This window comes from Saccostrea echinata, unplaced genomic scaffold (assembly GCF_033153115.1).
Source record: "Saccostrea echinata isolate AGI-Se365-2 ecotype Australia unplaced genomic scaffold, CSIRO_AGI_Sech_v1 ptg000058l, whole genome shotgun sequence".
Classification (NCBI taxonomy): domain Eukaryota; kingdom Metazoa; phylum Mollusca; class Bivalvia; order Ostreida; family Ostreidae; genus Saccostrea; species Saccostrea echinata.
Genome location: NW_026889807.1, coordinates 195,291 through 267,379, shown reverse-complemented (window position 1 = coordinate 267,379; position 72,089 = coordinate 195,291). Strand labels below are relative to the sequence as shown.

The 72,089-nt window shown below is 31.9% G+C and overlaps 1 pseudogene; it reads right to left on the bottom strand.

The window, feature by feature from the left end:
• Positions 1-43,952: 43,952 nt before the first annotated feature.
• Positions 43,953-66,814, bottom strand: LOC133174503 (neurogenic locus notch homolog protein 2-like; annotated as a pseudogene).
• Positions 66,815-72,089: the final 5,275 nt, after the last annotated feature.

Genomic DNA, 72,089 nt, shown 5'->3' with positions numbered 1-72,089 from the left:
ATGAAATTTCATATTTTAGTAATTCCAATAGTATTAATATTTCCAGTAGTTTTATTGGGTCCATTAACTATATTTTAACGGTGTTTGCTCTTCTGTCTCTTTCTCACAAGTTGTTTTTTTTTTCTATTTAGATGTATTGAATACTGGAACATGTATGTATTAGAATACACTTGTATATTTATCCTAAAAATACTGGTATGTTGATATACATGTACAAGGAATGATCAAAAAGATCATGGACTGTCGCGATATTGATTGCATGTGAGAGAGAAATTACAAATTTTGCACACTTCTTAAGAAGGCCTTTATATACAAAATTGTCAAATTTATAACTCGGTTTAAGTTTAGTAATAAGAAATACTGACCATTCAAATATCCGTACTAGGCGTACCCAGTACCTCAAATCATGTTAGGGAACTTGAAGATATAAAGATGGATAAATTTGCAAAGAAAACCCATTTTCTTTAAAATTTCCAAGGAAAAAAATATCTTAACCGCACCAAAGTGATACATAACGTTTAGCAATGTGACTGCATCTGGAGGATTTTAAACGATTTTACCGTTATTTCTTTTGGTAATGTTTAAGATTTGTTAGTAATGTGTAAGATTTGCAAAATGACGCCTTGGAGTATATTGTATTTCCAGAATTTTGTAGAAACTCGGGAAATGTGTCAAATCCAGCAGATGAAGAAAAGACCGTTTTACCATCTTCATTATTTTATTTAGTGAAATAAACGGTGCAGGAGTGGATGGGCATACTGCGAAACTTATTCACGCTCGGGATGACCAAAAACTGTGCGCAAAGTAACGTCTGTTTTTGAAGGGTGAGATTCCTCATGCATTGCAAATTAGCCACTCTCTTCGTATTAAAAGGAAATATCAATTTATCGCACCATTTCACAAAATTTTTGATCATTCCTCGCTTGAAGTATTAAAAAAAACAGTTGCCGTGTCCATCTTTTTGTAGGTTCGGTATTGTGTGTGTGTGTGTGTGTGTGTGTGTGTGGTACATTTTTTCATTATGCATGGTGATTATTACATACGCCAGCTTTGTAACAAAGCATTTCATTTATTTGCATGTAATAGTTGCTTTTAAATAATGTATAATGATATCTGGAATTAATAAATAGAGGATATATAATATTTGCAAAGCACGAGTGAAAATGTAAAAAAAAAAATCTTGTTTCACTAGTGAAATAAATACCATATTCAACTACAAAATGTTACATTTTTTGTTTATTAAATTTTCTTTGATTTTTGCTTTGTGTGTCTGTCTTTTTGAAACCCAGTGTCAAAGGCTGTGACATCAGAGTTGAGAGGATCGTTGAGAGGATGAGAAGTAAAAAAATAAGCGATTGTGAGATTGAAAATACTGTAAACATAAATTTCATCTACATATTTTGAGCAACATTGGCAGTTACTGTCTCTGTCAGAATGATTTATTTATTTTTTAAACTTTCTCTCCGTCTTATAAGCCAGGGTCATTATGTTCACAACACTCTCCTTGAAGGGAAAGAAAATCGAGATTTCTCTGCTGCACTTCTGATATTCTTTCACACTGTGAGAAAACATCACTTTGGTATTCTTTTACACTATGACAAAATATCACATTTACTCAATAAATAAATTACATTATTTAACTTTTTAAAATATAATTAATCTGTTGCATGTATTCTATCATTGAGCACGAATAACTATTTTCCATTGGATATCGTCATAGTAGTGATTGTTGACCATGCCTTAAGTTCACTTATAGTTTCTTGCACAGTGGAAAATAGGATGCCAAAGTTTGAAAAAAAGAATATTTATTCAAATTAATTCCAGTTCATAATTTATCTAAAGGGCTACTTTGCAAACCACACGGAACACAGAAACAATGCTTGTTATCATTTTATGTTCCATATATTAGTGAATGGATATGGTCTTTTTTTGTCATTCACTATATTTCTTATTAACCCCTTTTTGTTTGGTTATTATTAAAATTGTGATAACGAATTATATTCGTTAAATCAAATGTGACATTAAGGACCTATGAAAAAAAAAAATAATATATAACGAATTGTCGAATTCCTTTAAACGAACTTGATTTGTTACGACAAATTTAAGAACTCATTTTAAGATCTTCAAGATCTTGTACTATTTTGTTGGAACCTGAAGATTTCTTGGGAACTTTGAATTCCTTCGATATAGTTGCATGCTGTTCACATAATAAAGATTTCGTTACCCGGGAGAGTAGCCGATTCATTCAGACCTACTGAAGATTTAATTACGTCGTTTTACGACAGAGGTTCTATGAAGCACAGTGATGCCATTGCCGACGTGAAACCCACCCGAGCTTTACAATTCTGAATTGATTCCCCTTCCCCGTCTCCATCCTCATAAATAACTGTCCCAGCAGCAATTTTAATTGGAAACCAAACCCCCCTTTGTAATGAAAGAGTGTACCAAGGGAGATAATCTCGAAATTTGTGTATTTCAAACTATGGCAAATCTTATGTTGATGAAAAGAAATCAGAAAAAAATATCTGGATTTTATTTTTTGTTAGATGATGCAAAAATATATATTTTTGAGGTGCCCAAGACACTTCGGAAAAATGCTTACAATTATATATTTACATTTGCAGTGTTTTTTCTACTTAACCAACTATGATATTTATTTGAATGTCATTTTCGTGTTTGTATACTCAAGTGTAGAAATATACATGGAGAAACTGGCTCTAAAGTGACGTCACAATGAGACTACAGAAATTATGAATATATACATAAAATATAACGATATGGAGCAACGAGAAAATCAAACGCCGAGTATACTTTTATTGGTTTTGAATATGTAAAATGTAAGTAAAAGGAATGTTTTTAAGTTTGGTGTGAATTATTGGTGTGTAAATAAGAGATATTGTGTAGCGTTTATATTTTGTCTAAGTTATTGAATAAATTATAAAATATCAAAACTAAGGACTTTTTTGGAAAATATTTACATGTATTAGACATAGAACATTGAGCAATAGAGAGATGTATACTTGTTTCTCTTTTACAAAATGTCCTTAATGCAGGTATACTAACAGGCATGTGCGTAGCTAACCGACGCTGACAGAAATCAAACACTCTACAATGAGAGGATTTCTATCCATACCCCTTATTATTGATTTTACATTTTTTTTTTATTTCCTGAACTTACTGACGAGTAAAAATGTTCACATCTGTAAAAAAAAAAGCGCTCAAAGGGCCAAGGGGTCATGACGTTATGTATGTAACAGATAGACACAAAAACATTTTATAGTACAATGGTCGTTTTTATAATATTTCAATTCAGATGTTCTCCTCAAATGTTATTACAAGACATACATGTAAATAGCCATGTTAAACAAATACTTGAATTGATTTTTGGTATTATAACCGGGTCAACACCACCATTACCCGGATTCTCCACCACTTATCATAACCGGGTCAACACCATTCTGTACTCCAGCCCTTGCACCCTCTCAACCTCAAACACTGGAGTATTTGAGTCTGGCAGAGTCCACAATAATATTGGGGCGGCCATGAATTATTTTGTTTGATATTCCACGTTACTCAACCACACCCGGGACTTTTCGTATTCAAGTGAGAGGTCACACACCAAGTGGAAGAACTCGTACAATACTCTGTAAGCCAATGTTAATTTATCTTCCAGAAATATCTATCAGTGATTTTTATTATTATCATTACCGTGATGGTGCTATGATCTGGCAATTTAGATTCTCCCGCTCTGGCTACTGGCTCGCTCTCAAATTATGGGGAGCGGGTGTTTTAACCCATCTATAGATGCAATAGAGAAGATACAACTCGTCTCGACCACTCTTTATAGATTTTTAACAATCCAGCATAAACAATTTATAAATATCAAATACACACAATATAATAAATATTAATTTGTGAATTTGATTTTTAACTTACATAAATGTGCCCCTTAATCCTTTTTACTTTTTTACTGCAACTTAAAATTCATGTTAATCTTTTTTTGCACAGTCTTAAGTTTTTATTCCCTGTGTATATTAAATACATACGACTTACTTTTCTCCATTCACGCACGATTGGTTATCCCTTCATCATAACAAAAAGGATCTTGCGATAATGAATTGCCGGGCATCCATTTTTATATATCCAACGGGATAGAGGAAACTTTAACGCATGTGCTACCCACCCCCCCCCCCCCCAACATTAACTTCTATTATATATCTATTTTTATGCAATTTTTGTTATGATATTGGTACATAATGAAATCTCTTAAGAAGCCAAAGATATGACTTTGACGACGAAACAAAAGTCATTCTCCAGTGAATTTTTCAATATTTTTATTTATTTACTAAAGATTCCTCAACATGATATTAACTTTTATTAAGATTTTGTGACAAACAAAGTTTTTGAAACAAGGAATAACATTCAATTAAACTTCAGTTTTAAAGTCAGATTTAAATTACATGTAATTGTTTCCTTGAAGTATTATACAAATTAAATATGCGCAATGGTATTCCCGGATAGAATACAAAATGATCATCATGATTATTGATTTGTTTATATTCATGGTTTTCTTGAACGTGTCTGCTTCATACGGTAATGTTTTTATCTTTTTTATCATATATTTTGGAAAATGTACTAACTTTGGACATAAAACCTACTCTCTCTCTCTCTCTCTCTCTCTCTCTCTCTCTCTATATATATATATATATATATATATATATATATAGTATATAGTACCCGCATCGTTATTCTTTATACGATACACGATACGACAGGATACACGCACGATACGACAGCATAAACGCACGATACGATAGGATACACGCACGATAGGATAAACGCAAAACACGATAAACACAAAACACGATAAACGTAAAATATGATAAACGCAAAACACGATAGACCTGATAAACGATCTTCACAATAGGATAAACGCAAAACCTGATAGGATTGTTTCAAAATGCGAAACTTTTTTGACAAGACGAATTGTTTTCTTTTTAGATACACTGTAGTATGATGATTTTAATTACTAACAAAGCCGCAAATCTAAATGCTTAGATATGTTAAATGTATTATGATCAAAAATTCGAGGTAATTATGCTTTGTACAAGAAACATGTTTATTTTTTGTCAAAAAAAATGGATCGTCACCAAATTCAAACTGTAATTATTTTAGATAAATTGCACTCTATGGTGGAAATTATGCGATTGTTTGTATGATTATTATTATGTGGAAATCCCCTCGAATCGTAAAACTTGAATTTTAGTCGTTTAACAATCTCAGTAAAAAAAAAAAATTACTGAAGCCGGTTGATAGCATAGAGAAAGAGTTTTTACCTGACTAACGGAAGGGATAAGTGCTAAAATAAATCGCAGAAGAGCAAAAAATATATTCGCGGAAAAGCAGTATATATGTTATTCGTCGCGGAAAAGCAGGATTCTTTTCGCGGAAAAGCTGGTTATAAATATTCACATTAACAGAATTTATATCTACCATAGCTATGTGCATGCTAAGATTACAATGATGTGAATATATTTATCAGGTACTTAAACTTTGTATTAGATAACTAACATTGAAAGTTTCATACTCTTGTTCACAGTATATTAGTGTTCACACACAAATAAATAATAATGTAAAATAAATGTCCACAATATGACAAGAAGATTTTCGGACTGAATAATTGTTAATCATTTCAATTAGACCTTGTATTAATTGTTATTAAACTTATCTTATATATGACTATATCGGCAAAATAAAACAAAACTTTGTAAATTATGGATGTCTTTATCCCACTTGAGGTACAGTCAGCGGTGGGGGGGGGGGGGGGCACTAACTACTCTAATAAATAAAAAAAGATCCAGTTCAAAAAGCAAAAAAAAAAAAAAATAAATAAATAAATAAAATAAATAAATAAATAAAAAAAATGAAAATATATATTGACTTCTTGAATATAGCCAAGTATTAAATGTAATCGATAAACACTAATAAACTTAAATTCAAGGCATTTACACGTCTTGTGTATCGAAGCAAAACCGGGCGATTTGATATAAATTTTAACATATATCTTTTGAGGAGCCTTTAATAGCGAAAAAAATCATGCGAGGCAAAGTTCGTATTTTTCTATTTGAGTAAATGTTACTTACCATATTCTTCGATTAATATTTTATTTTAAATTTGATCAGATCATTCATGTTTTAAGACTGTAAACCAATAAGAAGTATATAAAAGTATACAAATGAATAAAATCAATGGAGTGTTGGAACAAATCTCGCTTATATTTCATTTGATTCATTTATTCAGTTTTTAATTAGCAACTGAAATGTACATTTTCTAATTTTCTTAGTACAGTGTATAAAATCTTTAAGTGGTTCATACAAATTATGAACATTGTCCAGAAAATGAGCTGATGCCTTATATTGATACCCAGTAGGATTCAACGTAAATACTTGACACCTGGTGAGAGAGCAGTTCAGGTATGTCGACGTTAAATACACACGGGCTAAGGTGTCATGTAAGGGGTAGGGGGTTGGGTCTTGACCTGAGAGGGACACAGTGTACTGGTTAGGCAAGTACATATAGGTGTCAGTTCTCTTGGTACTGGAGCGCTGCCGTCTGTAAATTACAGTATATACTCAGTTCATTTCCACGCCGAAATAGGTAAGATGTATACCGATTTTTTTTCCATTTTCTAAAGGCAGTAGTAAGTATAAATGGTTAAACATCTACAGTATAATATATAATTATCATAATTATGATGAATAGTGCATGCTCATGCATTATAAATTGTAATTTATTTTTTAGTTAGACACATCAGAGAAACAAATAAATAGAAAAAAAAAAATAGGAACTACATACTTGCACGTACAGACAAATTTTGTAAATGTTATCTAGATCATGCATTACATTGTAGATGCCTTTATGAATCAATTGGTAGCAATCCCTTAAAAACTTAAATGTGCATACATTTAGACAAGAGGCATAAAAATATAACAACATGTATGTTACCAGACGATGCTTTTTAAATATTAATAAAAAAGTGTTTGTACTTGTGTTTCTGAAAAATGAATAACTTGTTATTGATTTATTCCGATATTGAAAAAAAAGATAGGCCTTGTGTGTATGCTGATATTTTTTTTCAATTTATTTATTTTTGCACACATACCAACTGTTTTATGTTTCTATAATTATCAAAAGAAAGTTAAGAAAGGTCTACCTTTTGTAACTGACTGTTTAAAGAAATTATAATATTTCTATATTTGACAAAAAATATTTCTTACAAATCGACAATTTCAATTAAAAAAAAAAAGAATGAGTAGTAAACCGATTATTTCATGTACTAAATAGGATTTATCTTTCGATTTACGCTCTCTGCTTGGTCACGGCCGGTATTTGACGTTTTTTTTAAAATTATTTATTTATGTATTTATTTATCTAGGAAGTAATTTATTTATTTATTTTCTTAAAATTATATACCAGAGATAAGTTATTAATTTCTCTCTCTCTGTTCAACAATTAAATGAATCGTTAGTAAAACAACAAAACGAAAAATGAACTCCCGATATCTCGGGTGTTTCTTCTCAAGGTAAAGATAAATAGTAAGAGTTTCTGAATGCCCACGAAAAACTCAAAACACGATACAACCTGATAAACGATCTTCATGATAAACGCAAAACCTGATAAACGGAAAAGACGATAGAAAACGCAAAACCTGACAAACGGAAAACACGATACGATAGGATACACGCACGATACGACAGGATATACGCACGATATGATAGGATAAACGCACGATAGGACAGGATAGAATTGTAAAGAATAACGATGCGCGTACTACGTATATATATATTATATATGACGTACAATGTGTTTTGTATTTTGCCTATATCCCTTTTATTTTAATTATAATAGAAAACATAGCATATCTCAAACCTACATGGCAAGCAACAACGCATTATGGTATGGTAGGCCTTGGTTCGGATAAAGCTGTTGATGGACTTAAATCAAATCTTCCTTGGTTCGGACATCAATGTAGTATATCATCTAATAGTAAGACATCGGCCACCTGGTGGGTTGACCTCCAAGGCATCCTTAGTATACATCACATCGTTATTTATTATAGGACAGACAATTTCCCATGGGGCAAGTTTTTGCTTTGTTCTCATTTGACTTGGTGTGGACTCTTATGTTCTGAGACCCAATTTCCTTTCAATTCTATGTAAATTTTATTCAAACGTCCGAAATAAAGCAACATGAAAAAAAAATATGTAAAAATTTGTTGAAGCAAGAAATACCCATTTGGATCGTTAGGGAGTTTCTTTTCACTTTAAGTCATTAGGTCTCATGCCATTACTTTATTTTCGAAAAGCTACATAATGTTCTGAAATAGTACATTCGGATTAACATTATATCATTATAAATAATGTAACTTTATATTTAAGTTAAGCAAAAAACATCTATTTTCCATTTTTCATCATAAATTTACAACTTCTAAGAAATCTTAAATGATTCAGAATTACAAAAAGATTTAAAATATTTTAACTTAAAGATTTTAAAACAGAAGAAATAAATAAAATGTTGCATACATTTTGAGGCTCTCAATTTGCATAATATGCGACGGACGAGAAATTTAAAAAATACAATATGTGCTGGTTTACACTGATTGCAGATGATGATAATCCATATAAAAGGCGATTTTTGGGATTCTCAGTCTATGTTTCAAATACACGATATAAGGAGAATGGAACTCTGTGTTTCCACGACAACGAATATAACATTTCAACAATACCAGCTGTTGTCAATATTTCTTGTATAGTACACGGAAGATATGTTATATATTATAATGAAAGACTTCCCTCGAGAGAATATCCACAGAACTATTCGGAAACGGCTTATAATGAGTTGTGTGAAGTTGAAGTTTACGGTAAGTTTATTAATAATTTTGAATGACAGTGAATTGATAATAAATTCAGTAGTAGTAGAAGTAGTCGTGCAGTATTAATAATGATAATGCTATTAAACTAGTAATTTTTCTACTCATACAAGGGATTATCAAAAATTCATAGACATGCGATAAAATTAATACTATGTAGGCTATGCTTACAAAATTTACAAGGAACAGAAAACAAAAGTTTAAAAAGTGTTGAAAACTGTAGTTTGATGGGTTGATTTTTTGCCAATTTATCTTCAAATACAGAAGATATGTCATGGCTACCCGGTCCTGTCGCCGTTGAATGTTAAGACGTTCGACAACATAATTGCATCTTTAATGTCCGATTCCTCTGCCTCAAAACACGTTTCTTCAGGAGCTAGATACTCTAGCTGCAGTTAAATAAAGACTTATTCCTATGGAAAGCCATAGGGGACCCCCATGTCATGTTATATACAGTCCCTGAAACGTTCTACTTTCCCATTTTTCCGTTCGCTCACCGTTCGTTCACCGTTCGTTCAGCGTGCGTTCACCGTTCGTTCACCGTGCGTTCACCGTTCGCTCTCCGTTCACAGTTTTGCGTTCACCGTTCACCGTGCGCTCGCGTTCACCGTTCACAAAGCGTTCAGCGTTCGCTCTTCGTTCCGTTCACTTTGCGTTCACCTTGCGTTCAGCGTACACCTATCGTTCAGTTGTCATTGCCATTCGGAACTCCCAAGTGAAAGGACTTATCTTTTTGTAGGTAAGGAGTTACAGATTTTTTAATTTAATACTAACATATCGTGTTTGAAGAATCATTATTTCATGGGGGAAAATCTACGATATATATTTTTATTATTCTAACTTAGCTATTAGGTTATTTATTAAATTACTCTGGAAAAAAAATGTTGTTATAAGCACATCCTGTACCTATGTAGAACGATGCTGAAATATTAAATTTAACTAAGGCCAATGTGCAAATACTTCAAGCACTGCAACATTTTGATGTTTTGTTAAAGACGACAAATCGTTAATGGAGATATAATTACCCAAGTCAAATAATTACGCAGCAAAATTATGAAAATATTTATTTCTAACGCGTTTTTTTATTCAATTATGACAGAAAATATGATAGAACTAGTTCTGAGAGTTATACATAGTACTGCGGATATCCTGTAAATTTATTATCTTTGGAGCGAATTAAATTGATAGTGTGTTTAAAGGAAATATTTATTTAAAATGTAATGCACTACAGAATATTCGCTACTATAATACATGTATGTAAAGCCTATAGTTATAGAGAAAAAATCTTTCTTCACCGTAACTTTATATGTTTGCTATTCGATATAATTAATACCCCCCCCTTTTTCCCCTAAATCTGTTACTTAGTCAGTACTGTATTTCCAGAAAATTTTAATTAACCTGTTAAAAAAAAGTTAAGGTCTTTTTTAGAACAAAAATTTCAGTCTCAAAACAAACATGCATCTAAAAAAGTCACAAAACAATAGTAGTTCAAAATGTACACGTGTCGGCGGTGGTATTTGAAATTGGCAGAGGGTATGTTTCAAATTCAAGTGTTAATGCCCAATATATTTTATTCACTAATTATTCAAATGTTGGTATCAAATCTAGAAATGATAAAAATAAATGTTATAACTTGTTGGAAATACTCGCACTTCGTCTTCGATGTGACGAAACTTTCACACCTGCACAGTGTCGAATGATTTTGATTGACAGGACAAGCACGTGGACTTCGTGTGAACTTGAAGCAGGAAAATAAAAACGAGTAATACTGTCAAACAGATGGATATGATTTGTTGATAAAAAAAAAAGGTACTTTCACTGTCTAATATATTTAGAAAAAAATATCAGAGTTATTGTTTGATATAGGTGAAAACATTTAGTGAAGCCTGAAAGGAAGGGGGGGGGCTGAAACGGAATATCTCTCTCTCTCTCTCTCTCTCTCTCTCTCTCTCATTTGTCTGTTTGATAAAAATTATAAGCATATTAATTAAATATCAAGTTCTGAAAATTGAATTTATAACAAATAATATGAATATGTATCTTTGTGTTATCTTGTCTGAGTATAATCACGGCCATCTACAGATACATGTAGAAGTCGGCTCAATAAATCATCATGAAAAATAGAAATGACACATAATATATTATTGTATTAAACATCTAAAATACGAGCGTATAAATGCAAAACGTCCACTGACCTTTGTAATTAATTTTTTTAGTACTTTACATGAAATCGCCTTGACACGGAGATACATATATGAATGGATGTTACAATCGCTTCAATTCATTCTATAAGTCAGAAGTTTTCTCTGATTTGTTATCAAATAAGAATAAACATTTTTATTTTCCAACTAAAAAAATATCTTTTATACTTCAGCGTTCGGCAACAATTGCAATGTTTTAATGCGTTAAAAATCGTGTGATTAAAAACTTAATGTGCATGAATCGTCTTTCTTAGGACAATTTTGGAGAATTTATTTTATTTGCTTATTTATTCATTCATTTATTGGTTTACTTATTTATTATTATTTTTTTTTTTGGCACCTGACATTATAATACAATAAAATAGTTTCAATGCAAGGAAAAGATCAGAGGCATTCCGAATATATCGTTCATCTTGCGTTCACCGTTCGTTCACCGTTCACTTTGCGTTCGCGTTTGCGCTCCGTTCGCGTTCTGCGTTCGCTCACCGTTCACCGTTCACACATCGTTCACCAAGTTGCGTTCAGCGTTCACACATCGTTCACTCACCGTTCGCTCTGCGTTCGTTCAGCGTTCGCTCACCGTTCAAGTGGGAAAGAAGAACGTTTCAGGGACTGTATATTTCATTGTAAATCAATCCTGGTCGATCAGGATGGCAATCATGACCATGGCAAGATTTCAAACATGACCAAGCCATGATTTTTATAATGTTGACCAAGTCAGGATTGATAACATGGCCAAGTCAAGATTGATAATATGGCCATCTTATCCTGGCCAAGTCAAAATAACATATCCATCCTGTCTTGGCTGGGTCATGATTCAATGTTCGGTTTTTAGGTGTTAGGGAGGCGCTTAAATATTATCATACTAAAGTGAATCATGACTGTGTTTGGAAGTCATACATCCTGGTGCAATGCAATCATGACCTTAAATCTTGACTGCGTTTGAAGAAATACATCATGAATTGGCCAGGATTGACGCTTGAATATATCATGACTGTGTTTGGAAGTCACTCACCCTAGCGCAATGTTACTTGACCAGGATTTACGCTTGAAGAAATCTTGGCTGTGTTTGGAAGTAATATATCCTGGCGCTATGCAATCCTGACTTGGCCTTCAAATCATGACCGACCAAGATATAGAATGGTCATGTTATCAATCCTGACCTGGTCATGTTATCAATTCTGACTTGGTCAAGATGACCGGCCAAGATAGGATGGCCATGTTATTAATCTTGACTTGGCAAAGATAGCATGGCGATGTTATAAATCTTGACTTCGCCAAGATAGTTGGCCATTATATCAATTCTGACTTGGTCAACATTGAATCATGACCAGCCAAGATAGGATGGCAATTCTATCAATCCTGACTTGGTCATGTTATCAGTGATGACCGGCCAAGATAGGATGGCCAGAATCCTGACTTGGTCAACATTGAATCATGACCCAGCCAAGATAAGATGGCCATGCTATCTTTACTTGGCCAGGATAAGAGGGTCATATTATCAATCTAGACTTGGCTATGTTATCAATCCTGACTTGGTCAACATTATAAAAATCACGGCTTGGTCATGTTTGAAATCTTGCCATGGTCATGATTGTCATCCTGACCGGCCAGGATTGATTTACAATGAAATATATAGAACATGACATGGGGGTCCATATATTCCTGTCTGGTGTCTATGACTTAAATTTCATGAGCAATTGATTTCAAATCAAAATAATACAAGTAAACAAAAGTAATAGACCCTCTCTTGCCCGTCTCGGCTTAATTTGCTTGTCGGAACTCAATTTCTACCGCACAAGATTAACGTTACATTTCGACTTGACTTACTGAAGGACACACGGACCAGAAGTTGACATTAAATCCGTCTTACCCCCTCTCCTCTCCTCTCTCTCTCTCTCTCTCTCTCTCTTTGAATATTTTGTGTAATTTAAAAAGAAATCATGTGGACGTATTTTGTCTCTTAACCGCATGTTTAGAGATTTTCAAACTCTAACAATGGAGCTGAAACTTTGCAAAAAGATACCCCCTTCCTTCCTTGCCAAGCTCCTGTGTCATTTTAACCCCTAGTTATAGATCACTTTATATAGAATTTACGATTTTATTTCATAGAACTAACGAAATTAAGAAAATAAATAAAGCATAATTGTGTCAAATCACATGAATGAATTAAAGTGGAAATTTGATGGCAAATACTTGTATTGAAGGATTTCTGTCTCATAGTTTATTCTGTAGACAGAAATATTATTTTGAATACGTGTGTAAAATTTCATTGAAGTACCTTAAGCGGTTTTAATTTTATGGCGCCATTCCAAAAACATCGGGATAATTAACCCTTCGTATGTTCCGAAATCTCTTAAGCTCACATGTGCATATTTTTCACAGGATGTCCTGTAGGTTATTATGGCTCAGATTGTTTACTTCCTTGTTTACGAAATTGCCGACAATGTGACGTAGAAACAGGTGAATGCATCCAATGTATGGCAGGATTCCAAGGGGAGAACTGCAAATTGCGTAAGACTTTTTACAATCAAAGAATATATGTTTTGTCTGCTATTTATTTTTACTTCAAAATCTATAATAATGATATATGTCGTAGAATGGGTCATTCATTTCGATTACAAAAATTATTAATTTGCTATGATGATTTATTTTTTTCATGATACCGCTAATATTGTGTTCATATTTCTTTGACTCTAACAAATTATAACATTTTTTCACTGTTCAGAACGATAAGACGAATCATCTCTATTCCAGTTCCAGGGGGGACATATAGTCGGTTTTAAAGAATAAGAATCGATATTTTTTCGCGTTAGAAATGTATATTATCGGTTTAATACAGTAGGATAGATCTTTTCTATCACTGTTAAAGTAGGAATTTTTAATATGTTTAAGACAATACAAATAAACGGAGGAATATAAATACGATTGATATTTGTGATACGTATCCTTCTGAACAGACTGACTTAGTCCATCCGTAATAGCTGTTGGTCCTTTTCCAGCTCATTTCCTTTTATCCTGTTGAATTTTTTTTTTCAAAAAAAAAAAAAAAAAAAAAAAAAAAAAAAAAAAAATATGTATATATATATATATATATATATATATATATATATATATATATATATATATATATATATATATATATATATATATATATATGTATATATATATATATATATATATATATATATATATGTATATATATATATATATATATATATATATATATATATATATATATATATATATATATATATATATATATATATATATATATATATATATATATCAACAAATATATTGAATTGCCAGGAATTCTGTTATCCCGAATATAAATGGGGACGACATATTGTTTTTGTTCAAATTATAATTTTGTGTAGCATTTTAAAGATGATAAAGACAATCTGAATGAAAATTTTCAGAAATGATGATCAGCAAATATATTGTGTATTTATCAATTCAATTTTTACAAATGATCACTGTAGCTGTATTTTGTGTAGGTTTTACACACACACACACACACACACACACACACCCTCTCTCTCACACACACACACATTCCACGGAAACAAATAAAAGTGACAAATATTGTCCACGAATGTACACGCAAATGGCTCGGACAATCTTTATGAACGTTCAAAGTTATAATGATAACCAACTCAAGTTGTGTGATTACCTGAACTTTTATATAAGAGCTGTGGCACGTATAGTCTCAGAATTTCTCCAATTTCTCTAAGATGAAAGTTAACTGTATGACAAACGAGATTACTTCAGCTTTTCATCTTTAATTCTCCTTATCTATGTAGTGATATTCACTATCACATTCATATGGCGTTTATGTCTTCCAACCCATTCGATACCAAGAGTATGCTCTGACTATAATGAACCTTTTAACCTAGATAGGCTACTAACAAATAAGTTTATGTTACAGAAATTTAAAAAAAAACTTATTTTAGGGTCAGCAGTACAAACATCCTGTGGTCAATTTAATGATCTTGTTTGCAAATACAACTTATAATTTGGTCCTATTGTGACTAACATTGGGTCATTTTTTTTTACTTAATTTGGCAATAGGTTACTCCGTATACATGTGCCTGATGAAAATATGGGCTCATGGCGTGTGTGACCGGTCGACAGGCAATGCTTATTCTTCCTAGGCATCTGATTCAACCTCAGTCTCCCAATGTCGTGCCACCACTTTTTCTTCAACCTCATATTTGTCTTTGATTTTTTTTTCAAATCTGAGATTTTCTGAAACGTATTTGCCACCAAAGTATTATTTTTCAACTCAGCTGTGGCATAAATCTGAAATTTATCAGAAAATCAAGAGGCAAGTTAATAGTAGCCTCCAATAAAATTGCACACCTTATTATTAAAGTAAACTGGTCGCAAATAGTACAGTACACACTTTAATCAGGTAATACATAAAATATCATGCAAAAACAGAAATCATGTTAATTTCTGCCAAAAACTGGATCATCTTTTGATATGCAGATTCACCTGGGTTTCATATAATGATTGAGGATCTAAACACGATGAAATTTTTTTTAATAAAACAATATCAGAGTTTTTTTTTTTTTTTTTTTTTTTTTGTCTTCACTCTCTTTTTGGCGCGGGGGGGGGGGGATTTCTCTGACAAGCAATCCATATCAAATTTTCCTTGATAAATATGGATCAAGTATGTTACCGACCTTGTGGCATGTTCTCTGTCGCAATTTTTGCACAATTACGGAAATATATTTATGATGTGCAGAATTTAATTAAATACCGAGCATTTTGCCTTTGATCGACTTGAATTTATTTCCTTTGCCTGTTTAAAAAAATCTTTAATCTATTCTAAATAGAAAAAAGTCCCTATAATTGAAGTAATGTTTACTTTGCAGAATAAATTGAAATATCTCTTATTTTACAAAACAAAAAATCAATTAATTTTAATCGGTAAGACTGCAAAACATAGATATCTACGTTTTGTAATTTTTCTACACGTTATGTCACAATAGCGGAAGCGTCGCCTCAGTGTATTTTTTTGTGTGTATATATGTTGACAGACGGGCCAAGATTATAAAATTTGTATTTTTTGGTGTTTTATATTGTTGGGGATTATTTTGAGGAACTAGCTGAACAGTTATTATTGCAAAAAATTGAATCCTTACCGTTGAAAACAATTGTAACAAATAAGGGACAAAGGAAGGGGGTGTACATTTTTTTGCGATAATACACCTAACTAACTAACTAACTAAAAGTTAAATTCAATCAACCATTCAATTAGTTCTTGCATTGTTAGAAAAAAAAGGTCGTTGATAATAGGAAGTCTAAGTTTTTTTTTTTTTCTTTAAATTAATATCAGCTTACGTGACACAAATCTGAGAAATGTTTTTTGTACGGCGTTATAAGAAATTCTCAGCTGAGGCAGAAATCTAATATTCGACAGTGGGGTTTGATGTGAGATTTCATATGTTCGTGGCCCCGAAACTTAGAGTTTAAAGGGGCTCGTGTTTATTGTAATATTCACATATTCATATTGTTCGAAGAGGTTTTGGATTTTTCACAATTTTTGTTAGCATTTAGAAGGATTTTGTTTTGGTGTTAAAAATATTTTTGTCGTTGAAATTCGTTCTGTTCTGGCATATCCTTTTGCTTTGTGTTACTGGGTGAAAAGTTTCAATTTCGATCGGAATGTGACAGAAAACATTGCATATATGATATGTAGGCTCGAATCAACAACACATATTATGCCTATTATGGATTATTATAAGACTATTGTTGAAATGATTGAAAATCTATTGTTTCTTCAATTTTTTTTTTCTTTCTTTTTTTTTTCAGAAAATTCACTTGAATATCAATAGGTTTAAATTGCTCCGTTTTGTAATTACGAAATTGCCGATACTGAAACATTGATTAGTGAATGTATGTAACGTCCACATGGTTCAAAGACTGCTAATTGTGAAAAACCGTTATGAAATCAAAAGATGGGAATATAGACTTATTACTATATGTTTCTTCATTTAGGCAGGATTCTTTTTTATTTACATTTTTTCAGGTTATTGTAGACTTTCCACCTAGATTGGAATATAATAAGTAGCTTTAGTTTTCAGGATGAACACTAAAAATTGCATGTATAATTTTCAATCACGTTGAACACATAAAATGAATTTCTTTTGCTCTCATATGATATGAGTTTTTTTCCTTAAATTCTTATTGACTCATACACGCATTTCCTTCTCCTACCTACATTTATATTTATGTAAACACTCAATTCAACTTATAAATCAAATGTATTATGATTTAGTAGATCACAATTTTGATCGTTACATTTATATAAATGTTATTCATGAATATTGATTCCCTGGGGTTGAAGGATAAAAGCCAAATTTAGGCGAAAAATTGATTTCTGTTCTAATCTTGAAATATACCAGACGTCATGGAATCACAAAGCTCCTTCCTCCTAGCCATCTCCCCTTCCCTCCTCATTCTCTCTTCATTATTTAAAGAGTCAGGCTAGTTGTAACAAGTATAGGGTATTTATTAAATACATAATAAGAATTTTTAATAAGCAGATTTTATCAGAAGTGTCAAATACTCGTAGTAATTGACAAAACATCCTCCGTGACTTAAAAAAAAATGTTTTTTCCCATGCTTTATTATTTTGAATCTCATACCTTTGCTTAAGCTTTTTATTATTTATAGCTTGTGACCATGGATGGTTTGGTGATGATTGTAAAAGACAGTGTGGTGAATGTATTGGAGAATGCAATCCTGTTAATGGAAACTGCACAGAAGGCTGCAAAGCTGGGTACCGCGGGGCCAGATGCAATCAAAGTATCTTTTAACACACATTCCCTTCTTACATAAAAACTTCCATACCTTTTTGCTTTTTTTTAATGTTTTGTACCATAACTGACATCAGCTATTAGCGTAACTTGGTATTTTAAATACTGTTGAGAGTCAAGCAATCGTGTAAGCAACTACTTCATAACAGATATGCAGAAAAGTTATATTATGATTTGGCACGTAGTATCGGGGGTGGGGGTGGGGTGGGGGTGTAAGTAACCCCCCCCCCACCCCCCTCCTTGACTTATTTCAAGCATAACATTATACTTTTGAAAATGTTAATTGAAAGTACGGTTGCTTCCCCATTACCTTTTGTTGCAGTATAGTCAAAATATGCCTCGGTAATATAAAACAAGGTTTGTATGTTGAAAAAGTTGGAATCTAACCCCATCTCACCCCCACCCCCAAAATGAAATAGGATTTTTAAATCTGGACAATTTCCTTTTTATATTGGCCTGTCATTTTGGATTTTTCAGTTGAGTTGTGTAATATTTCTCTAGGTCCCCCTTCCAAAAAAGATACTACCTGCCCGATGGTATACCCTAATTGCCATTGAATCTTCCGTCAAGTACTGTTTTTGTACATCTTCTATACCTATAAATTTTCTTAAATGAACCATCTCGAGCTTTAATTTAGCTTGTTGCAAGTTCTTCTCAAAATTGTTATTATGTATTCCTACCTTAAGATTTTCTGGAATCATGAATCATGCATATTTACAATTTCCACTCAGATATTTGATTTTTCTTGACATAACGTTAAAATGTAGAATATTGACCCGGGTTGAAAATGGACCCGGGGTTCATTTTTAAACATTGATTATTGAACCAGGGGTGTCTTCTCTCCGATGAAAATTGAGACCAAAAGTCGTGGTATTTATACACAGAGTCATTTTTCAAAAGCTTGGTAATTTTTGTACGCACTGTATCGAAGATTCGGGGGTATATAGTTTTTGCCCTGTCCGTCCGTTCGTCTGTCTAGCTGTCTACCTGTCTATTTGTCTGTTTGTCTGTTTGTCCGCAAAAACTTTAACCTCGCCCATAACTTTTGTTGCTTGGTTGGAGCTATGGCTTTCATATTTCACGTGTGTATTCCTTGTGATAAGACCTTTCTTTGGGTACCACCATATTTGACCTTTTGACCTTCACATTGGAGTTTCTTCCCGTTTTTCAAAATTTTACCAAACTTTAACCTTGGCCCTAACTTTTGAAAGGTTGGTGCTAGGGCTTTCATACTTCACATATGTAATCCTTGTGACAAGACCTTTCTTTGGGTACCAACAACTTTGACCTTTTGACTTTGGAGTTTGACCTACTTTTGGAAAACTTTAACCTTGGCCCTAACTTTTGAACGGTTGGTTCTAGGGCTTTCAAACTTCACATATGTATTCTTTGTTGCAAGACCTTTCAAATTTTTAAGGACGGAAATATTGAAATAAGCTCCCTCCTTTTCAATCCCCCAAGAATAAAATGGTTGTCCTCTAACTGATATCAACTTCTTGTCATAATATCTGACAAATCAAGATACGAGTCTAAAAAAAAAGAATAAACATACGTTTCTGGTAAATCGACATAATTTTCTGACATTTGAGTCTGAATGGGGGATGGGGAGGCAGCAAATTTTGTTGAGTCAGATTATTTATTTCCATTTCCATGCCCTCTTAGGACAGAATACTAATTTCCAAGGCGACCAGGCACATATTATTTAGTTTCCTTACTGGAAAGGTTTTAAAGGGGTGTTAACAAAATACATGTATAACCACAAACACACAAAACAAACTAACAAAGAGAAATAAAACAAACAGGAACTATTTTGGTTTATGGGGTTGGGTGAGGGGAGGGGTAATGAACACTTCTGAAGCACTTTCCTTCATATGCATATCTGAAAAACTTACAAGGAGTCCGTGTTACCTTTGAGAGTACAATTTCATTTACTATAGATTTAAATTCCAAAAATCCCAGGGGGTCCAAACCCCCTCCTCCTCCCCACACTCAATCCTCTACTGAACAAAATAAGTATATATGTCACGGAATTTGTTGTTTAACTGTTTAGTTAACTAGGCAATGAAAGTCCTAGAAAAATCACTTTAAGCTGTTATTAATCTCAGTTTTAAAGATGGGTATAGTTACTAACATTGTACATGACTGAGTATGCATGAACATGTACATGCATTATGCCTGAAACCTCCAGCATTTCCCAAATACCAAAGTACGAATTTTAGAAATTTAAAGTTAGTCTATAGCAAATATAAGGAAATGTATTTCTGAACTAAATTGTATATTGTGTAACCATGTACATATTTATATTATAGATTTAGACATATTTCTTTTTAAATAAATACATGTATTAAACAAAACATTGCGATTATATACGTGGAGCATTCACTACAATAAATTACATGCATATTTTTAGGGTTCTTCGAAAAATCGAGACTTTCCTCTGTAAAATGTTTTATGTATTGTATAGACTGTCTATTTGATATTGAAAATATTAATGTAAGCATGTTAATCTAAAGACGTTTAATTGAATAAAATCAAAGTTCAGGATTTCAATTCATTAATATGTGTTTTTATGTTCTTCAATTTAGAACAGGTTTCATAATCAAAATTCCACGACGTTGCTCAGTTTTCAATGAACTAGGGTTTAAATTCAACGCTTTTGGTATCAATATTCAACGATGAAAAATGACCCCTCCCCCTCCCCCGGGTCAATTTTCAACCCGGTTTAAAACTCTACGTTACACCAGCGGCAGGTTCAATGTAGCAAAAATTTATAGCAAACTAAATCTACATTTGTAATCAAACGCTCTTGTAAACAAAATAAAACTAACTATGGACCTAGGGGTTTTTTGTTTCCTGTTCTATGTTTTGTTTTTGTTTTTGTTTTTTTTTATAGCTTGCTATTACGGGAAATATGGACTGGATTGTGCCCAAGACTGTGGAGCTTGTTACTTTTGTCATCACGTTACAGGAAGTTGTTCGAGTGGATGTTTTTCTGGATATGAGGGAGATAAATGCAATCAAAGTAGGCTACATTTGCTTTAATTTTGCACTTTCTGACAACCGATTTGTATAGGGATTTTTTTTCTTCCCATTAAATCATTAAATACCCTTGCAAAATAAATTAAAAAAAATGCTTATGACTTCCCGTCTCTTGTCGAGTGGTTGACTTCATATCCATCCATTCCCATATTTTCTTTTAGAATAGTTAGAAAACGTAATGATTAGGACAAAGACTATATAGAGATCATTTGCTATCATTTGTGTCTATTTTTTTTTTTTTTGTAACTGCAGAATGTGATGAGATGAGTTATGGACGGAATTGTGTATATCAATGTGGGAACTGCAATAGCAGTTGCCATCATCGATCTGGTTTCTGTCTAGATGGATGCAAACCGGGATATCTTGAGTTTTACTGTGATAGAAGTGAAGTATTATAACCTTTATGAAGCTAGCAAGAGATTTTGTTTCATTATTTAATTTTAACATTTCTACAGTTTTATGTATTTCGTTTTTACATTTGTAGAGTGTAATGATAAAACATATGGGTCGTACTGTAGTAAAAGGTGTGGACATTGTATTGGAAAATGTAATCATATCGACGGTAGCTGTATTGGTGGGTGTGAAACAGGGTACAAGGGGAAAAGGTGTCATGAAGGTTAGTATGTTTCTCTTCTTCTTTTTTTTTTTATTGTTTTATCCTATTGTTTAGTGAAAATAAAACAAGGTAAATGATGAAAGACAAAACAAAGTATTTGTACAATTTGGGAGACACGTTCAAAAGAAGAAACTTTTGCTTTTGGTAAAAAAAAAATGTATCCTGTTCATGACATTAAAAAATCTAGCTTAATTAGCTCAGACGTATTTATACTGATGACGTTCATGAAATACTGTGTTTTGTGATGATATATATATATATTTTTTAAAGGACTAGTGAACTTAAGCAATGCTTAATGGCCCTTTTTCAGTGCTATATTACTTTAGAATATATTACCAAATTGTTCTCTTTTGGTAATAGTTAAACACAAGTGGACATTTCTAATTAAAATCACGTTAAAACATCACCTAAATCAGCATAGATTTGAAACAAATGAAGTTTTTTAAATGCCTATAGATACCCCAAATCCGGAAAAGTACCGAACCTATTTTGAGTTTCGTTTATTTAAATCAAGGGGAGGAGACATTTAAATCAGACACTGGTGGATCACTGACAGGCGCGCTGCTTGCGCTATTTTACCTGAGAGAAAAATCGAATGAAGTTGTATAGATGCCTGTATCCATAGTTATCAAACTAAGAAATTTGCACGCTTGCATTTGAAATAATACAATAAGTATTAACATTAGTTCCTTTAAATTTTAAAATGAAAAAAAGTGTATTTAGGTGGCTTTCAATACCGGTACCATTGTCTTGCGTAAATGTTAAAATGTTTGACGCTTTTATTTATGATGACATTTTAACGACACTAAACTCTCCTAACCCTCCCGTGTTCCTACAACCAAATACATACATACAGTCCCTGAAACGTTCTACTTTCCCATTTTTCCGTTCGCTCACCGTTCGTTCACCGTTCGTTCAGCGTGCGTTCACCGTTCGTTCACCGTGCGTTCACCGTTCGCTCTCCGTTCACAGTTTTGCGTTCACCGTTCACCGTGCGCTCGCGTTCACCGTTCACAAAGCGTTCAGCGTTCGCTCTTCGTTCCGTTCACTTTGCGTTCACCTTGCGTTCAGCGTTCACCTATCGTTCAGTTTTCATTGTCATTCGGAACTCCCAAGTGAAAGGACTTATCTTTTTGTAGTTATAAGGAGTTACAGTTTTTTTTTTAATTTATTAACTAACATATCGTGTTTGAAGAATCATTATTTCATGAGGAAAAATATCTACGATATATATTTTTATTATTCTAACTTAGCTGTTAGGTCATTTATTAAATTACTCTGGAAAATAAATGTTGTTACAAGCACATTCTGAACCTAGGTAGAACGATGCTGAAGTATTAGATTTAACTAAGGGCAATGTGCAAATACTTCAAGCACTGCAACATTTTGTTGTTTTGTTAAAGACGAAAAATCGTTAATGGAGATATAATTATTCAAGTCAAATAATCACGCAGCAAAATTACGAAAATATTTATTTCTAATACGTTTTTTTTTTTCAATTACTACAGAAAATATAATAGAACTAGTTCTGAGAGTTATACATAGTACTGCGGATATCCTGTTAATTTATTATCTTTAGAATGAATTAAATTGATAGTGTGGTTAAAGGAAATATTTATTTAAAATGTAATGCACTACAGAATTTCTCTACTGTAATATGTAAAGTCTATAGTTATAGAGAAAAAAATCTTTCTTCACCGTAACTTTATAAAAATTATGTTTGCCATTCGATGATTAATACCCCCCCCCCCTTTCCCCCTAAATCGGTGATTTAGTCAGTACCGTATTTCCAGAATATTTTAATTAACATTTAAAAAAAGAAAGCTACGGTTTTTTTAGAACAAAATATTCAGTCTCAAAACAAACATGCATCTAAAAAAAGTCACAAAACAATAGTAGATCAAAATGTACACGTGTCGGCGGTGGTATTTGAAATTGGCAGAGAGTATGTTTCACATTCAAGTGTTAATGCCCAATGTATTTTACTAATTTATTATTCAAATGTTGGAATCAAATCTAGAAATGATAAAAATAAATGTTATAACTTGTTGGAAATACTCGCACTTCGTCTTCGATGTGACGAAACTTTCACACCTGCACAGTGTCGAATGATTTTGATTGACAGAACAAGCACGTGGACTTCGTGTGAACTTGAAGCAGGAAAATAAAAACGAGTATGACTGTCAAACAAATGGATATGATTTGTTGATAAGAAAAAAAAGTTACTTTCACTGTCTGATATATTTAGAAAAAATTTCCAGAGTTTTTGTTTAATATAGGTACAAACATTTGGTGAAGCCTGAAAGGAGGGGGGGGGGCTAAAACTGAATATTACTCTCTCTCTCTCTCTCTCTCTCTCTCTCTCATTTGTCTGTTTAATAAAAACTACAAATGTATAACACCATATTACTTAAATATCAAGTTCTGAAAATCGAATTTATAACAAATAATATGAATATGTATCTTTGTATCATCTTGTCCGAGTATAATCACGGCCATCTAGAGGTACATGTAGACGTCTGCTTCAATAAATCATAATGAAAAATAGAAATGACACATAATATATTATTGTATTAAAATTTTAAAATACGAGCGTATAAATGTTATTTTTTTTTTTTCATTACTTTACACGAAATCGCCTTGACACGGAGATATATATATGAATATAAGTTACAACCGCTTTAATTCATTCTATAAATCATAAGTTTTCTCTGATTTGTTATCAAATAAGATTAAACATTTTTATTTTCCAACTAAAAACAATATCTTTTATACTTCAGTGTTCGGCAACAATTGCAATGTTTTAATGCGATAAAAATCATGTGATTAAAAACTTAATGTGCATGCATCGTCTTTCTTAGGACAATTTTGGAGAATTTATTTTATTAACTTATTTATTCATTCATTTATTTGTTTACTTATTTATTTATTGTTTTTTTTTTTTTGGCACCTGACATTATAATACAATAAAATAATTTCAATGCAAGGAAAAGATCAGAGGCATTCCGAATATATCGTTCATCTTGCGTTCACCGTTCGTTCACCGTTCACTTTGCGTTCGCGTTTGCGCTCCGTTCGCGTTCTGCGTTCGCTCACCGTTCACCGTTCACACATCGTTTACCAAGTTGCGTTCAGCGTTCACACATCGTTCACTCACCGTTCGCTCTGCGTTCGTTCCACGTTCGTTCACCGTTCGTTCAGCGTTCGCTCACCGTTCAAGTGGGAAAGTAGAACGTTTCAGGGACTGTACTTCTCTATGCGACACGACTTCGATATAATGATACAAAACGTGCCTATGTTTTACAGTGAGCATTTCTGAGGAATGTTTACCTGGGTAGAACTCACGTGACTACCGGTATTTTAAATAATTTATTCCACGGGTGGGTTCAACATAGATCGTACAGGTGAATAGCTCTCGCTTGCTATAGAAAAAACATTGAACTTTTCATACATTTTTAATATTTTAAGTAGAAGCCTAATCTTGTACAAATTTCCTACTTTCACACAAGTTTTATAAATGTATAATGCGTTTTTTGTCAATCGCACAAGTTTGTACAGCGTTAGGCTGACAATAAACAAAAGCTTTGAAATGAATTACCGTCCTCGATTTACTATAGAAAATCACGATTGTCGGCTGACCCCTACCACATTGTATGACTTTGCTCTTTGTATATTCATGAATTTCGGCGTTAAAATTTGTTGAATCTTACGGTTTAGATATCAATTAATGATCTGAGATGGAAAATTATGCTTAATTTGATTCTTCATTTTTTCACATTTTACCGGGGCCATAAGTGCACTCGTTCTTTACTCAAACATAAACTATATCATAATATTGTTGTACACTTGGCAGTCTACTCATTATTAAGAAAAGACTTGTGTCAACAGACATTTGATATATGTTCGAAATCCATATTCATGACGTTATCAGGAAAAATATTTCAACATCAGATTCAGCCACTAGATTTGAATATACTTTTTCTACATCGATAACATTTTTAATTTTGCTTTATTTTTATTCTATTCATTCATGGCCTTAACTTAAATATGATCGTGCATATTTTGCATTGTAATCATTATCAAGTAAAATTATTGTATACGTTCACGAACTTGTTGGATCACCCTCGTTCATCTTAATTCTGAAGCATAATTTCGAAAGTCCAATGAAACGATACAAATCTGGAGCAGAGAAAACAAGGCGCTTAAAACTTAGAGGTTGGATCAGGTGCCATGAAGGAGTGAACATCCCCTGCCGATCGGACATACCCGCCGTGTGCTCCTTGTCATGATCGGGGGAAAAAAACCGGAAAATCCGTAGACAGTTCAGTGTATGAGGGATGGTCTAACAATTAGAATAAAAAAAAAAATAAGTAGGCATTTGACTTAATGATAGGTTGTATGTGCTGACAAGGTCATTGTATCGACCGTAAGACTCGCGAAATGATGACTTCAACCAAGGCTGTTGATATCCTTGTTCCATCAACTTGTTTTCCAATAGTTTACCTAGTTTTAAGAATTATTCATACGTAGAGCCTTCTCTAGCGTATCGAATCAGACGAGCGACATCAAAGCTTTGTTGCTGGGTTAACCATTATAATTAACATTAACCATTAATAATGTGGCATTATTTTAGCCAGTCAGATGACACTTACAGCAAGGATTGAATAAGTGAAGAAGAAACAGTTGTTTATTAGGCAAAACTGAAAGAATAATAGACAAATTGAATAAAAAAGAATGTTATTTCCAGATCTGCTCTTTTTTAGTATGTAATTTCGGAGCTTTTGGAAGGAACTGCCAACAAAAGTGTAGTATATTCTGCTTCAATACTGGGAGTTGCAATCGTACGTCAGGGAAGTGTCTGAATGGGTGCAAGAAAGGATGGCAAGGGGATAAATGTCTCGCTGGTAAGGAGAATGTATTGATGGTTAGGAGAACTATATATATATATATATATATATATATATATATATATATATATATATATATATATATATATATATATATATATTAGATGAAGCGCGCGGAATTGAATTTATACCACTACCAACGGAAAATATATTGTAGTTTCCACTGACAGCCCACAGGTATATATGTCTTTCTAAAAACTTGAAAATTAACAATTTCATAAATTGACTTTTGGTTGTGAAACCTGTTATACTATATGTTATGGATATTGTACTTCAGGTGCCTTTATTTCATTTCCGTCATAAAAACAGCGAATATGCACATTTTACCTATAAATTGATTTTTTCTTCTTTTTTTTTTTTTGGGGGGGGGGTGTAAAAATTCATAGGTATTTGGGTCTTGGTTTATTAATATGTTTGTACCTTATTGACAAGTAAAAAAATGTACTTTACTTTTTTTTTACATATCAATAAGGTACAAACATATATATAAACTAATACCCAAGTACCTGTGTAAAATTAGCTTGTGACGCCCTATGAATAGGCCAAGTATTCAGAAAAAAAGAAACTGAAATGTGTTGACTAAAGCCCGATATTTTACATCTTTAATTGTATTTGAACAACACCTTATAAATTAATTTTCTCTTTTCATGTAAGCAAGTTTATTACGAAGTTCAAATCGTACTTGGGGTTCGTTGCCATGTTGCTCTCGGTAAGGAATATGTACAAAGGGCTATACTCAATAATGACCAATATTTGCCCCCTAAATTAAACTTTGACGAAGAAATCTATAATTACGTTCGAAACCAAGGGGATATCTGCATATTTCAAAGTATTGAATATTTTCATAAGTTATGACGCCATATGTTAGATATGACGTCAAAAAAGTGACGTAAATTCAATTATTTTATGATTTATAGAGAAAAAGGTGTATATCAGGTCGATATTTTGAGTAAAAGACACCGAGTGCAGGTCTGCTCCAACTCAATATTTTGATATAATGTGTAGAAAAATGATATCAATGAAATATGTGAATATCGTTATGGAGCAGGTTTGCGCCCTATAAATTATATAGTAAAAATTGAACAAATATTGTGCGTTTTGTCCTCTATCGGAAAAATAACGCAAAATCCAACGACTTTATGACGTCATAGAAGCAAACTTTGCTTCGAAACTACAAATTTTTTTGTTACCTCAGATTCAATATATAAATGTACAATTCAGCACACATCAAGAAATTTTCAAAATTTAACTTTTATGGGGGCAAAAATATGCATCTACCGCATATAGCTCTTTTACCGATAAATTTATTGGGAAAACCTACTATATACACGTACATGTAATAGTCTTTCGATATATAAATATATTCACAACTTATAGTGTTATCAATGATTTACCATTCTTTCAATGAACATTAACACAAAAAGTTTTTTTTTTTTTTTTTTTTATGTTAGCCTCGTTTTTCTTTTTAACATCGGACTCAACCACCACCGTACTCACGTTTTTCATCTTTAATCGCTGTTTATAGAAAATGAAAGTAGACAAATAATTTTCCTTGACATAAATACATAACACTTCACACATTTAGTATAAGAAGATCGTCACTCGTATATGTATGCAGGGACTACATGTGATAATAATAATAATAATCAAAATCCCTGTCATCAGAATCCAGTTATTAATTTCAATATTTTGGGTTTATGACTTTACTTTTTTACATATTATTAAGGTCCATACATATTTATTAACGAAGACCTAAGTACCTAAGTAAAAAATATAACTTTTAACGCCATTTGTATAGGCCGATTATTTGACAAAAAAACTGTATTTAAAAAAATTGAAATGTATTGATTAAAGCAAAACATTTTTACAACTTAATTGTATGTGAACCATACCTTATTTATTAATTGTCTCTTTTCATGTAAGCAAGTTTATTACGAAGTACAAATTGTACTTCGGGTTCGTTGCCACAATGCTCTCAGTAAGGAATATATACAGATTTTACCGATAAATTTACTAGGAAAACCTACTACATATAAGAAATAGTCTTTCAATATATAAATATATTCACAACTCATAGTGTTATCAATGATTTACCATATTTCAATGACCATTCACACAAAAGCCTTTTTTATGTTCATACAGCTGTAATCGCCTCGTTTTTTTTTTCTTTTTAACATCGGGTTCGATGCTATATGATGTTCTAGTGTCTTCCGTCAATATTAAGATCGGTAAATAACGAAAATAATTTGCACATTTCCCTTCTTTATCGGTTATCACAGCTTTAATATTTTGAGTCATTCAAATCAAGTTTTGATTTGATAGTTCAGTGATGACATTTTATGAAATAAAAAAAAAAAAATCAAAAAAAAAAAAAAAAACGATTGCTTGTTGTCAGTTTCATTTAAATTTGCCAGTAACTTAGATCCGCCAACCGCAAACGCCACCGTACTCATGTTTTTGCTATTTCATGGCTGTTTATAGAAAATGAAAGTAAATTCTAGTGAAATCTAAAGATAGTTTACGGACATCATCTTGTATAAAGCATATTGTTAGAGGAGTAATTGAACTCAGGTGCACCCATTTCGGAGAGCATTTAAAAAATATATTGATTTATAAGTATAGATTCCTTCTCAATGTGAATATACAAACTAAATGTAGTCACAAGAGTTAAATTGTCTCGAAGGTAAGAGGAAAACCATTTCGAAGAAAAAAAAAAAAAGAAAAAAAAGAATACTGTCTCGATTACAAGAGGTCCCTCTCTAAATTGTAAGGAAAAATACTTTATTGAGGATAATTCTGAGTTTATGGTTATAGACCACATATTGTCGACTCTAATTCTCAATGTATAATTGTTGTGATTGAAAGTTTTAGGGTGCGTTTGCATTGAAAGATAATTTTTTTTTCTTTATAGCAGCTGAAAAAGATTATGGTGACAGATTTACCTGGACTTTAGTGAGTGTTCTACTTTACGTAAGCATTGTAATAAATGCAGCTGTGGCAGTTTCATTTACTATGAAAAGGTAAATTCAAAATAATATTTGTAATAAAACACATACTGTGGAATTATCGTTGTAAGTGTGGGGGGGGGGGTCAATTTTCTTTGATATCGTTGTTAAACCTCCACGAATTCACATCCCCACGAACATTGATACATACATACATACTGCACAAAGGATAAATTAGACATTAACCCTAGGAACAATGATGATTCCAAAGTATCTATCGTTAAATAAATTGATAAGGTCGAACCTTGAATTTATTCACCATGATTTCGGTATTCGTTAGTCTAAAATTACCTTTCCTGTTCTACAGTTCAAAAAATTAGCAATTTTAAGAATCACAACACATTAATCTGATAAGGTTTAATTTTGAGTTTATTCACAATGTTTTCAAAAAGAAATTGTAATCAGAACTATTTACCTTTAAGGTTCTACATGATAGTAAAAAGTAAGCAAGCAAATGAAGAAACTGGAAGGGTGAGTGCAAGTACAACATCGATGCAAACGTTGCCAATGAACATGGATGTAGAAAGGATCCGAGGAATTAATGTTAGCCAGTTTGGACATCTTACAAATGATAATGAAGAAGGGGACTACGATATTGTTTTGTGAACGATGGTTTTGACACGACTTATTCAAATTAAAAGCTAAACCTTGTGTTTCAGACGGGGATGGATGGATATAATATGCCCCCTCCCCCGTCTTAAAGTTGCTAATCAATGACAATACAGTTGAAATGCTCAACGAAATATCTCATTTCTCTATTATATTATTAATTTGAGGTATAGATTAATGTACGATGCAATCTATCTGTTTTCATTCATTATTCTTGACGAGGCAAAATATACCAAAATATAGGCAAAATACGCCAAAAATCGAGAATAGACGAATATGTGCTATTTGTATATAATTCTAGAGAATGGTAACTTGATTTTCTACTGATATATAATATGCTTTGCTGAAAACAGATGTATTCTCACGTTGTTTTTACCTCACAAGAGCCGATGTCTTTAGTGATTTCCAAATCACAGTGTACAGTGTCCCTCTGTTTGCCAGTCCGCCGTCTACCATCAGTCTTATGTTGTCTGAAAAAAATTGCATATACATGTGTTCTCACATTTTCATCTTCTCCAGAACCACTGGGAAAATTTCAACTTCTATTGCCAAACATCTTTGCAAGAAATACATTAAATTACCTTTCAAGAACTTCAGAGGTACAATTACATCTGTATTAACATACATTTGAACTTTTTTCATATAATTCACCTGGGTAAGGATAGAGTCACTTTGGACAATCATAGGTTTTTTACAGCTATATAATATAATTAACAAAAATTGAAGAAAAAAAACATGTATACATGTATTCACTAAGAAATGCAGAGTGGATTGTGCAAAGTATATTTTGAACACCAAACAACAAAGTACACGTATCACTGAAAAGTTTGCTTTGTTGCTCCATGAATACTAACACCTTTTCTGAGACATAAATTCGTAAAAACCGTCCATTAAGTTGTAATTTGTCAGGATTTCTATGAAAATAGATTTGGTTTTGTTTAACAATTTGCTTACATCAAAATGGATACTGATCAGAATTTAGCATTTGCTACTTTTTTTTTTTTTTACATAATATGATTGAAGAAGATAAGGTTCGGAAATTTTTATGTAGCCTAGTACGTTTTAGATCAGACTCACAGTAACTTTTTTCTTAGCCATACATTTATCTTGCATATCTGAAAGAAGAAGCCAAACATTCAAAAGCTAACAACAAACAGACGACAGACTAACGATAAGAAAAAACGTTGGTATGAAGAAAATCATACCTGTGTTTATATATATAAAATTTATTGTACACAATAAAGACAATTCATTCAGTGCTACCTCGAAAATTATCGGGCAGAAGACTACACGAGATCAATCATATAAACTATCTGTAATATAAATATTTCATCTCACATTCAGGTATTATTTGGGTTCCTTTGCCAAGCACCCATTTTTAGTAGTTTGAGTTGGGGAGGGCGGTTGGGGTGAATTTTGTCACTTAAGAAATATTCCCTATTTCAAACCGGCTTGCCTTATCAGAATTATATAAAATGGTCATGTGGAACATGATAAAGCAAATCTGCACATCTGAAACATGATCAGACATATCTTTCACCAATTTCAACAATGTTACAAGTTTGATCATTGCTTGTCTTTGTAATCGCTTTGGGAATCAGCTTCTCTCATAAATTCTAACTGATCACATAGCTGGAAAAAAAAATATTAGATTTAGGTTCAGATGCTTCAATATTAATATGCATCCCAGATGAAAAATCTGGCAGGATTAAATTTAGTTGATATAAGTTTTAAATCACCCAGATATTTAAATGTTACAGTTGTTGCAGCATTTGAAACAAACTGTCAATACTTACCTAGTTCAGTAACGCAGAGTTGTTATTCGATGACCTATAACAAGCGGCTCCCACACCAATTATCTCGCTATTGTACATAAAGCAAACTATTCCATTTAATTTGTAGCGCTGCTCAAGCAACAAGCTAATTTTTAGACCACCTTTTAATTCCCAGTCTTTTTTGAAACTAAACTACGAAGTACCCTAACAAAAAATGCTATAGTTAAGTAAATTTTACTAAAGTTTACTATAGTTAACTATAGTAAACCAAAGTTTCAAAGTGATCACTAAAGTAAATCAAAGTTTTCATAGTGATCACTATAGTAAATCAAAGTTTTCACCATAGAAAATCAATTTTTCATAGTGATCACTATAGTATTTTAAAGTTTTTATAGTTATCACTATTTAGTGTCATAGTGATCACAATGGTAAACCAAAGTGTCAAAGTTATCACTATAGTAAATCAAAATGTCAAAGTTATCACTATAGTAAACTAAAGTCTTCATAGTGTCAAAGTTATCACTTTAGTTAACTATAGTAAACTATAATTAACAATAGTATTTTTTTTTTTGCTAGCGACGCCTCTCAAAATATTTAATGAAGCAGTTATGACCATGTTCTCATGAACTAACACCAGCTTTTATAATATTCCAAAAGATGAATGAAAATGAAATGCGCCTTAAATAAATAATTCAAATCTTGCAAATATAATGCGTCAATCATTCACAAACAGAACATAATGGAATATAAACCCTCTAGTGTAAACAAACACTTTCTAGAAAAACAAGTTATTTTTTTTGTAGGACAATACAACCCCTTATTAAAATGACAGAATATCAATCTTTATTAATCTTTTCCCATTATAATATGTTTAAACTTCCTATGAGTTTCGATTTTTCCCCATAGTAGACATTCACAATTTAATCTTTGGAACCTGAAGAAAAATGAAATTGGAAACACTGAGTTTGAGATACAGTACAAGATGTACATATTCAATATTGATATTATTTATTCCGAGTAAATATTAAATATAAAATGAAAAACATAGAATGAGTTCTCAAACCATTAAAAAGAAAATTGGTATATCTATAATTGATACAATACAATTGCACCAACGGTTTTCTGGAGAGAAAAAAAAAGGTTCTATGAGTATTCATGGTAGTTTTGTCAAAATTTCAGGATGCTTACATAGAATTATATATATAAAAGGTGAAAATAACGAACAGTAATCAATCTCATAAATACAGCTGGGATTCGAATGGTGTACAGGGCAATTACAGACCCTGGGATCAGGTGGGATCAGGAGTTAGTATCCCAGTTCGACCGGACACACCAAACATGAGCCCTTTTTATTGATCTAATGAACTCTTTTCTGGAAAAAAGTAAGTAAATTGGGAATAGGAAGCGAAATTTTATGATAATGATTACTGCGATGCCAGAAAACGACTGGTGTTTGAAAAATGTTAAAAAATGAAAGAAATAATAATATTGATGATAGTTTGCTAACTGGAAAATAGGAAGATAATCAGTAAAGTAATGCTTAGTCATTTCTTTATGTTATATGACAAAAAGATATATCTATTAACTTCTGAAAAAAAATGTTCATTTAATATGAAAAAGGAATATATTCGAAAAGTAGTCTCGAAAGATTTAGAGTAAAAAAAAAACCCTTGTTTTTAGCCCAGTACATATGAAGGTTACATCAAACAAATAATAAGTCTATGGATAAGAGATGAAAGTCCAACGATAACAAATGTTGGAAAAATCTATTTATAAAAACGGAAAATAAACAATAAATACGCGCCTATACATCAAGCAAGCCCATCTTAAAGTTATTCAGTGAAATTAAACCACAAGCAATATGGTGCGTTACAAATAATAATTAAAGTAGTACACATGCTAATTCTCTAGTTATTAGTCATATAAATGGAATCTAAATTGATAAAAAAGTTTTTCTTCTTTGGCATCATTATGAACATGGTTGAGGCATGAGAATTACGTCATCGACTGCTATATCACTCCGGTACGTGTTTCCTCTTATTGCCGCAATTGCAATCTAAATATAGAAAAAAGCAAATAACAGTGCGATGCAATTAATAGAATGCCAAGATCACATATAGTTCAATCTCGGCCTTAAACCTTCCGAATAATCGAAAAAAGAAAGTATAGTAATATATACAATCTTGTCGCCTGTGATTAGTAAGAAAGTCTGTTTTACCCAAGTGTCTTTATTAAGTGGCAAATTAACGTCAGTGGTATGCCATTCGTTCCCTTGTGTTCCACTGACGGCAAAGTGTTCTTTAAAGCCGAGGTCATTGTTGTATGTATAGATTGAAAATGTTCCCATACCGCTTCCATACATATGGTAAGCCAAACTAAGGCAGTACGTCTTGTCTGCATAGATAGAAGTAACATACATATAATGATTTATTTTCTTTGAATTTTACATTTATAATGAATTAATACTTTGTGATGAATTTCTCGTCAACTTACAAATGGCTTCGTCTATAATCCATATCACATTTAATTGAAAAAAAAAAAATATAAATATTGAATACAATTTCTATGTGACAACTAACTTCTCTTTTTTTTTAAATTAATCAGATTTGTTAATAAGCAGACGATCAATTACAATAAGACATGTGAGGTCAGTCATCATCAATTGAACACAATTTAAAAGAAAATTCAATATGATATATTTCAGCAGATTTGAAATATATTATTATACCCAAGGTGCACATAATTAATTGTACATAGGAACTACATCCAAAAAATCTCTGAAAAGGGAGAGAATCATAACTGTTATGACAGAAATTATTTTGTACATAATTTACTGATTTTAAGTGTATTTGTTTTTCATTTTGGAGCGTCCTTTGTTTTGATTTTTTGTGGGGGTACATGTAGATGTGCGTAGGGGATGAAGGAGAGGTTTTTAATTTAAATTTTAAGTATGCCTATAAAAATCGAAAAGTGCAAAATTAGATTGGGATAGTGGTAATACACGACAGTGTTATTGAAAGAAAATTCAGCAATCAGAAATATATATGTATCATATGACAAAAAAATAATCCTAAATAATTCAGTGAATGCTGTTAAGAGAAATATCAAGTTGCAGTCGATTGATCATATAGAGGACCTGTTGCATAATTATTTTTTTTTTTTGGCTTCATTGGAATCATTTACGGTGTTAATATTAGTTTTCGTTTTATAATTGTATTTCAAAGTTATTTTAAGAAATGCATGCATTCTGGATCCAATCGTTATTTCAAATACTATTTGCTGGGAAGTAGAATACCGTATAATACTTACTCTCAAATTCAACATTGTCATCGTACACATAATAATGTCCCCCCTTTGAACAATCAGTAGCCTCGAAATAAAAATAGAAATATTCCTTATGTGCATATAATGGACCCGTTCCACTTGAAGGCGTTGCTCCCTGAAATAATGTTAGTTTTAGATTTGTACTATAATAAAAATAATGTTTACTCCAACAATAATCATTTACTTCAATAATGAGAGTGTAATAAAACTATTGCATAACTTAAATATCTTTTTACCATTGTTCTAAACCAAGAAGATGAGTCATCGTCCGTAGCCAAGAAGCAAGCTGGGTCATTATCAACTTCAAAACGACACGAACGACCTATCGTTGAAAGAAATGACTTAAAACGTTGCTACAAAATCATAGCCAATATATCTTTGACCTCAATATTTCAGTTATTTTTAGAAACAAACACACCTGGTTTATATATATATATATATATATATATATATATATATATATATATATATATATATATATATATATATATATATATATATATATATATATATCACTACTGGCTTTCAAAACCCCTGTCCGTATGAAAAGCCCCTGTCTTTCTCTGTAACCTACGGCATTTCCACAATTATCTACGGTACATCTACAGTATGGTACGGTATGTCTCCTCTGCTTATACAGTAATTCTCAGCATGCCACTGTATGTATCCCCAGCATGCCACAGTTACCTACAGTAGGCCCCAGTACGCCTACGGTAGGCCCCAGTATAGCTACTGCTTCCTACAGTGACCTACGGTATGCCACAGTATATGCCCCAGTAGGCCCCTGTATTGTTCACCGAAGCAAAACGGAAGAGGTATACACACTTCCAGAGGCGCTGTTTATCTAAGATGTGAGGTTGTCAGTTCAGTACACAGGGTTATTTCCTTGAGAAACTTTTGAACATTAGTTTATACACATCGTAATACAACTGAAGTCAACTGATACGGGTTTCGTGATCCACATTAGGCAAAAACTTCACGCATATGTTATTGCCACAAAGAAAATATCAAAATAGTCAATAATGTTGACTTATCTGAAGTGTACATTTCTTGCTGACAAAATAATAAAAATACGCTATAAACATTAAAACTGTTATAATTATTAATTTATTCGTACATTTCATTATGTTTACAATTGTTAAGAGACTTATAGGGTTATGCAGTGATTCTGAAAAGTTTACAAATCATTGCTAAAAAAATTTTTTTTTAAAAATCAATTAATGAATTTTATTTATTATTTTTTTCATTTTTTATTTATTTATTTATTTATTTGTTAGTTTATTCCTTCATTCATTCAAAAAATATTTAATGTAAAGCATCAAATTGGGAAGGGCATGCATTACGACCAATAATTCTGCAATGAAGATTTTATTCACTTATAGTACGGCTACATTAGAGACCTAAATGTATATACTAATATATATGCTCCTGGCTAGTGGCCACATGTGCTTGTAAAATATATTCCATGGTGTTTTAATAAACTTGAACACGTCGTGTAACTTATGACCTATATCCTTAATATAAAGGTCCCTGGTGTAAGTAAATCTCACCGATGCAAATATTTGAAAAGTAATCCGCGTCGATACAGGAATGTAAAATTTATTTTATTTAGATTTTCTGCCTGCTCAGCGAGAAAAAAGTCTTTTAATCTTGGTGCATGTAACCATTCTAATAAATGAACATAGCTGTATACGACAGCAGTGGGTCTGTCATAGTATCTAATGACATGGTATCTTTAGGTAACACTGTTCATTTTCTTTATTGTCAACCGATTATTTTTTTTTTCAATCGACCTTTGTTCATTATCTTCAACTTTAACATTTTTTTGACAATCATATTTTACATTTAATAACATGCTGTCCAGGCGCGGATCCAAGAATTTTTCAAGGAGGGGGGGGGGATATTCCACCCCAATTCCAAAAAAAAATAACGCAAATTCCATTTCCTTAACGTGAAAAAAACCTATTTCGTGGTGGGATCCACGCTTTTTTTTTTTGGGGGGGGGGGTCAAAGTTATGTTTTATTTGCTTCAATATAACTTGGTTCAGAATTCCCCCCCAGGTTAAATGCATGCTGTCAGTATTAATTTTAATCGGAGAAATTCAATATTAAACGTATAATACAAGATCAGTTTATGCAAAAGAGACACAAGTAAATTATATGTAATTGCCGAACAGACAGTGAATGGTGTAATCTGTATAAAAACTGTAGACATGATTTTCTAAGAAATATTGGCATTTCAAATTTACAAAATAACGATTTAAATGTTCTATTCAGTTATCTATTAACTCATTTCCCACGTCAAAATGCGAGTTTCAAATATAATGCATATAATATACACTGTAAGACAAAGAAAAATCAAACGCATGTAATTAATATATATTGCTAAAAGTGATTTATAGGTCCGATGGGCCGGGTGTTGTACATATATGCTTATTTGTCTAATGAACGTAAAATTATTGTATACACAAGTCACTATGTATAATAAAATATTTACTTACTTACTTATTGTATATAATTTTAAAGCAAAATTCATTCGAAAACCCTTTTTTCTGTCTTTTTTTTCTAGGGGGCAAAGCAAACAAGCCACCATTTTTTTTTTTTAAAAAGTCTGACGTTTTGTGTTTAATGAGGGAACAAGTTTACTATTAAACAGAGATGAATTACAGATATATCGAACCTATTAATTCCGGCTTGGTTGACAAGAAGTGCGACATCTATTTTGTATATGGAAATTTCGGGGGGGGGGGTATTTTATACAATAGAAAATTAAATCGAAAGTCAAATATTTATTATCAAAACACGTTTACTTAGAACAACAATATTTGACAGACAAGAAGCTCATCTTGAGTTCCCCCTACGAAATATATACGTTTAGAAAGGTACATGAAAAATTCACCAGAAATGTATGTGTAAACCAGCACGAAGAGGACTAAGTAAGTAAGTAAAATGTTTCATAAAAAACATCAAGGGGTTGCTTATTTTAGACACCGTTTTGATTTTCTTAAAAATATAGTATAACTACATCACATGTTTCATCATAATGTTACGGGATCGAGATCCGGAAAAACTCCTCAAAAGAAATCGCAAGAGGCTGACCTTGACAGATGAATTAAACGAGGACGCACTTTTCTTCATAATCATCTTTCTGAATGTATCATAGTAAGTTCAAGCTGTAGTGTGTGTTTCTCATTGTGAATCCTAAAAGGTGCAATTGTCATGATTGTGCGGGACTTCATTACTTTTTTTAATTATTCAGTGAACACTGGTTGTCACAGGAGTTCGCAATTTTATCAATAGTCAATAGAATCACTCGATTGACCAAGCATGAGCTATGCGTTCGCATATTGGCTGTGCTAACACATATATATAGCTCATGCTAGGTCAATCGATGCTAGGTCAATCAAATGATTTAACTTTATTTATAATAAAAATTAACTTTATTAATAAAATTGCGAACTCCTGTGATTGAGGCTGTAAATAATCTGGTAATACAACTTCCATTATCAATAACGTACGTAGTGATTGTCAGTGTTTTTTTTTCTTCCCGAAATCCTTAGTAGGAAGACAATCCAATTAGATGACAGCTTTTCCATGTAAGCAGACTTAGCAAGCCACTTGTTCATGCTAAAAAACAGAAAATGGTATGGATTCTCTTTGATCGCGGTGGTGACAGTGACGATGCAAATGGACCTGGTTAGCTGTATCAGTCTAACGTAATAGTGTACAGTGTAACAGTAATACTTTGTTGTGACTTGACTTCTACATTTTGATCAATGTGAATGGATTATGTTTACTGTAGCTTGACATATTTTTAGATTAGTGGAAAAATCTTTAGTTAAAACGAATTCGTTATTTGTGTCAGTGATTGTGATGTTCATACTATGAAACACAATATAGGCCTATACACTGTAGCTGTGTTATAAATATATTGAACACGTTCGACAATTTCAAGAAATGGAGACTCTAAAAATTATTTTGCCATGTCTGGCAATTAAAAAAAAGTTACTCAGTATTTGATATTAATTTCTTTCATTCCTTTTTTTTGGGGGGAGGAGGGGGGGGGTATTTCTAATTGTCAGGGATGAATATACATATATATGACGTGTATATACTAAAATGCACGTTTACAAAAAATTGCTTTTATATTTGTTCATCTTAAATTAATTTAGAATTTGTGTTTCCATTCTCTTTGCAGTAAATCAGCACATAAAATTATCATAAATAACTAAATTGAAGAACAGTCTTCGTTTACTGTTAACGTTCATAGTGCTAGCTGTCGATACTTATGTCTAGAATAATGATAACGTAGTAAAGAGCATAGAGTTCGTAAAGTAAACATTTTAGATTGAGGATTTAAGATATTACGATATTTATCGCATACTGTTAGACGAAGAATAAATGTACATGTATCACATTGACATGACATTAACAGGTATTGGTGGGGAAGTCCTTTCCCCAGCATTGTCGTCATATCATGTCATTCATATCATGTGTCAAATAACGAATGCAAACAACTCCGTTTGGTTTGGCGTTTTTTGCATTGTAGATGTATGTATACACGGTAATATAATTTTTACCCCCCCCCCCCCCCGAAGCAGCGTACATGTTAAAAGATTTCATTCATGCACTCTTATATATATATATAATATAAATTTCTTTAACAGTATAACAGGATTTAATTCTTATTTTCACTGTGTTCAATGAATTCTAATAAAAGATCAATCAATTATGCAAGGGACTTTAATTTCAACCCATTTGTCCTTAATTACAGATCAAAGAATTATATCAGACGTCGATCTCGCTTAGCTTGCGTTGGTGTTGGGAAAATTGAAAACCCACTCTAATTTATGTTAAATAATCAAATTATTGATTTTAAATGTTTGATTATTTTGATATTACTGTCATGTCTTTATTTAATTACATGTATTTACAAACAATATAAACTTTTACATCTTCGGGCCAGTCTACATGCCGGGAGAATCGTAATTCATATTCGCACGTGTCACAATTTTCAATTTTTAAAGGACAAAAAAGTGTATGCATCTGCAGTGCCTTGGTATTTATAATGGAGTCAGAAATTTATCATCGCAGGTAAAAAACCTCTTCGGTGTTTGATTTCTGAGAATAAATTGAAAATAACATGATAGTTCGTTGCGCCAATTTGTATACCGGATCTTGATCTGATCAGGAGCCCGTGGACTGTGGAATCATGTACATAAATGTTGCTGATTTCTGTGATGCAGAATAGATCATGGGTAAACGTTATCGTTTTTTTTTATTTCTAACCCCGATACTTAGCATCGTTTTAAGGGTGAGGAAATGGGGGAATAGACTTTTTAAAAAGTCAGATTTTTTTTTTTTTTTTTTTTTTTTTTGACGCTCTGATTTGTTTGAGAAAAAAAAAATTAGTCATGCATATTTCCGTGCCCTGTCTTGTGTCTAAGTATGTTCTTGAGGTTATAGTCAGAAAGACTGAGTTTGATACGAAACAATTTAAAATAAATTTTCAAAATAAATGATACGACTTATAGCATTTCAGGAATTAATAAAGACTTAGTATTGAATTATCTTCTTTTTTCCAAAGGTTTGAGAGATATATCCAGGTGTTTTATATTCCGAATTTTTTTCACATCAATTAGCGTACAATACAAACTGCATATAAAGCAGAGTAAATTTTAAATTAGTAGATTTTGATATAAAGCTGACGGAAGATTTTGGTTCATGTACGGATCCTTTTTTATCCTTATTTCTCAACTGTTTTCGCTGACCTTTGTTTAAAATAACTTCTTAACCATTTATTTTGCATAATATAAAGTGTAATTATGTCTCTCTCTCTCTCTCTCTCTCTCTCTCTCTCTCTCTCTTGGACTCGAATTATTTTAATGACTGCTTATTTCAATGTACCAGTGAATAAGAGGATTATAAGCATTCGTGCTTGCTTTTCAATGCATTTCACATTACAAATATATGATATTTTTAAAACAGAAATTGTATAGCCGAAACTTATATTTTTAATTCATGCGTTTCACCCCTTAAAGAAGCGCCTAAGAAACAACATCGATGTTGAAAGTATTAGCAAGGATTATGTACAAATTAGCAGTAATAATTGTAAATATATTGTTTTTCAGTGTTCACTTTTTTTTTTGGGGGGGGGGGATATTTTTTTAAATTAAAGTTTTCTAGCATATCTATACTATCAATTAAACTGATATTTCATAGTGAATGTGAAAACAGTCTTGTTACAAGTGGTCAGTCAGTTGTTTATTTAGTCCTAACACCAATGGTCAGACGCAGACAGAGAACAATAGGCAATTATAGGACCTATTGTTAAGCTGACCACTGCAAATTACATTAGATAAATAAACTAGAACCTACCATGGTTCTGCCTCAGTGCATACAATGAAGTTGATAAAAGAAAAGCGCGGGGCGGATCAATGATTCTTAATCATAAGTGGGTCTGAAAATTGAAACTAGATGATAGAGAAAATGAAATTATTATTAAATTATAAATTCATTTCATTTTAAACAAAATTAATTCTGTATCACCATAAGAACCATAAGAGCATACTAATTAATTTTATGATCGGAAATCGGAAAATTTTGTTCTGATAAGGTCCAAATTATGCAGAATTTCATCACGATATTAAACAAAAAGGTGACGTAGAATTAAAGTCTAAAACTGTGTACAAGAAAACAGGCCCTGTCTTTAGCGTATTTTACGGAGACAAGAGGGGGTGGCTTATAAACTTAATAGCTTTATACAATCCTCCAATTATAAATAGTTTGATCTCTCAGCAGTTTGAAATATTTATAAAAGTTGCGTATAAATTAAAAAAGAAAATGATTGATCGATTTCACAATCGAAACTTGATTGACTTTTTGCAGAATATTACGTAAATCAAAACGCAGATTAGGATTCGTCAGAAATGCAACAAAAACAAATGGAAAATTACATTCAAATGATTTCTGGGCAGTTTTAAAATAACGAGAAAAAGAGAAAAGAATAATAACATTTCAGTGCTGTTAATAATTGTTTCTGAATTCGTTACATAAATACATGTACATAAAAATTAAATATTATCTGGATACGACTTATAATTCAATTTTATCAAGTAAGCGTCAGGAAGAATAATTTGTTATCACGTCCCTCAGTTCATTAGCCACTGTCATTTTTATTAATGGCATCATTTTTAACAATATTTATCGGGAATTATGCTCCTAGATAAAAAAAAAACCTTCTTTACAAACATGTTCATTTTATCTGATTGCAAAACATGCGGGCTTAATACGAACTATAATTCTTCTTTTTAATAAGTTCGAAGAAATCCAAATATGTTCATTCAATGTGTCAAAACAGACTGACCTTGTTGATGATTCGATGATTCAAAGTGATATAAAGATTCTCAGCCACTTACAATAGGACAGGACTTTTTTTGAAATAATAGTGATTAATTATCGTTATTTCTAATATATTGACCATAATCATCCCCGTCAGAAATAAATCTATTATACTATTTTTTTTTAATTTTGTTACAACAAAGCAAGTTTATCATTACTTTAGAGATGTAATGTAAAAAAACAATTCTATAAATCATCATAATCTTCTTCATAAATAATTTTTACCGATGAATAGCTTCAACTGTAAAAACATTGCCTCTTAAAACATTGTGTATTTCTACCGTTTTGCTTCGGTTAACAATACAGGGGCCTACTGGGGCATATACTGTGGCATACCGTAGGTCACTGTAGGAAGCAGTAGCCATACTGGGGCCTACCGTAGGCGTACTGGGGCCTACTGTAGGTAACTGTGGCATGCTGGGGATACATACAGTGGCATACTGAGAATTACTGTATAAGCAGAGGAGACATACCGTACCATACTGTAGATATACCGTCGATAATTGTGGAAATGCTGAAGGTTACAGAGAAAGACAGGGGATTTTCATACGGACAGGGGTTTTGAAAGCCAGTAGTGTATATACATATTACCGAAAGAAAAAGTTTATCCATAGTAACGAAAGAATTAATATACTACAATTCATTCTAAATACAAAAAAACAAACAAACAAACAAACAAAACCCAAATCAAAAACAGAAGAGTATATCTTTCATGCATATGTCAGTAAAATGAAGAAATGATCTAGCTTATTTTCATTATTTTGATTTGAGGGAGATTAATAATAAAAAAAATGATGTAGAGTAAATCAAAAAGATATAATTGTTTTAACATAAAAAAGAAGTTACATATATTGGAAGAAAAAAACATTGAAATTAGGATTATATGTGGATTACTGAATATTTTGACCAAGTTACACATATAAGCTATTATAGCTATTATAGTTCAAACGCGAGAAGTGCAATTAAGATTTAATGAATATATTATAAATTAACATTTAACAGGAGGCACGAATACGATTTTTTTTTCGAATCAAGAAGCTCTATTTTTTTTCAAAACAATATAAGTTGCGAGTTATAACAAGATGCGATTATAAGATTATAAAAACCAATTATTCAAATGTTGATGTGGATTCTCCAGAAGGTTCCTATTAACCTTGTTAAATTGTAAGCAAAAGACAGGTACCTTCGCATTTGTCTCCGACATAACCTATTACGCAGTTGCACTTATAACCTCGTATATTGTCCTTGTCTGCTACTCAGGTACCATCATTCTGGCAATCATGGTTGAAACACACATCAACTATAGTAACAAACATCTAATCTGAGAAGCATAACAGATGTATTTTATATTGAATAACGTTATAAAATTTTCTTCAAATTACAAACAGAACCCCTTTTTACATGTTCTAATCATGTTTTATCCTAATTCTTATTTCCTAAAGCAGTGTCAAGATAAGTTATAATGCATTGACCTTTTTTTTTTTCAAGTATCAACTACCGTCAGTAGTTTCAGTAATTGTATTATTATGCTTTTTATGTTTTTCCATCATTTTTATCATAAATATGTTAAACTAAGTGTTTCAATAAAGAAGATATTTATATATAATTACTTTCACACATTTCCCCTGAAAATCCTGCAGGACAGGTACATATGTATCCATTTCCGGTGGTTGAATTCAAATCTTCACAAGTTCCGCCATTTTTACAGGGATTAGATGTGCATTTTGTACCTGAATTTTAAATAAGACGTAAATCTTTTTTAAGCAATCTAAAATCCTGTTCTTGAACGTGCTATACATTACTGATATTGTAATTAGGTCTTTCCACCTTTCTGTTGAAAGACCTCTTGAAATGCTTATGTTTATTATTATTAGGTCTTTCCACCTTTCTATGGAAAGACCTATTGGTTTTCTTCTGTTTCTTATCATTCTTCTTATTTTTCCGCCGCAAGATTTTGAGTTTCAAGATTTATCGAAAAGATTTATAGTCCGTAAGAATGTACTCCGTAAAAGATTTTTGCAGTTGACCCTGCGTATATGAACTTTGACCCCTCAAAGAGTTATTACCCCTTTCGCAATAAAAGCTTGTTATCGCTACTTCTTCGAAACCGTAAATAGTAGAGGTACGGAACCTTCACCAATGTCTTCGACCAATTGAGGGGACTCTTCAATCTTGTCATTGCGAAAGTATTCATGGACCCCTTTTATGAGTTATTGCCCCTGAAAGTTTTTGAAGTTTACAAATAATATTTTTTTTTCAAAACGATTAGTCGTAGAGACATGAAACCAACTGGATAAGATTCTTTGACCTCAGTTCTTGAAATTTATGTCAAGGTCAAAGGTCAAGGGCATTCAAAATATGAGAAATTAAGCTTTTTTTATATCTCTTTTGTCTTTCAACGTATGCTAAATATCTTTGCATCATTTATATGTCCTCTTAAAACTATTTCAAAGATTTAATTCTTGTCCCCTAAGATTTACCCCTTAAAAAGTTATTGCCCCTTTTACTAAAAACCTTGTTATCGCTACTCCTCCGAAACCGTAAACCATAGAGACACGAAACCTTCACTAATGTATTCAGGGTCTTTAGACACAACTTCAATCTATTCAGTGTGAAAGTATCCGATGACCCCTTATATGAGTTTTCGCCCTTTAACGTCTTTGCACTTACTATTAAACCTTATAACTTGAAAACTAAAAGTGGTAGAATCATGGGACCAATTGCATTGTGACTCTTGACCTTTGACCTTGAATATTTTTTAAAGGTCAAATGTCAATGTCATTTCAAAAATTTTATTTTAAATTTTTATTTTTTCCATCTTTCAAACCATTTCTGGTTTCTTTTGTATAAAAATAATCAGTACCGAGTTAAATATTAAAAATGTATGAAATTTAAAGAAGGTGGATAGACCTCTAATTGTTCGAGAACAATTAGTCTACTAGTTATTATTATTTTTCTTCCCGGACTTTTGAAACCGCAAGACTTATCGAAAAACTTTATAGTTCATGATACTGGATATTAAAAGTTATTCCGAAAAACGACCCCCCATGTTTGAACTTTGACCTCTTACGAAGTTATTGCCCCTTTCGCAAGAATAGCTTGTTATCGCTACTCCTTCGAAACCGTAAACCGTAGAGGTACGGAACCTTCACCAATGTCTTTGACTAATTGAGGGGATTCTTCAATCTATTCATTGCGAAAGAATTCGTTGACCACTTCAATGAGTTATTGCCCCTGAAAGTTTTTGATGTTCATGAAAAATTAAAAATTTTCAAATCCATAAGTCGTAGAGACATGGGACCAACTGCATTGAATTCTTTGACCTTTGACCTTGAAATTTATGTCAAGGTCAAAGGTCAAGGTCATTCAAACTATGAGATATTTATAACTCTCTTGTCTTTCAACATATACTATATGTCTTTGCATCTTTAATATGTCCTTCTAAAACTATTTCAAAGATTTCATTCTTGTCCCCTAAGCTTAACCCCTTTGCAAGTTATTGCCCCTTGTGCGAAAAACCTTGTTATCGCTACTCCTCTGAAACCGTAGACCGTAGAGACATCAAACCTTCACTAATGTCTTCAGGGTCTTTAGACACAACTTCAATCTATTCAGTACCGTTCAAGGTAGCTCAGTCGGTAGAGCGCTCGCTCCGTGATCGGGAGGTCGTGAGTTCGAATCTCGGCCGCGACAGACCTAAGTCGATAAAAAATAGGTAGCAACTGTTCCTTCGCCATGCGCTCGGCACTTTGAAGTGAAAGTTGCGGGTCTTTCGGATGAGACCTTAAAAACCGAGGCCCCGTGTCACGGCAGGCGTTGGCACGATAAAGATGCCTCACTGCTCAATGGCCCTGAGTGCCGAGTAAAGGTCAAAATTTGAAGCCCTTCACCGGTATATGGTGACGTCTTTATATGAGTGAAAAATTCTTGAATGGGACGTAAAACAATAACAATCAATCAATCAATCAATCTATTCAGTGCGAAAGGATCTGATGACCCTTTATATGACTTATCGCCCTTTAACGGCTTTGCGCTTAATAGTAGGCCTGATAACTTTAAAAGTATAAGTCCTAGAAGGATGAAACTAATTGCAATGTGATTCTTGACCTTTGACCTTTAATGTGTGGTAAAGGTCAAAGGTCAAGGTCATTTCAAAATTTTCAAATTTTTCATTTTTTTCTATTTTCAAGCCATTTATGGATTCTTTTTGTATAAAAATTAACTTTAGAGAGTAAAATATAAAAATTAAAGAAATTTAAAGAAGGTGGAAAGACCTCTAATTGTTCGAGAACAATTAGTCTACTAGTAATAATTTCAATTGAATTCATTAAAACATGGGGGTTGATAATACGTATGTGAAATATAGCTGCGAGTTAACCTGTAATTTTAAAAAGAGAGTCTTTTTGGATTAAAAACTTACAAAATCCTGGGCGAAGAGATATATTGTCCACTCCAACAAAAGAATTTCCCAAAATGCCCTCTATTGTGATCTACCAAATTTATTTATTATAAAATGAAAAAAAAGAAAGATTATTTTAAACAGGAAAATTACATTTAAACAAGCTTATAGCCAAGTGCCAAAGATATACAAATTCATTATGTTTTGAACCTGCTTCGATATATTGAAAAGGTTCATTATATATTTCAATTGTTTTTATATACAAATATCAAATTGAATAAAAATGATATAAAATGAATCTCTAAATATTTCAAATTCAATCTGCCAAAAATAAAAATTAAAAGAAAAACTTGTTTTTATAAAAAGAAAACCTTTGGAACCTCTGAGTTATGAGTTTAGTATTTTAAAAAAAAAAAATATTGTATTCTTATTTGCCCGATCATGATAAGGAGCACACGGCGGGTATGATCGGACCGCAAGAGATGCTTACTCCTCTATGGCAACTTATCCCACCTCTGATGTTTGAAGAGATCCGTGAGCGCACTACTTCCAGTTTGTACAAGTATTGTTTCAATGGAATTTTGAGCTTGACTACTGATCGTTATATATCTTATATTTCCTTCATAGAATTTACCGTACCACTAGATACTCCATGGAGTCGATAGATACGACTGCAGTCCGCCATTTGTAATTTGTTGTTGTTTTGATATTGTATAACTTGGACCTCTTCTTTTCACTTCCATCTACATATACGGTTATTTCTGCTGGAGCTTCGCCTGATGGAAGTTCGCCAATAGCATAGTCGAAAGATAGACATCGGTCATAAGCTTAAAAAAATAAGTCAGAAAATTTGGCAAATTAGAAACAAAAAGAATACAGAATATTGTTTTTCATATTATGCCTAGTGATACAGAGATTTTAAATCTACACAGAAAAATAACAACATATATTGACATATAAAATAAACAGAAATAGGTTCCACAACTTGTTTCTAATGCACGTAAAGTATACGATATATGTAGATTACCTGCAATTTGAGCTCTTGTTTTTATAATGGCTTTTGATTCGGCGGTGTATGGAACATTGTCGTAAAATGGACTCATGGTTAGAAACTGGTAGTCATTACCGTGTGTTATACATGGTCCATCATCACTTTCACAAAGTCTCTGTATATTACAACAATATATTAAAATAAAACAAACATATAATCACCTTATTTATTTTTTAATTGTGAAGTACAAATGAATCACAAAGCGATTTTAATTAAACTATAGAGCACTAAGTTTAGAACTGGTTTTATATATAATAATATGATATTAGTGGTTAACATATTTATTCATTTGTTGATGGTTTATAATGCATTCATTTTCTAAAGGTACATACATATATCCTATCGTATGATTTCAATTTAAAGGATCTCCGACTTCAAAGTTCTATTTCCTTCAAACATGTATCTCTCGAGGATTTTTTTTTTTACTTTTTTAAATGAATTTTGACTTTCGTTCAGTGCATCTACATGCTTTAATACCTGATATCAAACTTGCCTCATATTACATATCCAAACAAATTTACCGTATTGAAGCTCCATAGAATATCCCCCGATTTATCTTGGTCAAATAAACATGTCCCAAAATCATCTTCAAAATTGCAGAAATTCTTTGACAGTGCTGCAAGGAAACGATGGAAAAAAAAATATTCATTGTAATAATTAAAGATTTTTATCCCTTATATTGAAAATAAACTTTTCTTTAAGTTTACATGCAAACAAATTTCTTGAAATACATTCTTTCTTGTCATTTTTTTGGTTTCCTTTTTGTACTTTTTTATTTTGTTTTTGTTTTGTTCGTTAAGTTTTTAGGTTTTTTGGATTTTTTTTATGTGTGTGTGTGGGGGGGGGGGTTAATTTTTGGGGTTGAACATTTATTAGCACTATATAATTTTAGAAGGTATGAGGTGGTTAACATATTATCAAACATATCCACCTAAATGAAGACATGTGATTTTTTTAAGCCACAAACTACTATTAAGTCAAAATTACAATACACGTTTCAGCCTCGACAATTTCTATAATTTCTTTCAGTTTTATTTTTACAGAGCAATTTTTAGAGGGAATAAGTAGACAAAAGGACAAAGAATAATGTTATTTATTTTCATTTTGGCTAATTCTGACTTGGTAGATATACTAGGATTCTTGCACCATAATACAACTATTAATAATACGAGTTACATTACCTCCAAATTCATTACAGTTTTCTCCAGACAGTCCATTTCTGCATGTACATATGTATGATCCACCGTTGCTTCCTTCTGCGCATGTTGACCCCGTCTTGCAAGGAGAACTCATACAACCTATAAGAACACGTAGTTATTCTGTACACACGTAGTTGGTGTACAGAAAGGTATATCCAAATAAAGTTGAGGATAAAGCAATTCTACATCTAGCTTGAAAATTGTATAATAATTTAACACTGTTTGTAACCCAAACATTAAAAAGAAATATTTCTAACCTTCACAATAGAGTGTTTTTCAGGGACTGATTAAAAAAATTACAGAATGAAACTCTGCCATTCAGTTAACGGCCAGGTGACTGAAAGTCTAATGAAAGATGGCTGAATGGCAGAGCTCTTCCAGTGACCATTCAGTTGACTGAAAGGTGCAGGTTCATCCTGTGAAAATAATTTAAGACAAATAGAAAAAAATGTTCGATTTTATGTGATTTTTTTTTTAATTTTATGCTTGATTTATCGAACTGGTTATAATGATGTTTATTCACGATTGCTTTATTTAAGCTTGAAGTTTATTGTAGACATGCGGTATAGACATCTTTTTGTTTATACATATGGTGGATATTACTTGTTGAATAAAGTATCGGTTGAAATCAATATCCATCTTTTCAATGTCTAAGAAAACAAATCAATGGAAAAAAATAAACTGATGACTAAAATAACACAGGGGAAGCAAGTTCTCAAGACGTCAATGTATAATACAAGTACAAAAAGTATATATGCATTATTTAAAGAAAAAGAGTGTAGCTAGAAATAGAAGGGCGCTAGCGCATAAATGAATCAGGATCTACAATGCGGTATGCAGAGATATACCTAAATTTTACACAGGAGTTTTGAGTTTTAACAAATTTTGTCAAACCCCTCATCTTGACCTCCAGGCCATAGAAAAAAATCAACATATTCGAGAAATGATGTTAAAATACATGATGAAAAAGTATTTTAAACGCCAAACTCACATTAACATAATAAAATCGATATACAAGACGCTAATGTTTGACTGTCTAACATTTTTTTAGATTATATAGGAGACAAAATTTACCTGCTAAATGACATGCGTTAAAAGAAGATAAATTTAAAATGAAACTAGATCATCAGTACCTGATTGGAAGACCTCCATTCTAATTGTGAAACCTTTTCCTGGCAAGTGGTTGTTCTTACTGTTGAATCGGATCATGAAAGGTGAAGCCTCACCAATATTCACTTGGGTATATGTTATTGGAGTCGTAGATTTCCCACACAGTCTATAAAATATTTACTGCATAAAATCAGTTTGTTTAAAAACCGTTCCTAATGCCTCAATTTACGTGTAAAAAACTCACTATTGATTATACGAGTGTTGTTCGGAAAGTTCGTGGACTACCGTCTAGTAAGCTTTTTTACTTAACGTCATATTATATCCAAATTTGGAAGAAATATTTCAATAGTAACTTCAAATGATGTGTATGAAATTTTTTTAAAATATCGTGGTTTATTTCAAACTTATTCAGACTTAAAAAATGCAAAAATCGGACCAAGGATCAAGTCAAAATTTTGTAATTTACAATCAAGACACTAAATAATGCCTGAAGTCACATCTTCTGTAAAATGACACAAAAACGGAACAATTCTAAGTGTTCAAATTAAGAATTGTTTCATCGTTTCTGATTCCAAATTATGACTTAATATTTTGTTTCGTTGAAAAGAAATCAGTTTCAGAAAAAAGATGACGTCGTTGAACGTCACGGAGCAGCAGTTAACCATACAATTTGTGTTGTACTTAAGAAAACTCCAGAAAAAAAAACTGAATATTCCAGAGGAAGTAGGAAATTCGTCAAAAGCGAGCCATGCATGTGTATGTAAATGGTACAAACGGTATTTGAATGATAGACTACTCTGCTAAGACGATGGTGATCTGTGAGAAAACGGATTGTCCGTAAAAATCTTATCAAAAACATTGAAAAGCTAGTAACGTCATGCTAAGAATTTGGCGCTTCACGGATGCTGATCTTGTGAAAGCACACTTATGCAGTGAAACAAAAATATAACATTGACAAACAAAATTATGCTACTGAAACAATTGTTAGCATTAAACATTTCAAGTGATAGAGAAACGTTTTTTATTGAGTATACTGGTATTGGGCAATACCGCGTGAAATGTACAGGGATAGTATTTTTGAGAACCTCGTGTCGGTATGTTTTTGACGTTACAGTGTTGTTGAGCTTGCTCCGAGGTTACAAAACGTGTTGATTTTAAAATTAGATAACAGGAATTCTATTAAAACACATGGGGTGAAACTTCACCCTTAAAAAAAAAAAATAAATATTTTTACATATGATAATGTGCTCATTTTAAATTTCTTGAAGATAGTGTAACGAAAATTGGCATTGTCCAAGAACTTTCCGAACAACTCTCGTATTAGCATATAAATTAAAAGTCTGTATGAATATTATGATTAGTATACTCTTTTCCAGGATCTCCAATGAGGTAATCACGGATTTCCAACCAATGGTAGCACTCTTTTCTAACGCTAAAGGGAAGATCAATGGATGTGACGATAGCTTTGATTACCGAATCAGATTCAGCCTACAATGTAAAATATTTTTTTAAATAGGATAAGGAAAAGTTAAACGTTGTCCTAACAAAATTTTAGGTTATTGTCATCAATATATTGGAACAACATTTCAATTCTTTTTTACATATTTTATAAAGTCAGTGTCACACACACAAAAAAAGCCTTCCTGCTAGAAAGTAACTTTTGAACATCCATCGGGCATTCGGGGTTTATGGAATTTGATAACATAACCAACCTATATCGTTATCCCGATATTATTTTCTTTTAGATATATTTATTTCTTTATTCAGCATTTCTTTATATACTTCAGGATGATCTTACAAGCTTTGTATTGGAAATGCGAAGACTTCGCAGTTCTTGTGCAAAATCGGTTTTAGTGATGATCTTGATTAATTAATGTTTTACGCCGAATCGGCACAATTTCAGCCATATATCGGCCAATCAGGTTTAAAAAAAAAAAGACAGTGACATACGTCGGACATGATTTAATTCCTAAAATTGATACATATCAAAGGGGAAAAAGGCTTTCAACCTACCGACGTCAGTGTCCAACTCTTCACAAGTTGTTCCCTTTAACCCGGAGGGACAATGACAGTGGCAAGTCTGCTGATCCACTGCCTGCATTCTAAACCCGTCATTCTTACAGGTTACACTACAGCTAGCTATATATATATATATATATATATATATATATATATATATATATATATATATATATATATATATATATATATATATATATATATGCGAAGCAATATATAAATTTCAAATGTATACAATTATATCTGAAACCGGTTCAGAAGCCTGAATGTTTTGTACACGGCGGGTAACATTCTCTAACTATATTACTGAAAAGGAAATCTCAATATCATTTGCCTCTTAGATAATTATAAGGTTTGCTATCTTTAAAGCGATTGCAAAACATATCTAGACACTTGCTTTGTTGTCAGTAAAATTTAAATGATAGATCAACGATCAATCGTCAAGTGCTTCACCTCTGATGTCTTTACTTTCAAATTCAGTTCTGGAAATGATCATGTTTGATGAAATACATGAGTGCACATGTCCAACTTTGCTGTCAGTTACCTCATCCCTTTATTTACATGATTTATATGCAAAAGAAACACAAAGAACAGAATAACACAAGTTCCTATCAAGAAAATTTCAGTATATTTTTCTTACTGTTTGTTATAATAAGCACAGGACGAAAGACCATCTTTAAGCAATCGCTTAATGGTGGCTTAATGGTAGCTTAATGGTGGCTTATAGAAGTTAATTCCTTTAAGCCACCATTAAGCCACCATTAAGCTGCAGCTTCTAGGTGCTTAATGTCCAAACTTCATTAAGCTACCATTAAGCCACCTTTAAGCTACAGCTTAATGGTGGCTTAATGTCCAAACTTGATTAAACCACCTTAACGCATCCAGTATCAAGTCTTTAAACTAACTTGTTTGAAGTTGTTTCAGTATCATTTACGCAAATACTTATTCAATTCATAATTTTTTTCTCGCTATTTCTAACATTTTTGTCAATGCGTATAAACTCGGGAAATGAGAACAGCTTCACCAAATGCCTTAAAATTTTCGCTCCCTAAAATCAGTTTGTTGAATACTTGTTTTAAAATTATTTTTATCCATAAATACATAACATATATAATTTTTTTTAAAAATCACATATTTTTCTTTCGTGTTTGGAGAGCCACGTTCCGCCGCCGAGTTCATAGGAAATGTTGTAATTAGAGTCATTTTCTTCTGGAATATCTCTAAGTCTCTTAATTTTTCTTTGGGTAGAGAAATGTTTAAGATAGAAAAAAAATATAGGTATAGATTGTATTGCCAATCATTGAATTACTTCATGAATAATTTGAATTAATTCGTGGTTAAGTGCCTTTATTTTTTCCTTTCTTTTAAAATACTGCAGAAGTAAGAATTTATTTAAAATAATGCAGATGTAAGAATTGATCAAAATTTAGTCCGTCTTCAATGATTGTTATTTCAAAATCAATTTTCAGAAGAACAGCCGATCAGATTAAACAGGGCATCCGACCAAATTTATACACATTGAGAAGCGGGGTAAAATAATCAATGTACAGTATATCGACTAGTTAGACAATAGACCTTAATTAGGTGTCCCCACCAGTCCCCGGTCAATTAACGGGAAACTATACACGGGAACGTACAGTGACAGGTTTTGATGATATATTATTTTTACAAAACTTAAAATTTACGCAAGCATATAACAAATTAGAAATTATGATTGTACACAAAAAGACAATTATTTTGATACCCATAATGATATAAAAAGAATTAAAACTGGAGATGATGTGTTACAAAAATATTTTAACTTAATTGTTACGCAAAGATTGTCGAAAATCGTAAATATCCGCAACATATTTATAAGAACTATAATCTGGCTTTTTTCCCATCGTTCTCTTTCGATGAGATATTCCTTTTTAATAACAAAATTTTGTTATATCTGTTGAATTTCAATCTTTTCATGCTTATAAATCTGCGAATAACAGAACGAGGAATTCAGTTACTTAAAATCAAAAAGTTGTTTCACACCATCACACCGAACTCCGGTCCACGGTTAAAAAATATTAACGTTATATAAAACTTTATAAAATTTTCCTTTTTAGAAATATATATAATTATTTGTGTTATTGATTAATGAATATAAACATCAGAAAAAAATACATGAACAGGTATTTGTAACCATTTCAAACAAGATTTGTTAAAAATAAAGGTTTTATATTTCACTTCAATTTCAACAGCCACGATAGATCAGTGGTTAAAGCGTTCGCCCTCCAATTCAAAGGTCGTGGGATCGAATCCTGTCGGGAATGATTTTTTTTTTTTTTTTCATTTATTTTTTTTTTATTTTGTTTCTTTTACATTATTTTCGCCGAATTAACAAACGAATAAACTCGACATTTATAATTTTTGTGAAGAAATCGTTATAAAAATAATATTTAACCCATAAAAGCAGTTTTATCGACAGCGTAATGGTGACTTAATGGTGGCTTAAAGGTGGTTTAATGGTAGCTTAATGGAGTTTGGACATTAAGCACCTATAAGTCTAGCTTAATGGTGGCTTAATGGTGACTTAATGATTGTCTAGAAGCTACCATTAAGCACCTATAAGCCACCATTAAGCTACCTTTAAGCATCCATTAAGGACATTGAAATGACTTAATGGTAACTTAATGGTGGTGTATTTATTACTTAAATGTAGCTTAAAGGTGCTTAATGGTGACTTAAAGACAACCATTAAACCATCATTAAGGACCTATAAGCCACCATTAAGCCAAACTTAAAAGGAAGTGTTTCATCTTGTGAAGCATAATTTGTCATTTAATGAATTGTTATCCATATATACGAATTTGACATACTGTTGTCCCTTGTGAGCACATTTCATAAAGCAGGTGCCTTCTTACAGAGTTTTATTCCTTGCAAAACCCAGGATTTCTTCAACAGCAATGAGAAACTAAGTTCTTTGCTTGTTTTTCGATATGATATGGTATCGAAAAATAATGATTGAATTCTCCTCAATTTTATACTGATTAGAAATCTTGACTTTGCTCATAGTGCTGACAACTACCGTCAGAAGTTAGCCTATTCGCTTAAAGTTACATTCATCGAAAAAAATACCTTTATCCATACTAATTAAACCAAGCAAAGAAATAAATTACAAGGAAAGTAACCATAGAGTAAAGTAAATAAAAAAAATTCAGCCATATTTCATTTGGAAAAAGATAAAATACAAACTGGTCTATACAAATTGTTTCAATTAAATAACTGACCTGTTGGACATTTATACGCCTTGTTAACCTCTGCCATATCATAGAAGGAGAACATGTACTTGGGATTTGAAATAAGATACTCGAGGTCCTTATCAGGTATTGTCATTGTATTCTTATTATTTGTTGAAAATGCCTACAAAAATTAAAAAAAAAAAAATAAAAAAAAAAAAAATAATAATAATAATAATAATAAAGCCGTTAATCTCAGGTTATGATTAAAATTTACGTTTATACATGTTTACAATAAACATGTGCATGTACTTCTCTATTTTGTTAAAATAAATCGGAAATTCAATTTAAAGGATCTTTTGTGTTTACTTAATTGACAGAAACACCAAGGAGAGACAATATTAAGAGCTAGTTCACTTCTTATGAACTTCTGTTTTTAGTTTCTTATGTTTTTTTTTTTTTTTTGTTTGTGTGTTTAATGTTCCTTCGTGAATTTTTCACTCATATTGAGACGCAATCCCGTGCAGTTGGAGAGCTGCATATTTAGACCGCTACTCTGCACTTAGGGTCTTTGACCAGTGAGAGACTTTTTTCGTGCAGGAACCTACTGCTACACAGGAAAAATTGCAACGTATGTTTAACATATGTTGAACATACCTTGAACATATGTTCTGAAACATATGTTCGCCATAAAAAACGAGCAACATATGTTTTACATATGTTTATGAACATATGTTGATCATATGTTTAACATATGTTGCTTATATGTTTTGTATGAACATATGATTAACATATGTTTATGTTCATATGTTTTTCATATGTTAAACATATGTTAATTTTATTTCTTACTTACATTTATTATTTAATTATTTTGTATTTCTTTGGATTGCAAACTTAACTAAATAGTACTCTTGTCCTTTAATCACTTAACAATAAGAAATCAAAGAACACAATCTCAAGCATTAATCTTGAGTTTTTTTTTTCAAATTTTTACATAATTCTGGCTTTATTTCCCTGACAGTGACTGCATTGCTTCTGAAATGATAAAGAAAAAAAAAAATAAAAATTAAGATGTCCAAATTTCATGTCAATTACATGTATAATTAATAAATATATACCAGTATTAGTTAGCAAAAAGAGTAATTACTTTGAGCACTTACAAATTTTTTCTTGGCCTGTTCTTTGTTTTCTTCTATTTTACAACCCCTTGGATCCTCATCATAGGATCTGAGTACAAGTCTCTAGTTTCTCTAGTGTTGAAAAAATATTCTATGTCAATTAATATGTAAATAAGTAATAAATTAGCTGATGCACTTTTAAATACATTTACATGTACACTATTATCTTGAATGCCAGATTAGGCTGAAATTGATCATCCTTCATATATTCTATAATTTAAAAGCCAGCAAGTTCTATCCATATCCATATCTTCAATATTATAGCCAAAAAAAAAGACAGTTTAATTTTTTGATAAAGCAAAACAGTGTAGAATTAATGAGTGAAAAGAAATTTCTCGAAAAATATTTTGTTATTAAAGAGTCATTACTTATATGCACCCTGTAATTACTGTGATTATTATATATGTATTTATTTTCACCTGTATTGTGATCGTGTAATCTTCTTGTGATCGTGTAATCTTCAGTCGAATCAGCTTTGGGTTGAATCGTCAGTCTTAACATTTTAGGTTCTTTCAATAAAAACGGCACTCTGACACTGAACTCCAGTTGCTTAATACATAATAAAAACAAACATTTTCCATTAATAATTTGATAAAAGAGCCGAGAGGATAACCATCTAACATAAGCTACACACAAACTGCAATGCAAGATTTCTACTTTTATTTTCATCAAGATCGTACATAAATATGCAAAGGTAACTGTCGACAAAAGGAAAACAAATCTGAAAAATTAGCAATGCTAAATAGTTTTTACACTCGTCGAAAACAAATCCAAAGTAATGTAGCATGTAGGCTTAGATAAGATCACTAGGTGTATCGTTTTTTTTTTACGAACTGCATTAATTACAACTACAGTTAGATGTTATGCATGTCACGAGAGTACTAGAAGTTCGTATGAATATGTAATCGTAAAGAAATTCTCTTAAAACACCATAAACTACTAAATTCTGAAAAAAAAAAAAAAAAAAAAAAAAAAAACATAACTGATAGCACTTACTTATTTCTAACACCCAACACTTCTGATGCAGCAGTGACGTCAAATATGACGTAGTACACTTTCTTCCGATAAAAATCAAAACCGGTCCGGAAATACAATGTGGAATGATTTTAATTTCACTCATAAAATAAATCCAAACAAAACAGGGTAAAATACAAATTTACTAATTCTTGATAAATTTGATTTGGGGAATACCATGCTCAAGAAGTCAATTTTGAATTTGAAGAAAAGAGGGGGCTGAATTTGGAGAAACGAGTGGGGGAGGTGGTGCAGGGTAACAGAGTAGTTAACCCCTCCCCTTTTTTATGTAAGCTTCTACAAGAAGTAACCATTCTTTTGAATAAATGTATTCAAATTGATCTTGATACTTGTTATTGAAATTAATTTTTTAACATGCAGTCTATTTGCATTGGCGAATCCAGAAGGGGGGGGGGGGGTCCGGTCATATGGAGAAATGATGTAAAGTTTATTCATGAGATTGCTCCCACGTGATTTACTTCTCATTAATATTCATAAGATCCTGCATAAACTCGAAATATTCCATTTCTTTAAATTTTTATATTAAAACCTACAAGCACAGTTTATTTTGTTTTTTTTAAGCATCCGTCATAGTTATTTGGGCAGAATTTTGGGTTATTAACAGTTGACAACACATGAAACTTTCTTTTTTGGTAATAAATAGGTCACACTGATGCAAGAAATTGCCGTTTTCAAATTAAAAAGGCGGTCGTAACTCTTCATGAAATGATAAATCATCTGTATTTTATAAAAATAGGCATTCGTCTGCACCTATCAATCGGCGGAAGAACTCTGTCAACTTGCAATAAACACTTACATTTAATCACCAAAAATGAAAAAGACACAAATTCTGTGCTCTTTCCTTCAATAAAACATTATACTCTCGCTTCGGAATTTCAAATCAAAAAGGCGGTCGCAACTTTCACTTTGGCATCAACAATATTGTCATTTCCGGTAGAAGATATTAAGAAAAATCTAAAAATCGGCGGAAGAACTTTATCCGAAATAGCTAGTATATAAAAATCGGCGGGTTTTTGTTCGTTCTCAATATAAACCTTTATGGAATCTGTCGCCATTATAGCTCAAATATGGCCGATATGTAAATGAGAAGAATGAACACAATTTCTCCATATGGGGTTGGCACGGGCTTGAAGTGCCAATGATTCTATGCATATGTGTTGGGGGCACCGACCTGGAACCCCCCTCCCCCCTTCAAAATTTGCTGGATCCGCCCCTGACATGTTAAAATATAACATTAACTCGTGTTTTTCATATTACGCTTAATATCAAATTATTGTCGGTTCACTGATTAACATTAAATTAATTAACATATTTTCTATCTCGTTAAATTTAAATAAAATTGATTCAAATAACGATAACATAACGATAACATTAATTTAATATTAAATGAAAGAAATGTGAAAAGGCGATTGGTTATTATATGATGTTCAGTATGAATTTTATGTGAAACTCAAAACATATGTCGAACATATGTTGAAACAACCATATGTTTAAAATATGTTCAACATATGTTAAACATATGGTTACCACAAACATATGTTCAACATATGTTTTGAGTCTGTTATGTGTTCAACATATATTTGAAACATATGTTCAACATACTGTCGAAAATTCATATGGTCAACATATGTTTAACGTATGTTCAACATATGTTACTCGAAACATATGTTGAACATACGTTGCAATTTTACCTGTGTACACGGGGCCTCGGTTTCTACCGCTCATTCGTATAACGCTCTCTGTGGATTCGAACCCGAGATGTAAAGATTAATTCCTCACTCCGCGACTCTAGAGCAATAGCTCTAACCACTGCGTTACGAGGGAGACTTGTTCTATATTTTAAACCTTTTATTGAAAGGATGTTTACTGTAGAAATCTATTATTAAAATTCAATAAATATTTCCTAAAACGTGGAAACCTGGACGATGTAAAAATCAAATACTCGTCATTTTCTCATCTGTTTTTAAATAGCAATGTAAGATAATTGTAGCCATCAACGATTCTATTATTATGTTTCTATGTAATGAAATCGTCAGACTTTCAACTTTTCATCACATCTCTTTAGTTTGAAAAAAACTATTTTGCTGGAAGCTTAAACGATCCGAAGTACATGTATATTGTTTTTAAACTTTTTGACGAAAAAAAAAAATTGTATCGAACAAGGTTCTAAAGCCTTGATATGATAAGAACATTTATATTGATTCAAATTCCATCCCCTTCTTAAAAACAGCTTTAGAATTACAATAACATTAATCTTAAAGAGTATTATTTAGTATACACTGTTTTATTTATATTTTCTTACCGTAAGGTGATATTGTAAAATTGACATGTAGTCATAAACTTCTCTGTTTTTGGTATGTTGATCGAGACTAAACTGATCATTATTTTCAGGTTCGATATTTTCCCAGTTGATTTTCACAAAATCCCTTCTTTTGTTTCTCTGTTGTTCATGAAGACCGCCCATTGCATGGCACATTTCATGTAATACGGCATATTCATTAAACATGGGAAGTTGAGAAAACATCTATACATGTAGCACTCTTGTGTAACTGTCCTTTTTTCCATTACACATACCGCTATCTAAAGTAATTCACATATAAGCGAAGATATGACTATGTATTCCTGTATTATGACACGAATAAAACTCACATCTAAACATCCTTCACTAAGGGAAAGAATTTGCCCACCTTCATGGCTTATATTTCCAACAAACGACCAGCATCTATTGAAGAGGGAAAACATATGCAGTATTTCTTTTCAAGAATTTTTAAACTCAATTTACATGGCATCTGTAGCTCTGTTAGAGATTTCAAAGAAATGTGTTTTAAATTTCGACTTTTTTTCTTATCTGAATGTTTTATTTCGGTTCTCTATTTGTTTATTCTTCAATACATTTTATCTTTACGTCAAATGAATTTGTCATCAGATCAAACACTCTGTGGTCTGTGATCACTGTGCTTATCAATAGAAAATATTAAGACATTCATCATAATCTATCCCCAGGTTTAAAAAGCTGGCGATAAGCGTTGATACGATTAAGAACCCTCACTGCTCAATTGCAATTGACGGACTTCGGAGTATAGGTCTTAAGTTGAAACTCCTAAAGGTTATATGCTGACATCTCTATATGAGTGAAAAACACTCAAATGAGACGCAAAACAACAAACAGTCAATGAATCGATATAATTTTGTTTTAGGTCGAAATTTCTAGCCCCTCACAGTGACTTCTCTAAAAGTGAAAATTCTTGAATAGGAAACAAAACAACATACTGTCAATCAATCATTATAATTTTGCAACAAACATTAGTTTTCAAAGACGGAGATTTGTATTTGTGAGGAAGAATATATTCAGTAGAATTCAAAAAACTAATATATGGATGACATATCCAACATAAATTTCAGGCATTTTAATGCTAAAAGATGTATACATTAATTCAGTAAAAAAAACTGTGGTGATGAACAATAAGATATATCATACCCATCGTCATTTCCAATAAATTTTATGAAATATTTATCCTCAGTTCTCCTTAATCTCCATTTCACACAAGTAGTTTGTGAGATGTTATGAGCAATTTTCTGAATGAGTTCGACCGCCCGACTTAGTCATGCACCTAAAACATAAAAACATAAATTTGGCGCAGGTAACGCTAAAATAGTTACATATTATGCTCTTAATCGGGAAGAAAAAACATTAAGGGAAATATATCCTGACACTAATCCATTTTTCAAATTCATATTTACTAATCTATATATTGCAATTTGGCAATCCTTTCCATTCATGAAGCATGAAGAGAGATTCTTTATGATTGTAAAATGATAAAGAATTGCATACTCATCAACTCAGTTTTGACCTAATGTTCTTAATCTATATGCAGTAAATATCACATATAGATCATCCTTACCAGAAGATTTAACGTCAATATCATATGGTATGATATTGTTTTTCCATAAAGGATTTCTTGAGATTCCAAAATTTCTCTTTTCACGTGCTGCGACCTGCGAAAATGTGAAGAAACTATTTGAGTTTCGTAAACACGTTTGAGTTAATTCCCAACCTCTATATACGTACAAATAATTAATGAAACACAAAATCAAGCTAAAATATAAACTTTCTAAAACAAATATATACGTATGATGAGGGGAGTACAACTGATTAAATATGAATATAATTATGTCTAATCGGGCATATCTAATAACTGCTATATCATTTATAATCGACAATTTCTTGCATTGACGCGTTTGATACTGCTAGATATTATTTAGAAGATGAATATCTCAAGGGCTCTGTTTCCCGTAAGGTAAAAGAAAGGGGTGAAAAGGACTTGTAAAGCATGGTATTTTGATGTTTTTCAGTTAAATGCAAAATATTGTTTCAGTTTTAGGGATGAAAAAGAAAATTATTAGCTTTTTTTCATCTCTTATCTTTTTTTGGATAATGTTAAGTAGATAAGGATCAAACAATTGTGATTACAAAAATCATGAATTACTGTAAAACCCTTTTAAGTAAAGAATTACAAAGAGATGTATGAGTGGCAAAGAAATAAAACCAATGATTTTGCAAATATGTTTTAAAATACAAATGATGTTTATTGTCTTTAAGCGTTGTTTTATGTGAAATTACATCTTCGCTAGCCAAGGGTTTCTGATACGCTACTCTCCTCATAAGCCCTTGGCGTACGGTGTTAAAAAAAGTTGGGATTTTTTTTCTCAAGTTGTGATTGGAGTTGATGACATCATTCGACCAATCAGCAATTGTTTTTTGTAAATGACGACATTTGCGTTCGGGATATATCTTGACTCTTTAATATCGGGAATGAAAAACGCAAGTAAACAACGATCCGTAAGATAACATGTCATTCTATGAATAGCTATATGGTGTCATTGAATATCTTAAGCTACGTGCAAAATATGTGATTAAGAATCTATGCTGAAGATATAGATTGCATTTTAACATGTTTAAATAACAAATTAACATAACTCAATGCCTTCTTGTTAATTATTCTTTAAAACATTATTTTTTTTTTAAATACGCTTTTTATTTCTGTCGATGACGCAATCTGTGCGTACCTGGTACATGTAAGAATCGTGATCACGTGACCAAAGCAATCCCGTCTTTTGTCAGCACCGTATGCCAAGGGTTTATGAGGAGAGAGTAGCGTATCAGAAACCCTTGGCTAGCGAAGATGGTGAAATTATAGTGGAATTGGACTAAAGGGGGGGGGGGGGACAAAAGATGTATACCTTCAACAGTCGATTACAAAATTATATTTACCTTTGACTTTGATAAAATACTGCATGCCCTTACCCAAGACCCTTTGGTTAAAGAATATTTCAAATTAGACAGAGGAGAAAAAAGGTGTTCACTACTAGGATTCGACCATGACCTTTCTTTTACAGCTTTATCCATATGTACTCTTTTGGTGAACCAATGAGAGATAAAATATGCTCTTGACAAGGATTTCTAATAGAGTTTTGCTATAATTTTCACCGCTGATATAAGTACCTTGACTAAGGACACTGCACATGTATTAACTTAGAACATTGTATGGGTTATAATTGTAAGAATGAAGATTTAACACATAGGCTTTTGTTCTTGACCTTTGTTATAGAAAATTGATTGAATCAACGCACATCCCTAAACCAGGGACAATATATAGGAAAAGGTTTAATCAGATTGAGCCAAATGGAGAAAAAATGTTTTGGACAAGTAGAAAAGGACGGACAATCGGTCACGAACGGACAGTGAGAATAATAAATCATTATAGGGCACCCCTTAAGCGTAAACATTTTTACAGGAATTACAGAAAATACTTATCAAATGTTATCAAACAAAGTTTCATTTTGATAAGTTATTATTCGTTCTATAATTTTAATTCATTCATAGCTATAAAAAAAATGTAAAGGTTGAAATGTGTCACTAATTCGGCAATGCCTGTAATGAGATGACTGTAATCTAGACCCATACTTTCTTCCCTTAATCATCCCTTACTGTAAGACCTAATCTGACATCCCAATATAATCATTTATGCAAGACCTATACTATCATTCTTATATAATCCCTACATGCAGGGCCCATACTATTATCCCTAATTCATTCTTTCAAGCAATACCTTTATTGACATCCTTATATAATCACTACATACAAGACCAATTCTATACTCTCATATTCCCTACATACAAGACCTATATTTTCACCCGTAAATCAATACTACGTGCAATGACTATACTGTCATCCCTATATGCAAAGCCAATACCATCATCCTTACACCATAAATTTACATTGGTGAGGATATAGTGCCAATTCTTATATCTCATGTATAGTTTAACCTTCGAAATTTCCCTAGTTTAGAGAGGTTGAATACGCTCGTTGGTCTTTGTGTGGTCAAAAACCAGGAAATATTCTCCCAATCCTTTTATATTTAAGGTTTTTTTTCCCTTGTATATAATCTCTCTCTCTCTCTCTCTCTCTCTCTCTCTCTCTCTCTCTCTCTCTCTGTCTCTCTCTCTCTTTATTGAATATCTAAATATTAGAATATGATTATGACGCTAGTATTCGATTTTTTAAACCGTCTTTACTGCGTTCTTACCTTTCTGATTCCATACACCGGGGGTGGTCGTCGATCCTTTTCGTCATCTTGCTCTTGTTTCTTGTTGATACATAAATCATCGGGCTTGAGGGGGGAAAAAAAAAACAATCATCTTGTGTGCATAACAACCAAACTTCGTCGTTACAGCAAATGCGCATGCAATGAGTTTACACAAACTGCAAATGATATATTTTAGTTTGTCCCTAAGCCTATAAGAGAATTTTGCATGACCCCTTTTCCAAAGAATGAACTCGCAAAGTAATATGACATATTCTTTCCAGAGTAATGTCCTACCAAGTAATATAGAAAGTTTACCGAACTAAACGGATTTTAAACTGTAACATGTCCCTGTTCAAAAGTATATAGAATAGTTTAAAACTATTGCATGTGGTAAAAATATCAGTGTGTAGATTAAACATTAAGCCCACATAAAACAGTTTTAAAAGATCCTATAGTTCCTGATTAAACACCATGCGGTGCAAAGATTAGATTATTATTTTTTTTTTATCAATACACAAATTTAAGTAAAGTTAAGGGAGTTGGTACAAAAATTTATTTTTCATAACGTGCATTAATAACATGGCCTAATCTACAGTTAGTGACTCCTGAAAAGTAAGTGAGGCTCTAAACATTTATTTTGTTTCTACTTAGGAAACAGTTCTTTAGACTGTGGAAGACTCTTGCCCTTGTCTTTTATCTTGTTCACTACTATGTGAAAACGGTTTCGCCGTTTCCTTTGTAGTCATGAAATAAATATACAGAGTTCAGAAATGAAATATAGAGATAACAAACAGTAACCAAGCTCAAACGTCCATTGAAACAATACAAACCGGGAGCAGCGCAAACACGGACCTATAAAACATGAGGTGGGATCAGGAGTCATTGAGAAGTAAGAATCACCTGTCGACCGGTAACATCTGCCGTGCATTCCTTGTCATGATCGGGAAAACGGAAAAATCCGTTGACAATTCAATGTGTAAATGATGGCCTCAATTAGTGGGAAATGCAAATGGTTAATTCAAACGAGAGTGTTGAAATTCTTGTTTCATCAATTTGTTTCATAAAAGCTTGTCTCGTTTAAGAAATTGTCCGTATATAAGGCATTCTCTTGCATATCGAATCAATCTTCAGACATAAGAAAGGGAAGTTGACGAGAGAAAATTTGAAGTCGTCAACTTTATTACAAAGTTTTGTTGATACTTAACCATTCAAGTAAAATACCCAAATGTAAAACAGATGTGTCAGATTCTACGGTATCTTTTATTTCAAGCTCACCAGGATATATCGACCCGAAATATGGATGGAAATAACTATTGTTAATTGATAATACGTTGTAGATATATCTAAATGTCGAGTTGAAGGCCACAGCAAGTGTTTTCTTCTTCTAGTGAACACGTTTTTGAATATATTCTGCTTCATATGAGTACAAAATATGTCTGCTAATAACGGGGCGCAATTAGTACTTATGGAAATTCCGACAGATTGTAGGAAGATCTGATCTCCAAAAACTACATAGATATTGTAAATCAGAAACTCAAGCATCTTCTTAATATCAACTTAGAGTATTATGTGTACAATCAGAATTTTTTTAACAAAATAATTTTGCAAATGATTAATGACAAAGTATGTAAATTAACGAGTTCCTTTTGCATGGACATACAAACACTTGTAAAAAAGGTAACCCCCTTCTTGTGTTGCCAATATGCCCCACATGAATACAATTGAATGCCTTAAGTTCAATAACATTAAAAAGTGACAAAATATTTTTTAAAAATCAGATTACTCTATATACACTAAAAATAGCTTCTCTGCTGCAAACTACATTTCAAAAGGTTCAGAAAACAATGTCTGGGAAGCACTGCTTATAATGGCTTTCTTGAAGGCCTGTATGCTTTATGCTGATAATGTCAAATGGTATGCAATTTACTTACATATCTGGAATGTAAATTGCATATCTTCATTCTTACCTTCTCGTTATTTCCATCAATATGAACTGTTTGCCTTTCGGCATTGTCTTCATCTTCCGAACAATGTTTTCCCTAAAAAAATAAAAGTAAAGTTTTGTCATTCTTTGAAAATATATGTATCATTATGAGATTTAAGAGATATTGCTATATTGCTTATATAATGCATGGAAATTATATTTTCTTGATAAGCAGTAAAAATGCAGCAATTTTTTGAAACCTCAATACATACCTCTTTAATTTTTTTTTTTCATTTCTAAATATATAGTGATTAAATGATCATAGACAATTTGTAATTAAATCTTCATTAAATTACCTTATTTTCTACTTTCTTTGATCGTGCATGTTCATTTGACATCAAAGTTCTTTGACTGAGATATACTTCTAAAATATCTACTATTTCATGCAATCCATCGTCTGCAAACATATAAAAGGGAAAAAAATAAAAAGAGGCGAGTGAGCTGTGTTTTGCACATTCATTTCCATACACCTGTTTCTTATCCAGCCTAGCAGCTAATTTGAATTCACTTTTTATACTGTAACATGGCTTTGGATAAAAATTGAAATGTATATGTACGTGTAGATTTATATGTCAAGAAGCATAACAAACCTGTCAAGAAACAAAGGAAATGCAACATGGTTTTAGTAACGAATTTTTGTTTGTCTCATTTTCTTTTTATTCTAGACATGCCTTCATCTAATGAATGATGTTTCATTTTTTTTTTCGACGTGAGCATTTATTATACTTAAAAAAATATATATGCTATAACATGCTACTATTTATTTTTTAGTTTCTTTATTTATTTGTCGTTTTAATACACTCTAAAGTAGTTATTTACACTAGATTTTTTTTATGTTTAAAAAGAGATAAACATTATGTGTTGGTATGAAGGATGTCAAGCCCTTGTATATTTACTTAACAATGTCAGTAAGTGAACTTTACCCGGCAGTATGATAACCACGAAATAGATAAATTCTATACGCGCATGAATATTTACTAAGTGATTTTCAACAAGTCTTGTCATTCTATAAGAACCAAGTTTGAGACTGTCCGAAATAAAAGTTGTGTTTTAGTCTTAATTCTTAGAGATATTAAGGGGACTTTTGGAAAACAGTCATATCATATGACGAATGTCATGCATTTGGCTTTAAAATGATTTTGTATTATTTTGAGTGCAAGAAAGATACATATGATGAAAAACCTCTACTGTATGAATCTGCTGTATGAATTTCTTCAACAAATATAGATAAATAGGTTTATTTTCATATATTACGTATCGATAATTAAGAAAAGATTACACGTGTAATTTTAATTTTTAGAATTGGAAAAAATTGAAAGAAGATTTGTTGCTTTCTCCTTTTTTTTTTTTTTAATTCACATTAAGTCAATAAAAGATAAGACACTATAATTTGAAGAAGGAAAAATATCATAAAACCCTGGTTAGAATAGTTTTTTTATAGATGAAAAAAAAACTCCGGCCAGATATATATATATATATATATATATATATATATATATATATATATATATATATATATATATATATATATATATATATATATATATATATATATATATATATATATATATATATATATATATATTGGGGAGGGGGTAGGAAAATTATATTTTAAGACAGACGTAAATTCGTTGGTCTCTTATATGTAGAAAACAACGAAAATTTAACCCCTGCAAAATTGATTTCTTCATACTATGTACTTTAGTGTAATAGTACACAAGAATTCTTCTCTATCAATTACTTTTAAATCCGAATGTGATTTTCTATTTTTAAAATAGTTGAGGAATGATCAATCTATATAACAACACAACGCTTTGACAAACATTTTGTCATGTTCTAACACTGGTTTTGATCTTGATGTCGGGAGGGCCATAAAAAGCTTGAAAAAGAACCTTTCAAAAGGTACCTTCAAGGATATTAAATATCAAATATACACTCTTTGCAGATATTATCTCAAAATTTTCATTTTTTTTTTTTTTGCTTTAGAATTCTGATATGATTTATTCATTGGAAATGCAGAATTTTATAGTCACGCGTTGAAGGATCAAATTGCACCAAAATTGAAAAAAATGATCCATTATACGTTTTTATTCTAAAGTGTTTCTCCGCGTCATAAAAATGGTTTGATACATTGAATTTATTTCTTTTTAAAAATGTTATAATATATGTATCTTTTTTATTTAAAAAAAAAAGATATCAGATTAAAATGTGGATAGTATATTTATCATACATCATTAACACATGATTTTTTCATTGATATTACATCCGTTTCCTAGATGTCAGGAAATGACCAATACGAATTAGCAAGGACGCTTACATTTTAGTTTCAAAATTGCCCTACAGGAAATTTAATTGGCTCGAGTTGAATCTAAGCAAACGTAGATTACTGATGTGTCTTTTTCAGTTTGATGAACTGTTATATGAGGCTATTTTTTTCTAAATCTTGAAATCAGTGCGCCTTAAAATATCGGTGATGTCTAAATGCATATATTCCCTTTTATCACTAACCATCCTGATCAGTGGTTTGTCTGCGCGCGTTCGGTAAGATTTTCTATATATAAAATTAATGCAATCATTTCATTACGTTACTTCATTTTTAAAATATCTAAAATGAGATAAAGAAAATAACTTTTCTCTCTAAATCTTTTAATTACATTTTTATTTTACCTTATCACCGCAATTTTATGTATAAAATCAAGAGCCCAAAATTAAATACAATAACATACAGTTATGATAATCATGATTATTTAAAAAGGGACTCATTATGATCTAGCTGAAATGTTTCTAGAGTTTTCTATTTGATAACTCCCGCTTTTCCTTAATGGAATCTTTCTTCTTTTTTTTACATTCATGGAGTTAAGGTTGATTTTATCCATACAATTTCCTTTTGTCAAAATAAATTAAACTTTGACTATACTGTATTACAAAAATTAAAAATATTCCATGCATAGATCTCTCGGTATACTTTTATATAAAAGTCGCTGATCAATGAATATTGAAAATCAGAAGGAAAGAATAAATTATTTTCAAAGATTTAAAATTAGCTTTATTGTAGAGATATCGTATAAAATAGTTAAAAGATCAAAATATAAAGATAAAATTGAATCGTGTGTACTATAATTCCAGTATTTTTTTTAATAATTAGATAACATAGCATATAAGCGACCAACATGGCAGAGAACCACTCACCCTTCGAATTTGGACCTGATAAGGCAGTCGATGGATTAAAATCTAACTTATCTGCAGGCGGTCAGCAGTGAAGTATATCTGCAAATTATCAAAATAAAGCTTCATGGCGAGTCAACCTACTTGGAATAAAGTTTATTGATCATGTAGTTATATACTACAGAACAGACAACAATCTTTGGGGTACACCTACATTAAACTTTATTAAACGTGTTTCATTTGTATTGGTACACTGCATCATTAAATACCTGCTTAATATATATGAATAAAACTCTTTCCTTTGAATATCTAGAAAGGAGTCAGTTTAAAAAAAAATATTAATGATTTTACTTAAACCGGTATCTACTAGAAAATATTCATAATGAGGAAAATTGTATAATTCTGTGCATTTTTTCAGGTGAAAATAATTCTTTAGCTGGGAGATTTCTCGGATTCTCTGTCTATATATCAGACACAGATAATAAGGAGGATGGCAGGTTATGTTTCCATGACACCGAGTACAACATGACAACAATACCAGCTGTAGTAAATATCACGTGCGAGTTATACGGCCAGTATGTTATCTATTATAACGAAAGGAAAAACGACACGGTTTATCCGATTGGTTATTCTAAGTATGCATACAGTGAGCTCTGTGAAGTTGAGGTTATGGTAAGAATGATGATAAATGATAAATGATAAATTTATTATAATAGATATTTCATGGCAGAAAGTATTTATTATACTTTCGGATGGAATATGAGCACGACGTACATATACGTGTGGTATTAATTATGCAAAACAAAAATGCGAAAGATAGAATTAAAACTTTATGGAAATGTAAAATCAGTCCATTACACATACAAGAGGCCAACGGCCTTGAATCGCTCTTCTGATAAATTGTGCAACCTATCACTTCTATTTGATACCTTTACGTATGTTGTATATTTAGATCAAGCCTTGAAATTCAAAAGGTTGGTCATCATGACCTACATTTTAGATAAAAATACTCCGAGAATCAAAGATGATTCTAAGCCAATGTATAACTGAGAGTAGCTCATGGTGGCCTAATTATCAGCAGCTGTCATTCTCTGAGGAGCCAAGATTCATCAACTGACAAAATTTGATGAGTTTAAGCCAAGTATTACCTAAAATATTTAAAAAAAAAAAAAAGAAACCATAAAATTTCAAAAAGTAGGTCAAAGGGACCTACTTGTCAGTCGACTCACTCTGATGATCAAAGGTGCATCAACTGACAAAGTTTGATGATGCTAAGCCAAAAAGTACCCAACTATATTTAAACAAAGCCATATAATTTCAAAGAGTTCACGGTGAACTACTTTTCAGTCGACTTACTTTGAGGACCCAAGATGCATCAACTGACAAGTTTGATTATACTTAGCCAAAAAAGTACCTAATATATTTCAATTAAGCCATAATATTTCAAAATTAGGTCACAATGACTTACTTTTCAGTCGACTTACTTTGAGGATCCAGGATGCATCAACTGAAAAAAGTTTGATGATTCTTAGCCAGTTCGTTCCTGATATATTTAATTATAGCCATAAAAATTGAAAAGTATGTCACAGTGACCTATTTTTCAGTCGACGTAGTCCGAGATGCAAGGTGCATCAACTGACAAAGTTTGATGATTGTAAGCCAAATTGTTCTCGAAATATAAAAAAAAAATAGCATAAAATTTCAAAAATAGGTCACGGTAATCTAATTTTCAGTTGATGTTTTATGATCATAGGCCTTAGAATGTCCAAAATATGCCACTTAAACAATTAAATCGAAAGGTTGCAAAGTTCAAAAAGTAGGTCACTGTGACCTTCTTTTTAATAAATATGCTTTATGGCCCCAAGATACATCAGCTTAAAAGATTTAATGACTCTAAAGCTCTCATTACTAAATTAATGACCTTAAATGTTTTGAAAAATATTAGCCATAAAATTCATAATGTAGGATATGGTGACCTACTTTTCAGGTGAAAAACTCTGAGGACTTAAGATGCATCAACTTTTGTTTGATGTTAATGATCATAGACCTTAAATGTCTAACATATGCCTCTATATCAATTTGAAAAAAAAATGGCTGCAAAATTTACTTTTGAATAAACATGATATGAGGTCCTAAGATGCATAAACTGACAAGATTTCATAATCCTAGTCCTTATAGTAGGCAAAATATAAACGTATTAACATAAATTTTGGACAACTTTGAAGTGACCTTGAGACCACGCCCTCTGCCCCAGGGTGATGATTTCAGCAAATTTTGATCTACAACATATCCTCAACCCATTCGGCAAACCTTTTCTGATTCCGTCACCTTTATGAAATCTCGGTTGTACGAAGAAACTTGATATGCGTCTCTACTTGATATTTGGGATAAGGCTGCCTGTTTACCGCTAAGGGAAACGATGATAAACATGCATCTGACATACGATGAAAATCTTCAAAAGCAGTAAAGTAACACTTAGAGTAAGACGTACGATGAAACATGCACCTAGTATCTTTA